The sequence below is a fragment of the Manis javanica genome, chromosome 16 (genome assembly GCF_040802235.1).
Source record: "Manis javanica isolate MJ-LG chromosome 16, MJ_LKY, whole genome shotgun sequence".
Taxonomy (NCBI): Eukaryota; Metazoa; Chordata; class Mammalia; order Pholidota; family Manidae; genus Manis; species Manis javanica.
In genome coordinates, this window is record NC_133171.1 from 60,438,097 (window position 1) to 60,507,217 (window position 69,121).

At 45.2% G+C, this 69,121-nt stretch overlaps 5 protein-coding genes across 9 annotated transcripts; 2 read left to right on the top strand and 3 right to left on the bottom strand.

The window, feature by feature from the left end:
* The first annotated feature begins 5,710 nt into the window (after positions 1-5,710).
* Positions 5,711-11,047, top strand: RNF39 (ring finger protein 39). The gene is made up of 4 exons (XM_017670513.3): positions 5,711-6,299; positions 7,868-7,890; positions 8,103-8,194; positions 9,680-11,047. Exons 1-4 carry the CDS (start codon positions 5,937-5,939, stop codon positions 10,258-10,260), a joined length of 1,059 nt encoding a protein of 352 aa, XP_017526002.3. The 5' UTR covers positions 5,711-5,936; the 3' UTR covers positions 10,261-11,047.
* On the bottom strand, positions 10,986-13,916 carry PPP1R11 (protein phosphatase 1 regulatory inhibitor subunit 11). Its single transcript, XM_017670515.3, has 3 exons — positions 13,695-13,916; positions 12,517-12,625; positions 10,986-12,229 (listed from the first exon to the last, which is right to left on the bottom strand). The coding sequence occupies exons 1-3, from the start codon at positions 13,761-13,763 to the stop codon at positions 12,027-12,029; spliced, it is 381 nt and encodes a 126-aa protein (XP_017526004.1). The 5' UTR covers positions 13,764-13,916; the 3' UTR covers positions 10,986-12,026.
* Positions 13,917-16,231: 2,315 nt separating this feature from the next.
* Positions 16,232-20,056, bottom strand: POLR1H (RNA polymerase I subunit H). Of its 2 annotated transcripts, XM_037026870.2 has the most exons (6): positions 19,901-20,056; positions 19,468-19,756; positions 19,185-19,340; positions 18,828-18,928; positions 18,489-18,598; positions 16,232-16,446 (listed from the first exon to the last, which is right to left on the bottom strand). In XM_037026870.2, the coding sequence occupies exons 2-6, from the start codon at positions 19,616-19,618 to the stop codon at positions 16,422-16,424; spliced, it is 543 nt and encodes a 180-aa protein (XP_036882765.1). In that variant the 5' UTR covers positions 19,619-19,756; positions 19,901-20,056; the 3' UTR covers positions 16,232-16,421. The 2 variants fall into 2 exon arrangements, with proteins under 2 accessions (XP_036882765.1, XP_017526003.1); XM_017670514.3 differs by lacking the exon at positions 19,901-20,056 and having other exon boundaries at positions 19,468-19,894.
* ZFP57 (ZFP57 zinc finger protein) lies at positions 19,609-50,188 on the top strand. 4 transcript variants are annotated; one of them, XM_037026556.2, is made up of 9 exons: positions 19,609-19,778; positions 22,761-22,835; positions 23,231-23,345; positions 37,981-38,025; positions 40,587-41,090; positions 41,807-41,933; positions 42,387-42,467; positions 43,273-44,379; positions 44,760-50,188. In XM_037026556.2, the coding sequence occupies exons 5-9, from the start codon at positions 41,001-41,003 to the stop codon at positions 44,924-44,926; spliced, it is 1,572 nt and encodes a 523-aa protein (XP_036882451.2). In that variant the 5' UTR covers positions 19,609-19,778; positions 22,761-22,835; positions 23,231-23,345; positions 37,981-38,025; positions 40,587-41,000; the 3' UTR covers positions 44,927-50,188. The 4 variants fall into 4 exon arrangements, with proteins under 4 accessions (XP_036882451.2, XP_036882458.2, XP_036882462.2 ...); XM_037026563.2 differs by having other exon boundaries at positions 45,464-50,188; XM_037026567.2 differs by lacking the exon at positions 41,807-41,933.
* MOG (myelin oligodendrocyte glycoprotein) lies at positions 45,440-54,978 on the bottom strand. The gene is made up of 8 exons (XM_017651751.3): positions 54,153-54,978; positions 52,615-52,962; positions 49,169-49,282; positions 47,985-48,005; positions 47,638-47,658; positions 46,256-46,372; positions 45,937-45,957; positions 45,440-45,578 (listed from the first exon to the last, which is right to left on the bottom strand). The coding sequence occupies exons 1-8, from the start codon at positions 54,229-54,231 to the stop codon at positions 45,565-45,567; spliced, it is 735 nt and encodes a 244-aa protein (XP_017507240.1). The 5' UTR covers positions 54,232-54,978; the 3' UTR covers positions 45,440-45,564.
* Positions 54,979-69,121: the final 14,143 nt, after the last annotated feature.

Consider the following 69,121-nt stretch of genomic DNA (forward strand, 5'->3'; position numbering starts at 1 on the left):
TTATTTACTTGCTTACTGTTAGTCTTTCCCAGTAGAATCTAAATTTCCAGATGATAAGAACCCATGGCTCGCTGGTTCACCACTGGACCCTAACTTTTAACGGGGCTTGAGACATAGTAGGGGCTTAATAAATTGTTGTTGAATGATTAACTCAATGAGTGAATGAATGCACAGCTCTTAAAGGCACCCTAATGAGAAAGTGGGAATAAGAAGGCTATGGAAAATGAAAAGGAATGAAGAGTGAATGTTTAAGAGGGAATTTAAAGGATGGATAAAGAAATAACAGTGACACTGATGGGGGACGGGTAGGTGTCAGAAGGAAAGAAAACAAATGAACATCTGGGATGAACTTGAAGGAGGGACGACATCACAGACAAACTGTTTGCCCTAAGCAGGGAGTTAAAGGTAGAGGATGAAGGAGGCTTCCAGGAAGAACAGAAAATAGAAAAAGAAGTCTCAAAAGACGAAGTAATGTTCAAGGAAGAGAGCACAGAATTTGGAAGCAATAGATCTGCATTTCAGTGCTGGCTCTGCCTCTAACTAGCTGTTTGAGCCTCAGAAAATCCCTTATCGTGCTGGAGTCCCAGAGTCCTCACTGTCAAATGGCTGGACTGGGACCCATAGCTGTGGCAGGGCTAAACAAGAAGTTGTGCTGTGAGGGAGATATTCCTATAACTTGAGTCATGTCTCTGAGCATCAGGATGTTTTGGTTAATATGGTTGAATCTTCATCCTCTATCTCTACCTTAAATCCATCCCTCCCAAAGTCTGCCCTCCCCATCAGAGGATATTTTACCAGAGTTCTTGGAGTGTTACATAGGAAACCTGCCTGCTCTAATAAAACTTCTAGTTACATTAAAGCTCATTGTAAACAGCAGTCTTTAAAAATTGAGTCTTTACGGGTAAGATTCCTCAAGGGAGGAACAACCTAAGACAGGCACAGTCGCAGGGGGGCCATCAGGTGAGAAATTGGGGAACAACAGTGGTGAAGCTTAGAACCTCACCTCCCCCTGTTTTGAGAGAAAGCTTCTGCATCCGTGGATGTTTTATTGCCCTTGTCTAGCTCGGATCAGCACATAGTCTACAGGCACACACCTGATCATCTACAATTGCTCTCTTACAACACTAAACTATGTTTTCTACCTTTATCTTGCATCTACCTACCACTTCAGCAGTTTATTAAAAATAAAAATAATAATAATAAAGGGAGAAATGTGGGATCCACATATAAATCAAGTATAAAAATCAAAAGAATATTCATATTTGACCTGATTGTTTATAGTTCATAATGCGTGATCAAAACCGAAAGTTTCTGTGATGAATGCCCTTGTACTGTTCACCATGTAAGAACATATTCACTATGTAAGAATTCGTTCACCATGTAAGAACTTGTTCGTTATGCTTCAGAAGATTGGAGACTGATGAGAATTAGGCTTGAGATGGATTAATGATTGTACATTGAACATTGACTCCCCTATACAGAATTTTATTGTTGTTAACAACCATTTGATCAATAAATATGAGAGATGCCCTCTCAAAAAAAAAATTGAGTCTTTATAGAGGCAATCAAGATGGAAGAAAATCTTTGGGAAGGGGCATAGTGAGTGTGGATTGAGAAAGAATTGCGGTCTCTGTAATTTGTACTTCTTACCCCCTGGGCCTTCTTTTCCCACTTCTAGTTTTTTCCTCAAAGATGCTTCACAATCTTTGTTCAGCCTCTGTTATTTCTCTGCCACTCAACCTAAACAGCCCTTCATTTACAAGACACCTCCTCCAGAAAGCCTTCCTAAAATCATTTCCACTTATTCTCTAATCTGTCAAAATAACCTTCAACCCACTCTTCTGCCCTCTGGGTATCTTTTACAATTCATAATGATGGATTTTGGTGATGATGGATGCATTTTACCTGCCTTATCACACTCCTGAGGACAAGGGCCATGGCTGTCTTGTCATTGGTCTCCCAAGCTCCTCTTCATACCTACCTCTTCCCCTTGAAGGCTCTTAAAAATGTGCAGACTCTTTAAAAGGATGGGGATGTTACTGATATGTAGGAGAGACAGACTGACGAAAAAACAAAAAGAGAGAAGAAAGAAGAGATGAGAAGGAAAAGAAACAAGTGGATGGGCCAAGGCCTGTCCCACCTCCAGAATTGCCCGGTGCCATGCATGGGCATCGAGCTGCAACATTCCACACCACCACAAGTAGACACCCTGGAAGGAGTTGGAAAGGCGTGGGAACAGTTATGCCAGAGGCATGTATATTAAAAAGCTACGGTCTTAACAGAAAGGCAGGATCCAGTCACGGTCAACTGGAGCAAGCCAAGCCAAGCCAACACACACCAAAAATCACCTCCACCCATCTTGCTCTCTGGAGATAGAATGAACCCCAGGTGGGGATTAGAGGATCAAGTGTAGAGTTGTTAGGGATTCTGCAGGGAGAGGGAGAAAGTCTTGAGAGGAGGCATTCCCTGGCAACGTTGTTTTCCAAAATGCCTTTTCCCTGTACTATATGTCCTAGAACCATTGGATGTGAACTCATGGTAACCACGGCATAAAGGCTGAGCCTGAAGCATTGTTAGCAGGAATCCTTAACATCTGGTTATAGAAGGCAAGTGACAATTAGACCATGAGCTACTGAACACCATGTCTCATGAACATTCATATCATGTGAGCATCCTGTAGTACCATGCCTGGCTGGCATCTGCCAGTGAGGAATGACTATTGATTAGAAGAATAAACCTATCTTTGGCATTTAGAAAGTCTATGCTGAGCCAGTCAAAAGATTCATTCACTTTGCCCCAATTGGTGATGTGTAATTCAATGACTGGATATATAGACTTGCTGTGTGCCAGGCAGAGTTCCAAGTTCAGGGAAAGAAGCAGTGAACACAAAGTCCAGGTTTCCATTTTATAAAGCTACCTTCTATTGGATAGAATAGATCAAAATAGGTAGATGATTTTGATGGTGATAAGTACCACAAAGACAATAAATCTGGGTAGAGGTAGTGAGTGCTTTGGAGGAAACCCACTTAAGATACAGTGGTGAAAGAAGTCCTCTATGAATATGTTACTTTGGGACCTGAGTGAGAAGATGCAAACAGTCATGTAAAGCTCTGCAGAAGAGGGGCCCAAGCAAAAGAAACAGTGAATGTAAAGGCCTGGCAGCAGGATCGGCCATGGCAAACTCAAGGCATGGAAAATATGAGGCACTGCAAAAGATGTGAAATGGTGCAGGACAGACCCACTTGCACACTTCATCACAGAAGGCAGTGGCTAAACATTGGAATCATCTTGGAAAACTTTTAAAATTCTTGATGCCTGGGACCCATCCCCAAATATGCTGCTTAATTGATGTGAGATGTCTCCTGGACATAAAAGTTCCCCAGATGATCCTAATGTGAACCAAGGATGAGGACCATTGAAAAGACTTTTAGGGACACAGCAAGGCACTTGGAGTGGTGATGATTCTAGGTATCTGAAGAGACTCAGAGGTATTTTCTCAGTACTCCAAGTCCAGATTCAGAAAGAACCCAATGTCTAAGAGGACTTGGATGGGTATGGAGCCAAGAAAATGAAGCAATCCAAAAGGAAAGAGACAGAAGAAGATGGACAAAAAGGCCAAGAGAGGCAGAGAAATCCAGAAAATGTGACAAATTGGAAGGGACAAAACCAGACCAATGCAGACAGTCCTAAAGGGCTACAGACAGAAGGAAAAAGGGAAAGCATGTGTATTAGTTTCCTATTTGCTGCTGCAACAAATTATCATAAACTTCTGTTTGAAATTTGTGAAACAACACATGTTTATTATCTTACAGTTCTGTGGTTCAAAAGTCTAAAATGGGTCTTACTGGGCCAAAATCAAGGTTCTTTTCTGGAAACTACCCCCTTGCCTTCTCCATCTTCTAGAGGCTGCCCACTTCCTTTGCTCATGGCCACCTCCCTCAGTCTCCAAAGCCAGCAGTGTCAGGCCAAGTACTTCTCATGCGCTCTCTCTCTGGTTGTCCTCTTCTCCTTCTGTCCTTCACTTTTTAGGACACTTGCTATTACACTGGACCCACTTGGATAATCTGGAATAATCTCCCACTTAAAACTCAATGGATTAGCAAATCTTCATTCTATCTGCAAGCATAATTTCCCATTGCCATGTAAAATAACATATTCACAGGTTCTAGGCATTAGGACATGGATATCTTTGGGCACCATTATTTTACCTACCATAACATAGAAGTCCATTTTACAAAACAGATTTTGGTTGTATCTGTAGTCTTTTACTTGCATAGCTGTGTGTTTTATGAACTTTGAGCTGGGACATTTGTGTCAAGATGAGTGTATATGTATTTATTTCTGTAGGTTTATTTACCTGTGTGGCATATTTGAGTGTTTCCCTGATAAGTATGGAGAGGGGGTGAAGGCACTCAGAGGGGGTGCTTAAATAAAGTGCGGCTGCTCCATAAAGACTTATTGCTGTTGCATTGTTGTTCTTATTGACAATAAAACTAATGACAGAGTACCTTTGCATGTTTACTGTGAGTACGTCTCTCTGTCCTTAAATAACCCTGGGTGTCCATCCCACTGATATTCAGTGTGTGTGTGACTATTCAGGCATATCTGTGATATTTGTATTTTGTGACTATATCTGTGAGTTTGTGCACTTTGGGACTTTTGGATATCAATGGATACACACACATGTTTTTATAACAATGTGTGTGATCATAGTAGAAACATCTGGATGTTTACTTATTGACAAACCCCAAAGGGTGTCCAGACAGGAAGGCCTAGTATGAGAGGTGGAGGAAATAGGAAGAAGAGGGAGCAGAGAGGAAGAGAGGAGAGGAGGGAAGAGGAGGAGAAAGGAGGAAAGAGACAGAGGTAAAAGAAGAAGGCACAAGGAGAGCTCAGGAAAAAATCAGAAGGGAGTTCTAGGGATCTGAAATAAAAAGATGGTAGTCACAGCAAGGGCACATCTCAGAAGATCTGCATAGGGCGCCACATGGCTCTGCTTCTGGCCATTCTCTTGCTGGATGACCCTGGCAATGTCAACTCTCTGGGCCTCAGTTTGCCAAAGTGTTGAAATTGATAACCCTTGGACACATCCCAAAGAAAGAGAAAAGTGGAACTAAAAATGTACCCAGGGAATGAGAGAGCTAGAAAGAGATATATTATAGGTAGAAAGTAACAAGAGAGGCCCTATGAGCCAGCCAGAGGTAGAGTGGAGAGAGCCCTACCCTGACTCCTTGAGGTGGGAGTGTGGGCGCCTGCTTACTCCAAAGCTTCAGTTTCCTTGTGTCCGTAATAGGTAAGACAGGAAGATGGAAAGAAGAGAGGCACTTGGAATGACAGCCCGCAACAACCCTCTGAGGCTTGCCAAAGCCACACAAACCAGGCAGGATCCGTGCTTCCGGCACTCAGTTCCCTGATGTAGGTATGCCAGCCACCTGGAATGACTAACACCCTGGAGATTTGGGCACCCGTGCCCAAACACCTGGGCACCCTGCCCACCCGCACATCACAGGCCAAGTAGGAGGTGAGATTTGGGCTCTGCAGGGGTCACAGGGGGTTATCTCCCCACACTGGCTACCTTGGCCCCAGAGCGCCCCCTAGTGAGCATCTCCTCGTTTCGAGGACCCTCCTCCCATTCTCCTCCCCAAACCTTGCGAAGCTGGAGAACCAGACGAAGAGTTACGCAAGCCTGATGTTTACTTCCCGGAGGGGCCTCCTCCCTCCCTATAAAGCCTGACGTGGTGGGGAGATTGGTGGAGACTGAGGCTAGTTGAAGGGAGAGGCAATCCCAGGAGGGGACGTAAAAGAGCCAGCAAGTTAATGCGGGGGGCTGTAAGAGGTTCATCGACTCAGCAAGCAGCAAGCGCCGCCTGCCGTCTGCACACTCGAAGGCGGTCGCGGTGGTCGCGGAAGGGACGTCGCCCAGACGCTGGCTTCCTATGGAGGCGCCCGAGCTGGTCCCAGGGCTGGTGGAGCGTCTGGAGCAGCTGGCGACGTGCCCGCTCTGCGGGGGCCCCTTCGAGGACCCAGTGCTCTTGGCGTGTGAACACAGCTTCTGCCGCGCGTGCCTGTCCAGCCGCTGGGGGACCCCGCCGGCGACCAGCTCCGAGGCGCCCCCCACCGCCTGCCCCTGCTGCGGCCTGCCGTGCCCCCGCCGCAGCCTGAGGTCTAACGTGCGGCTGGCGGTGGAAGTGCGCATTAGCCGCGGACTTCGAGAAAAGCTGGCCGAGCCCGGGGCCCGAGCCGGGAGACGCCGAGGGGGCCGAATCCCCACCATGGGTTGTCTGGATCCGCAAGGAGAGGTGTGGCTGGGGTCCGCAGTTGTCGGGGGACGGGGGGAGATTCATGGGTTCCCTGGGGAAGCGGAGAATAACATCCCCGAGCCGGGGCCCTCCTAGAAATTGAGGCAAAGGATGGAATTGTGGAGAGAAGAGGAGAGGGGGCGGAGGCTGACCACGAGTCATCAAAGTGAAGTGAGGTGCCAAGAAGGACGCAGGGAGGAGTTAACACTTTGCCCAGAGGGGTGGAGGCTGGACCGATGCCTGAGTCTTTTGAGAGGAGCTGGAGGGAAGGGGTTGGGGAGGCAGAGGAGGGGTGCAATCAGCGGTCAGTCTGAAAGAAATCCCCTGGAGCCCTGTGAAGAGCGCGGGAGGACGGAGAGGAACGCGGCTAGGAGCCCCGGAGGAGGAAACCCAGCGGCGGGGAGGGAGCAGGCGACGGGGTGGGCGGGGAGCTGACTGGGGCCAGAGCGAGCAGGCGGCCGGGCGGATGGCGGTGAGATCGGAACTAGCTCAGGGAAGAGGAGCAGGAGGGAAGGCGGAGAAAATGCTGGCGTCAGCGAAGGAGGGGGCTGTCAAAAGGGGGTAGCAAGGTGGGGATGGGGCGTAGATCCCGGGCTCTGGCTCCAGCAGCATGTGTGTTTGTTATTGTTGTTCTCAGCTCCTCCCAGAACCCCAGGCAGGGGAGGCGACGGGTGGAGACGAGGAATAGGAGAACAGCCCTTGAGATCTCTGGCTCCGGTTCAAATCCCAGCCTTATCACCCACCCGCCGCGTCCCTCCTGGACCTGGACTCCTTGGCCATCAACCAACCCCATTCCCTTGCCTGACCCCCAAGCGTCCGGAATTCCCACCTCTCTTCTCTCCAGCAGCCGAGGAGGTGTTTGGGTCTTACTTCCACCCTTTGAAGTCTACGTAGACCTAATTAGTCTAGGTGTAATTGGCATAATTAGGCAAATTGCCTTTCCTCTCTCCCCTTCACCACCATACTGGTCGGCTCCAGTCATCCCCACTGGACCAAGAAGGGCGAAGGGGAATCCTAGTATACGGGAGGGAGCATCCAGCGCCCTCTCCTGGTTCCCATGGTACTCTGCAGCTCCGTTGGGCCTCCTGGGACACAACCAAGTCCAGTTGCCTCTTTGGACTGGGTAGGGAGACACCAAGCAAGGGGCCCAAAAGTGCCACTGGGCTTTTATGGCAAAAGGGGAAGCAACTTTGTTATAAGTCTTTTATATACCAACTCTTAGTACAAGGGCTCTGGGTATGTGATGGAGGGGGAGGGGGAAGTTTTCTGGGGTATACCCTCAGGAAGGTAGCTAAGAAGGCACTGAAAGAGACAGATGAGGGCAGAGGCAGCGAAGGTAAGGACTCTGGGGGCTAGATAAAGGTATGGATGAAGATCGGTAAGGGGAACTGAGAGCTCTTGAGCAATGGGGAAGAGGAGGAGGGAAGTGTGAGGTAGAACTAGGAGGAGGAAGAGAAAGTGGTAATGGAGTTAGAGCAAAGAAGAATCAGGAAAGCAGAGAAGGGAGAATTAGAGGGAAAGTTATGAAGTCCAGAGCTCACATTCATGTTTTCTTCTGCCCATCCCAGGATATAAGGAAGACATGGAGAAGGTAAGTTTCATTTGTACTGTTCTTTCCTTTTCTCTGCCAGCCACCCAACTATCACCTTTTCACTGGGCTCACATCTTTGTCCCCACTCACAGACAGGTTTTCTGGGTGTGGCCTCACCCCTTCCTGCTTGAGATACAGTGGGGGTGGAGGGGGAGAATCAGAGGGCAGAGAGTGTCTACCAGTTTCCTCACCCTTCTCCCTTATCTATCCAGATTTGATGCTCCAACGCCCAAGTCATCTAACTCAGAGGACGAGCTCCCTGAAGATTACCCTGTGGTCAAAAACATGCTTCACATACTGACAGGTATAGAGGGCAGAAGGGAGGGAACTAATGGGACAGTCAGTTTTAGGGAGTCTGTTTTTCTGCCTTCTTGCTCTCAAAAATGATTAAGCCCTTTTAGATGTCCATATTAATTTCCTAGGGTTGCTCTAACAAAGCACCACACACTGAGGAGCTGAAACCACAGAAATTTATTGTCTCAGTTCTGGAGGTACAAAACCAAAATCAAGGTGTTGCAGTGTTGGCTCCTTCTGACAGAGGGAATCTGTTCCATGCCTCCCTCCTAGCTTCTGGTCTTCCTTGAGAAGGAAGGAAGGAAGAGGCCTGAGGCCTTCCTTGTCCTGCAGGCAGCTTTCTCCCTGTGTCTTCTCATTGTCTTCTCTCTGAAGAGGGGTCCAAATTTCCCCTTTTCATAAGGACACCAGTCATACTGACTAGGGCCCACCCTAATGACCTCAGTTTAACTCTACTACCTCTGTAAAGATTATTTCCAAATAAGTTCACATTCTGAGGTATCAGGGGACTTCAACATATCTTTCTGGGAGGAACAAATGACACATCAATGTCTATCCTCAATTCCTCATATACCAACCATTGTCCCCTTACTTTTTCATACACTCACACAAACAGACCCCTGGAGGTCAGCTGCCTCTCAGGAATCTCTGCTTCCACCATGTCTCAGCACTCCTCTCCAGAAGGGCCCTGGGACCTCTCCATCTCCCTCCCCTGGGACCCTGTGCCTTCTCTGCAGCTTCTGGGTTGTTTCTTCCTTGCTTATCCCAAGACTAACTTGTATCCTTTTAAAAACTGACTAGAGAAAATATTCCACCCTCTTGGTCACCCGCCATCCCACCCAACACAGATTGTTCCTAGCACCCCAAATCCAGACATCTTTCCTCCAAGTACCTCATATACACAAGGCAAATAATGATTTCTTTCTAGTCCCTTTGTCCCCATGTTCTCTCTTCTCCTCTGCCCCACACTCCCTGTAGAAACAGGCCTGTCTACTCCCACCTATTCCTGTGGGTGCATGGGCTAATTTCTCAGGATACCTTGGGTTTCTCCCTTTGTCCCTCCCCTCCATCATTTGGGTTTCCCTTATCTGGGGTCAGTCTTTCTCTTCGGATCTACCTTCCCCATCCTGCTGACCCAGCAGCTCCCACACCCCACCCCAGATACTGCAAAATGAGGTGTCAGTCCTCACTTCTCCCCACAAGTTGTATCAGCCTCACTCTTCTCCCAGCCCCAGGAACCAGGCCACCTCTCCTTTGATGTCTACACTGTGCCACTTGCCCTGGGTCCTTCTCCAACTCTACAGAAGTGGCCCACAGGTGAGGGCTGAGTCATGCCCAGTCCTACCCATTTGTCTTCCCTCTCTTTGGTTCTAAAGCAGCCTCTTGAGCTCTGGGGCCTCTTAAGAGCTATCTGTTGTGTATTTTCCCTCCAGTCTCGCCTCTGACTCAGAGAAGCCCTGCTCACTCCGTCCTCTCCCTGCCTTTCCCTCTCCAGCCGACCTGACCTTGGACCCAGGCACTGCCCACCGGCGCCTGCTCATTTCCGCAGACCGCCGCAGCGTCCGACTGGCCCCACCAGGGACACCTGCACCCCCTGACGGCCCCGCACGCTTCGATCAGCTCCCGGCGGTGCTTGGAGCGCAGGGCTTCGGGGCCGGCCGCCACTGCTGGGAGGTGGAGACCGTGGAAGCCGCCTCCTTCGGAGACTCTTCTGGGGAGGATGAAGACGACGGGGAGGGCCGCTATGCAGTGGGCGCGGCCGGGGAGTCAGTGCGACGCAAGGGCCGCGTAGGGCTGTGCCCCGCGGGGGCCGTGTGGGCCGTGGAGGGTCGCGGCAGCCGCCTGTGGGCACTCACGGCACCGGAGCCCACCCTGCTGGTTGGTGCCGGGCCCCCGCCACGGCGCATTCGCGTGGACTTGGACTGGGAGAGGGGCCGCGTGGCCTTCTACGACGGCCGCTCGCTTGACCTGCTCTTCACCTTCCAGGCGCCAGGCCCCCTGGGGGAGCGCATCTTCCCGCTCCTCTGCACCCGCGACCCCCGCGCCCCGCTACGCATCGTGCCCGCAGAAAGCTGAGTCTCAAGCACAACCCCCACTCTAGTTTCGCCAGATGCGAGGCTGCTTCCTCTTGGGCGCGGAAATCCCCGCTCATTCTCGGGGTCTTGTCCACATGCCCATTGCCAGAGTAGAGAGAAGCACCCCACCCACATACATTGTCTCTTTTCTCTCAAATAGTAAGACGGTCAACTGGTCTCCAATTTCCACTTCCACACGCAAAGCCAAATCCATTCCTACCCCCTCCCTCTTGGGATATTTCTCCCCACAGCTACCGCAGCACCTCCCAAACGAAATCTCCCTTTCTACCTTATGTTATAACAGGCCTGAATTGGAGAACAGGCCCCGCTGGTCAAATATTTACTTCCCACTCCTGCTTCTGCACAGCTCTAAGGCTTGGGCTGCTCTGTCCTGTCCACTCTGAGGTTTCCCCTCAAGAGAAACAAGAACCTCCCCTGAAGAAACAAAGAGGATTGACTCTGCCCAGGCCCTAGGCCATTTAGGAAGTTTAACATCCTTTCTGGGAGTGGGGCAGGCCAGTTCTACTCTGTGGTGCCTACTTTCTATGCCCACAGCCTTTGCCCATTAAGAACCTTCTTAAAACTTCCCTCTGCACATACAGTAAAGAACCAGTAATGCCACCTCTCCTTTCCTCAGCCTGGGAATGGCCCAGACACCCCAAATTTATCCTTGTACATAGCCTCACATTTTCCCCCTATGTATAAATGGGCCCATATTTAACACGGTTTGTGATGTTGGGTTATTTATTTTGTGCATCTGTGGAATAAATGAGATCTCAGTGGTGGTATGGTTTGACTGATCTCTGCAACTATGAATGCAAGAGGCCTAGAAATTGATATCCAGATCCAAGAAAGGGATGAGGAGGGCTGAGAAAGCTCGACATTTGCGCTAGTAGAGACATCAAAGCCTAGGAAAGAAGGGGTAAGAGTGCAGGAGAGCGGACACTCCCATCTCTTTGCTCCCTCTCTTTTTCTTCCTTTTCCAGGAAATCCAGAGTAGGGACTCTGCTGTATCTGTCTCCAAAGCTGGAAGACCAAAGGCTGAAGTAGTTGGCTCTAAGTAAGAAGCCAGTTTTGTCAGAAATCCTAGATCACACAAGAAGGGTGAGAAAAGAAGATGACTATTTTTGTTTCCACTTCTCATTAAAGGTGAGAATGCCAAAGACCGACCTCTCTCCTAACTCCTCTTGAAGGCATGAGGGGAGTGGGCAGGAGGGAAGGGGAAGGGCTGAGAGCCCAGAAGTCTCTCTTAAGACCTCACATCCCAGGCAAGGACTAAAAGTTCGGATAACAGCAATATATTAGTGAAAGACTCTAAGCCAGGATTAATAAGGAGCTATGGCAAGATCCCCCAAAATCCAACTGGGACCCTGGCAGTGAAAGCTGGGCCTGTTGAAAACCCAAGTGAAGTGTTTGGGACTCAAGTAGAGAGTGCAGGGGGCCAAGGTAACTGGATCCCAAGATAGGTAGTTTGGCAGTGAGATCAAAGGGAACTGACTGGGACCAAGATGTCTAGATCCCTGGAGAGAGGAGGATGGGTACTGGAAGAAGAAATGAGGGCTGGAGGAACCCAGAAGCTGGGGTTCTGGAATAGCAGCAAGTCAGAATTCCAGGATCTCTGTTTAACCTTCTCTCCTGCTTCCCTCTATCAGGAAGAGGAGAGGGGAAAGGGGGGCTGGAGAAGGAATCAAACCACGGGTTTAGTCCCTAAGTAGCCACATGAATACATTCAGGGCCAGACAGAGGAATGGTGGGGAAGAGAGGAATTTAGTGCTGCATTGGTCCTGGAGGGGGCTGGGAGGGGTCAGGAGGCTGGAGAGGGGTGGTGGGGCTCGGTCCTGGGGTTGCACGACGCCGTCCTTTGCGGTGGCCCCGGACACAATGTGTGTGACCACAGCCCTCCTCTTCATCCTCATCACTCTCCGTGGAGCTCTCACCAAAGGCCCGAGGTTTCTCATAAATACAGCAGCCTGGATTTTGAGGGGGAAGCTCAGTTAAAAAAGGAGGAGGAATAAGGTTTAGAATCAGTTCCATTCCCACTGGATCTGACTAAAAATCTCGACTTCACCAATGTTTCCTTCTGCCTTCCTGGATCCAGTTTCCCCAGACCCATCCCCCAGGACTAAGGCACTCAACACCCTTGTCCTTTTAGAGAGCCAGAAATCCAGTTCCGCTGCTCCCACCTTTGATACCTCCAGCTCTTAGGCCTGGGCACACTGATTTGCAGAGGGGAGTCAGAATGCCAACGATTACTCACATTTTGATGAGCGGCGTCCCATGTGTTCGTTGTCTACTGTGTCACTAGTCCATTCCACCTTTTTCTCTGGCTTCCTTTTGCGAAGTTTGATGGTTAGGCTCCTGTTCTCCTGGAACATTAAGAGTGAGGGGCATATCTATCTAGCCCCCTCCTACAGACCTTTCCCACTCCCAGGGACCTCCTCTCTCCCCTTCCCCAGCGCTATCAGTATCAGATATAGCATGAGAGTTGCTGAGTGCTTTTGATAAATTGAACAGATCTTTGACCTCAAGGAATCTGGGGAACAGTGAAGTATTATTTCCTGTTCTTGATAACCGCCAGTAGAGAAGACACAATTCCTAACCTAGGGAAGGTCCCAGCAAATCTTCAAAGAAAACATAATCCTTGCTGTTTCTCCGTCTTCTTCCCCAAATCATCCTTGGTGGTATTAACACAAGAAAATTATTTCCCAGTCTCCAATGCCTAATCTTATATCTCCTTTCTTTTTCCAGACCCCCATATTCTTTTTCTTATTAAAGAACTCCATTCTCACTTCTCCAATCCTCAAGCCCAGCCCTCTCCACCTGTTTCCTAATATCTTGGCATCTCTGGCAGCTATTACTCAAAACTCCCTTAATCCAGGGGTTATTAAGCCCAAATACTACTCTTTGAAGGCACCTTAACCTGTTTTTGCAAAAATGCTACTTGTTTATTTTCATCTTCTCTAATTTCTCAAAGTACTATCTCCATCCCTGTTTTCTTGTTCCCTCATTCCTTCCATTTCCTTTTACATTCATTCCTTCAAGAAATATTTATTTTACAAGCATGCTTCCAGTCAAATTCCCCGAGAGCTGGCCTCCAAGCATGCTTTCTTACACAGCCCTTCATTTCCCCCCAGCAGCTCCCTTGCTCCTAATCCTCAAGTTCCCATTCTCTCATTACTCACACACACCACCACCCCAAGCAACATCACCTACATCCTAACTCTATTACATGCCACTTGATCAGACTCCAGCACCATCTCTGCCACTTCAGATATCTCCAATGCCTTACGATTCTCCCAACCCCGGATACTCAGTCCCATTCTTCCCATATAACCAGGCCCGACCCCTCCAGTAACTCTCCAAAGCCCTATCTCCTCCCTCCCGGTATCTCCCAGACCCCTAAACAGCACCGCCCCCGCCCCCCGCCTTTCTCACGGGCTCGGTTGTCACGGTAACCGTTGTCTCAGTGACGGTCTCACTCAGCCCAGCCCCTGCCTCGGCCATGGCTAAGGCTGAGAAGAGGGATGAGGGGAGGAAGGGAAATGAGACACCCTTCCCCTTTTCTGTGTCTCTAGAATCTAAGAGAATCGTTATCAGATTCAGAGTAATAGCCAGGATCCTCCACCTTCTTTTCTCCCCTCCTCCTGGGCCTCCGCTTCCCCACCCCTGGGGAATAAACCAGTCCAACCCCACTTCCGGCTTCACGCTTCCGGGTGTGACGCATTCTGTAGTCCCCCTTTTGCCTTTCCAGGCATTAAATGTGTCAAAGCACAGGCGTCGCCGGATTAGTTCCGCCGTAACGTAACAGTGCGCAGGCGCCACAGGAAGGCGACGCAAATTTGGCGGAAGAGGCGACACGGCGATTATGGGAGGAGGGGGCGGTCAAGTGCTGCAAGAGCACGCACTGCAGGGATCCAGCTGGAGGAGGATGTCCGGAAGGGTAGGGTCGGGTTCCACGCTGCAGACTCGGTTTGGCTGAGCGCCCGCCGAAGTTGGAAGCGGGGGAGGAGCTGCACCCGGTTCAGAAGGCCTGTAGATGAAGTCATCCCCCATCCCCATCTTTAACCCTGGGCGGTTGGAGGGGAGGGGCAAACAAAGGCGGCGCAGTAGTAATGACCCTCCGATGGCCTGTTTCCATTCCTCGTTTCGTCAGGGATTAGAAGCAGTTGGAAACCCACTTGATTAATAATCTGGGTTTTAGTCCTCGCCTTGTGCCTGTAGGTGTTTGAGCGGGGCGCTTAATGCCCCTTCAGTTTGGGGTTTTTTTTTCCTGTCACTGCTAGGCCTGGAAGATTGAGGCGAATAGAACACTCACACCCTGCCTTTTAGCTCCCGGTCTAGTGGGAAAGACCGACATTTAGGACTAACAAAAATATAAGATATTGGTATATAAGCATAGGTGTAAATCACATCTGTGAAATTGAATTTAATTGCATATTTCTAACACTCGAGTGGAGATGAGTGAGATGAAGCACAGAAATTATCATAAATTGCAATATAGGCCAATTTATGCTGTGATGAAAATATGTGCATGTTTCTCAGGGAGCAAAAGATGGTTAAAGAGGGAACCGATAGGCAGACTGGGGTTTTTTTTTTTAGATAGCAGCTTACAAAGTCGTAGGTTGTGCTCTGAAGGAAATGCTAGTTTTTACTGCTGGGATGTAAGGGGATTGCCAAATGACGTTGGACAGCTAGGCGTGGTTCTGGGCGCGGTTACGTGGGAGGTCCTGTATGCTTTGCTAAGAAACTTGGACTTTGTCAAGTCAGTGTTTAAGGCTTGATTTGTTTCAGTTTTGAGGAGTCGGTCAGGAAAGTCAACTATTAGAACAGCTCAAGTGTACAGTGGAGAAGACTTCCCTGCCCATCACTCCAAGTTGCTGTTGGGGGGTCAAACAAAATAGTGTGTTTGAAAGTTCTGAGTTTATAAAGGACCATGTAATTACAAGATAGTCATCATTACTATCACCCCTTGATTGCCAGTTAAGCCACGGAATTCAGAAATAATGTTTCCCAAACTAAAATTTGAATGTTTGTTGTGATTGGATTATATATTTCTCTTTTAAATTTTTGGTTCAAACTGAGAAAAGCAAATTACTATTCAGCATGTAGAGTAAAGCCAATTTAAACAGCCAAATATATCTGTGAAGTGGTATTCCCTGTGACTTTTACTTCTTTCTGCCCTTCTGTGTATGAATTACTACAAGGAATACAATTCATTTATCTCAAAAGCAGTAAAATTTTCAAAAGTCCACCTGTAGTAGTACACACTGGTATCCCTTAGTATACTATTATTTTGTATATAAAAACAGGTTTTGAAGCAGACTCCAAGAAGGGACTAGTGGTCACCAAAGGGAAGCGGTTGGAAAGAGTGGGTGGGAAGGGAGAAGGGGATTAAAGGGCATTATAATTAGCACATAATGTGGCGGGGGAGGGGTGGGGCACAGGGAAGGCAGTATAGCACCCAGAAGACAAGTAGTGACTCTGTAACATCTTACTACCCTGATGGACAGTGACTGCAATGGGGTGGGTGTGGGGACTTGTTAATATGGGTGAATGTTGTAACCACAATATTGCTCATGTGAAACCTTCATAAGATTGTATGTCATGATACCTTAATAAAAAAAAGATGTTTTAAAATAAAAAAAAACTTTTGTATGTAAAAGCGAACTTACATGCAATAGAGCTGCTTAAATTTTCTGTTAAATCTCACTATCCAAACTCCTACTTTTTGTTGCCCTAAATTCAGGAACCAGATTTATACAGTGAGAGAATACTTATAATTGCTTTATAATATTAGCCTCATTGCTGGCTCCATATTTTTTGTCCTTGGGTTGTTTTGTTTTGTTTTCTTTCTCATACACTAACTTATCTTTTTGTAGCTGACATATTTCTTCAAAGAACAAGTATTTCTCTATAAGCTCATTTAAATTCTTTTTGGAACAAAACATTATAAATAAGATACATAAGTCTGGTTCTTATGGAAAAATAAAACTTTAATATGGAAATTCAACTAGGTATACTCGAGGGACAATCTGCTCATGTTCATCTGCTGCCCTTCTGATAGCAAAACATTGCAACCAAAGGATGGACAAAGGATCCGTTATCCTTCACCTTCCAAGGACAAGGAGAAAGAGCGAGTGTTGAATCACCCAGAAAAAAACATCAAGAGTCTTCCTTTTCCTGGAACCTATGAAGAAAGGAAGGACTTATTATATATTTGACCAAAGGAAAAGGTTCTAGCAGTGTAAGATGAGAATTAATCAAGGAAGGACTTTTATTTATGACACTGTGGAGTACTAGCTCCTAAACAGTCCTCTGAATTTGAGGCAACTAAAAATGCTGGAATTAAAGATATATAAATTACAAAGTGTGCAAAGATTTCTTAAGATACAAAATGCACTAGCCATAAAAGAAAGGATAAACTGGATCTCATAAGAACAAAAACTTTCTGCTCATTAAAAAAAAAAAGGTTAGACTGGGTGAAAATACTCTCAAAAGATACAACTACTGTATAAATATTTTTAATCCACTGATAATATGGCAAGAAAGTAAAGGCCATCTTCACACTGGGTAAAATGATACAAAACCAGGAATCTTGACGGGTAAGTTAAAACTGAAGCCTCTGCTGGTGTAGGGAGGATCACGGGGAATACCATGTAGCACAGAGAAGACAAGTAGTGACTCTGTGGCATCCTACTACACTGATGGACAGTGATTTCAATGCAGTATGGGGGCGCTTGATAATATGGGTGAATGTAGTAACCACAGTGTGTTTCATGTGAAACCTTCATAAGAGTATCAATGATATTTAATAATAAATATATATATATATAAAACAAAAAAACAAAAACTGAAGCCCCAGCTATCATGGTGTCCTTGCTGTTTTGACAAGCACATGGATGAACCAGAGAAACACCTACAATGTCTGAGAGGAGGTACTCTGTATAAACTTGGGGAATCCCCAAAGGGTTACCCTCTGTGTAAAAGGGAATCAGAAAAAATAAAAATCAACTCTGCAGAAGGGGAATCTGTCTCACTAGGTAGAAAAAGAAAAAATGTCCCCTGAGAATTTCTAACCATAAATTGGCCCATCCATGGATCTGCAGCCCAAATTCATACTATTTATGTGCTCCAAAAACCTGAAGCCAAGAATGTAAAGTGCTCGGTAGTGTCTCAAGCACCTGAACAGGAAACACAAATGCTGAGAGAACAGCATTCACCACAGGCCTCTGAATTCCCACAGTTCAAATTGTAAAAAACCCGAGCTTACAGTAGAAAAAAATCACAAAGTGAAGTAAAAAGAACCATGAGAGAGTCAGTAAAAAGAACAGCAGCATCAGACCCACAAAAAGTGTAGTGGTCATCTGAATGATCAGACACAATATAAATAACCATGTTTAACATATTTAAATGTATATTTTAAGGGAATATGGCAATTTAAAATATTAAGGAATTGGGATTACTAAAAATGAGATTTGAAAAATAAAGTAAAACTCAAAAAACAATTTTTTCTAAGCAACAATAATTGAAATAAACTGAAGACAGAATTAGTGGCTTGGAAGAGAGACCTGAAGAATTTATCCAGAACCAGCATTAAAAGGGCTGGAAATTAAAAACAGGGTGAGAGATGGAACAAGAAAAGGTCTAATTCATTAAAATAGAGCTCCAGAATGTGAGAATTGAGAACGTGGGGGAAAGACTATATTCAATGAGGTAACAGCTAATAATAATTTTCCAAGATTGATGGGGAAAAAAAAAAAGCAATCCTCAAGTTTTAGAAAGTCCAACAAATCCCAAATAGGATAAATAAAAGAAACCACATCCTGATACATTGTAGTGATACTGCAGAATACCAAAGACAAAAGTTCTTAAAACCATTCAGAGACCATGTTCTTTAAATCACACTTGACTACTCTTCATTCAAGTAAAATCTTGAGTGCAGAGGAAGATCCCAAAAAAACATGCTGACCACTAAGCAATACCTGCCTTCTGTATTTTTTCATTTCCTTTTAAGTATCTTAAAAGGTTTAGTTCACTGGCTATAAGGACAAGAAAAGTGTCATTTTTAAAAATAAAAAAGATCACAAATCTCCTTATTACCTGACCTGTACAGCAATTAGGAATGGGACTACAGGAAAAATTGTTTATTCAGCACAAAAAGTAAAACACTAGATTTGTTCAGTTAGCAAACAAACCAAGAAAGGGCAGAGGGAAGGGAAGGTTACGCACTTGCAGTTGGTACAGGTGTAGAAGACAGTCTGTCCTTCATCAGCTGAGCGCATCTGTCTGGTGTGGTATGCCATTCCCTCATGACCACATCGAGTGCAGTGCCTGTCAACCTGGGAAGAACTGGTGGGTTAAAGTGGCCTAATTATAGCCCCCTACTTCTCATAGGTTCCTAAAGTCTATCTATTCCTAATTGGGCTGTCACAGTCCTCAGACACTGCTGCTCTAAAGACCTCTCTTCCTTCTTGGAATTGGGTACAAAACTCTCCAGATCTCAGCAATCACCCCTGTATTTCTTTCCCACCCTTCTTATGGAGACAGTCCTTGATGTTATAAACTTACCACGGGTCCCTGGAACTCAGGTCCTTCCTCCACCGTCACAGGCATGGTTGTCCCCACTTTGTTGAACACAACTGAGGTCTTCACAATCTTCCCTTCGAAGTCTGCACAGGCAGTAAAAATTGTTTCTTACTTATAAAAAAAGAACCGTTTGCGGGAGCTGACAGCCGAAACTCCCTGTCAGTTAGACCAAGAGGCCCTTTATCTTTCGTTTCAGGTTTCGTCCCAATATCAAAATTATAAGTGCCTGATCCTGCTTTAGGGTCCATCTCCAATCCCACGGATCTTAAGGTCCCTGTCAAGCCTCCGACCCTTCCATGCTGGGCCCCTAGCCTAAGGCGCTGCAATCGAGCCCCTCACCTCGCACGTTTATGGAGAAGCCACAGCGCGTGCAGGTGACCGTATCCTGAACCCCGGGCAGAGGCAGGATCGAGCCGCAGTCCGGACAAAAATCCAGGTCCGACTGAAAGCAGGAGCAGGTGCGGTTGAGGTCCATGACGGACAGGTAGTTGAGGGCTGAGAAGGGGATGAGAAGTTTATTCGCAAAGGAGTAACCCCGTCCCCACACAGGGGTCATTCCTATTCTGTTCCTACACATAGGAAAGTACAAAACCCAAGCCCTCCTCCCTGACATGCCTCGTGCCTTTGCGACCAACGTGCCCAACCGTCCGTAACTCCCAGCACGCTTCGAGTAACACCAGACTTCGGGGCTTTCGGGTAGCCGGCGAAAGAGGCCAGACAAATCCAGGGTCCGGAGTTAGGGCTTTGCGGCGGCCGCAGAGCAACGAGCGCATGGCGGGCTAGAGCGTCAGCGCCCTCCAACTCACTATTGGCTGTGACGTCATAATTTATCACACACGGGAATCCCGACCGACTTCGAGAAGGTAGGAACCTCGCTGGAGAAAGATGGTGGCATCAGTTTCAGCCTTGTCCTGTGACCAGATAACGAAACAGGTAAGCGATGCAGTGCCTCCAGCTACGTTTCCTCTCATGGCCCTCTGGGATATTTATTCTCTTAGTCTCGCATTTTACAGGGACGTAGTCGCGGGAGCGTTCCCTCTGAAAATCGTACTTACCGAATACTAATTTATGATTAGAGAACAACTTCCGCCGTTCCTTGGCCGGTCTTTCCCTTCTGCGGCTGCGCAGTGTTTAAAAGCAAAGCCAAACATTGCGCGTTACAGTTCCAGTGCTTATTGAGCCTCGTGGGACAAGCAAGGGCTCTTAGCAGAGCTCGTAATTGGTCGCGTGCTTCGGGGGATGTTCTGGGCTCTTGTAGGGGTGAGGCAGCTTCTTAAGAGGCAGGAAGTGGTGAGGGTGAAGGCGGAGGAGGAATGTTTAGTCTCTGGAAACGAAAGGAAGCAGGGATGAAGTGGGACACTTAGGAAGGGGCTCAGGACTTTGGAGGTGGCGGAATAGAAGTTGGGACTCCCCCTCTCCTCCCTTAGATGCCTGCCAGATGAGGGAGGCTAGCGTCAAGGGAGCAGTCCTGGGTAGGATTTCACTTTGACTTAGGTCGAGTTTGGCTTTCAGTTGTGGACCCACGTCCACCTGGTCTCCTTCCAACCAACTCTTAAATCAGCTGTTATCCATTACGTGAACAGTTGACATTTGCCTAATGTTTTGTAAAACATGACGACAATATCTGTAGAGAATATTTCTATTTGCATTCCCTGTAACCTACAATCTAAAGTAGAAACTTGTCATCCTGAAGGGACGTCTACATGAGTTTTCTAGCTCCCTCCCAGCCCATCCATCCTCATCCAACAAGACAGCTGTGAGCACTGCTCACATATAAAAGTTCTGGAGCCATCACCATTTTCTCCACTGAAAGAAAAGCTGTGGTCTCTTCTTGAGAGAAGCTCTGGGTTTGCCTTTTTCTACAGTAAGACACACAATGTAGAAGGGGTCAAAATTCAGCAAGCTACTGGAGAGTGACAAGTCCCATAATTTCACTTACCTGGGTGTCATTTTGTGTCTTACAAAGGGTGGTCTATTGCTGAGCCCATGATGATAGGCATTTTTATTCTCACTTCTCTGTCCTTTTTTTTTTTTTTTGAAAATGGAAATTGAAATTAGCCTTCCCTCCCCAGCTTTCCCTTTTCAGTCTGACAAACATTCACTAGAGCCACCATGAGTTGAATACTTTCCTAATGCAGTAAAGGAGCATAAGCATTGTATGGCATGGCCCTTTCCCAACAAAAGCTCACAATCTGTTCAGTTAGTATGTATTAAGCACCTATGCCAGTCTTTGAATTGAGGCTACAAAGTTGAAAACTTTTCTGTGATCCTAAATAGTACAGATGAATAATTAGAAGACAGTGGAAGTACACTAGTAGAACAAAATGTAAAGCCCAGGACAGGTATATAAAACAAATATGGTTGTATACTTTAAGAAAGGCTGTTAAATGTTTTAATAAAAAGATAGATAAACATGGGAATATAAGAGAAAGATGCTCAAATATTATGTGATAAGGATAATCACCAATCCAGAAATCATTAGTTTTGAGAAGTTGGGATCATAGACCCTAATGTTAAGTACTGTGCTAGATGATATGTAGAGAAACAAAAGCAAGATTGTCATATTTTTTAAATCCCAAAGTAGGTATACATAGGCAAATAAGAATGTGCCTAGGAGGTCTATGAGATACGATGTTTGATAGCAGATCCTTTCTGGTAATATAAACAGATCATTGTATTTCTAGATAGAAGGTATAGTTCCCATCCTTTGTAAGTCTTAATTTCAGTATCAAAATACTAAAAGGCAGTATATGACTTCAGATATCACAATGCAAACAATGACTGATTTCCAAGTGAGTTGTAGAAGTAAAAATGTTAAATGTTCAGAAGAAGGCAAAATTACTGTTACATAGAGTAGACTGGAAAGACTTTATAAGAGAGTCAGAGGCTTGACCGGTGGAGGATACACAACTGCTATTTATTGAGAACTTAACCACATATCAAGCATTGTGCCAAGCTCTTCAATCTAATTCACATTTGTTCTTTAAAACCCCCAAGAGGTGGTTTTTGTCTTATTATATCTCCACTTTGCAGATGAGGAAACTGACATAGAGATTAAGTTACTTGCCCTGAGTCACACATCTAAGAGTGGTAGAATTAGGACATAGCCCTGTCAGGCTTCAGAGCCCATGTTCTTAACCATAAATAGTATAAATAAAGCACAAACATGAAATGCCAGGCATCCTCATTGGCTTAAATACAACCTCACAGTAAACTCAGACTAGACCAGGATGACACATAAAAAGTTGGTAGTCTTCACTTGTGCTGCCATCAGCCTGTCCTATAAATAAACCCAGAGTAACTACAAATTCCCATTCTAAGGGTTTCAACATGGAATGGCCTCATAATGGATTTGAGATGAAGGATGATTTGCAGTTTACGGCAGGTAAGCATAGGCTGGACAATCAAATAAGAACAAAATTTCAGAACAAAAGATTACAGTGCAGAGATGCTATATGTGCTGATAGAGGCAGAGAGGGCCCAGATTGAGAAACTGCAGAAAGAGAATGAACTGATAACACTGGAATCTGGAATTATCTCAGAAGACAATGAAGGCTGGGGGACTAAGCAACCTGATATTAATGTGCTTGGGCAATGCTTCTCCAAGCAGCCTGTCTGTTCCGTCTCCCAACCCTTGGTACAAATTCAGAGTGGTCCATGTGGAATCCACAGGAGAAGTATGTCTTTAGTTTGCATGGTAGGATTATATGTTTTTACTAAAAGAACATTCATTATTCTTCACCATAGGAATGCAGTGGTTTCCCGTGGAGGAAATGGCCCTGCTGTAGTCCTGCCTATAGTGGGTTTCCTCTTTCTGAAGGGAAATACCCTTGGTCTTGGTCAAAACAATTGAGTGAGCAGATGTATTCTGGCACCCCCTGACATTCTAACTACCCTTGCTATTTTATCTTCCAGATTGGCCAGGCTAAAGCATCTAAAGACCCTAGAATTGCTGCAGATCAACAGTCCCCACTGGAGAAGAAAATCTTGGTAAATAAATTATCTTCACATACAGTTTGGAACTACTAGGAGAAGGGACCTTAGGTTTAAAATCCTCCTAGCAGCCCAAGTGATACCTCCTGGTATGTCTACACTGGCAGATGTTCTCTAGCTGTATGTTTTCTGGCTATATCCATACTTTCAGAGCAAAGTATTATTTTGAAAACTCTTAACAGTATATTTCTAAAAACTAGTTGTTGATTTGGATGGTGGGTACTTGAACTTTCAGAGCTCACAGGCTCATGTAGGAGTGATGGTAGTTACACTGATGTAAAGAAAAGGTCACACATCTTTTCTTGGTGTCTGTAGTGAGGGTAAGCTCCTGTTATTAAATGTGTTGGAAGTAAAAACTGGGTCACATAAAATTCTGTACCCCACTTTGACAGAATCTAGGTGGTGTGCATGCAACGGCAGCATGACAACTGATAAGGGGAAAACATCAAGAGGAGCATGAAACACTGTAGGGAGGAGGCTCTTTCTCTTGACTACGGGCTTGCCAAGGTGGAGTCTTTTTTTTTTTTATTAAGGTATGATTGATATACACTCTTATGAAGGTTTTACTTGAAAAAACAATGTGGTCACTACATTTACCCATATTATCAAGTTCCCACCCATATCCCAATGCAATCACTGTCCATCAGTGCAGCAAGATGCCACAGATCCACTATGTGTCTTCTCTGTGCTACACTTTTCTCCCTGTGATCCCCTACACCATGTGTACTAAACATAATACCCCTCAATCCACTTCTCCCTCCCTCCCCACCCGCCCTCCCACACCCCTCCCCTTTGATAATGACTAGTTCCTTCTTGGACTCTCTGAGTCTGCTGCCATTTTGTTCCTTCAGTTTTGCTTCATTGTTATACTCCACAAATGAGGGAATCATTTGGCATTTGTCTTTCTCTGCAAGGCAGAGTCATACTATAATAAAAGAACAGTGGAAATGGTAAAAGAACAAGAGACAGGTGGTGAAATCAAGGAGAAATTGGAGAGGAAAACAATTCAAAGCATAGACAAAAACGGTATTATTGGGTACCTGAGAGAGAGAGATGAAACACACAGAAAGGCACATACATCGAGCAGGACAGGACAGAGATCTTAAGAATAAAACATTAATACCATTACTACATCCCCCCCTAGTTGAACAATGTTCCCAAAAATTGTTTCAGAAAAGCGTAACATCCAGAACATACAGAGAAGAAAGTTGGTAAATGAGTGGGAGCAGATACAAATGAAAGATCACCAGGAATGCATGCTTTGAGGAAGAAAACTTAAAGAGCAAAAGCTCAAGGAAAGAATCTTGAGAAATAGCCAGAGCCAGCCACCCACACACGAGAAGCATGGGAGAATAAAGAAAGAGATGGAAGAGTTTGAAAACGTTACTGCATATCCACTTTTCCAGCCATGCAGTAGAAGTCAGATTAAAGTGAATGTTCTTATGGAAAAGTGTCAAAATAGAGAAGAAGAGAATACAATTGTAAAACCACATCAAAGAAAATTCTTAACTATGCCATGCTTTTTGAGAGGTCAAATAGGAAAAATAAAAGATTAGTAAAGTTTCAATGCTTTTATGACAAAAGTTCTTAACTATTTATGGTTAAGAACATGGGCTCTGAAGCCTGACAGGGCTATGTCCTAATTCTACCACTCTTAGATGTGTGACTCAGGACAAGTAACTTAATCTCTATGTCAGTTTCCTCATCTGCAAAGTGGAGATATAATAAGACAAAAACCACCTCTTGGGGGTTTTAAAGAACAAATGTGAATCTCTTAACCTTTTTTTTTATGCTAGTTTTCATCTTTCCCCAGGGTTCAGTGAATATTCCTATTTATATCAGGTACAGAAATATGAGGTAGTTCTGGACTTGAAAATTAGCTATTTTTAGTTGCCTTAAGTTTATTCAAGTTACTTATCCTTTTTGAAGTTCACTTTCTTCATCTTTAAAAGAATAATAATATTTCATAGCATTTATGGGAGTAATTTTATTTTTGTAAGGCATAGGATATATTAGATGCTTCATAAATAATAGTTTCTTCACTGCAGAACACCTGGATTGGGCAGTAATGGTAAATAAGGACTTGTTCTAATCTGCCTCTCCCATTTCCTCTATTCTCAACCCTTAAAAGTTATCTTGATGTGGTTGCTATAGGGAACTACTAACCAGGCCCTAAAACTCTTTAACTTGCACTATACAATTTTATTTGTATGAGAAACTTAATTTTGAGAACCTCCTGTATGCCAAGCATTGTTAGTTACAACGAGAAAAGAGAAGTCCCTGCCCTGGATTAGTTTACAGGTAATGGGTTAGCTCTATAAGCATAATAAAATGTGGTAAGGGTTATGACAGACGTATGTATAGGTGCTGTACAGAGGAGGGACACCCAACCTGGCCTAGGTAAGCAGGATGAGGGGGAAGGTCAGAGAAGGGAGTGTAGAAGTCTCTCACATTTCTTCCAGCTCCACAGTTTGTCACTTTCAATCACCCACTTAAGCAAGACCTTCCCAATGTTAGGATATACTCAGGGTAACCAAATTCACCCTCTCAAACAGATGTCCTCCAACACTCACTGATGAGACAGAGAGCAAATTTATGAATACAGTGAGAATTCTGATCAAGTAGAATGAAATTTTATGGGTTTCTAATCAGTTGTTTTTCTTTCCAGACACCAGAAAGTTGGGAAAGTAGGGTTTCAGAGTTAGTAGAAAATTAAAGAAATGGAAACCGGATGCCCTAAGGAATATTATACTTGAGTTGTGATCATTCTGATGCCCATTCTTCTTTACTAGTAGGACCATTTACCCAAGATACAGCTAGATCAGCACTGTTCAATAGAACTTTCTCCAGTGATATAACTGTTCTCTGTCTTTGCTCTTCAGCACTGTAGTCACTTCCCATATGTGGCTATGGAACATTTGAAATGTGGCTAGTATAACTGATAAAGTGAATTTTTTCTTTTATAAATAAAATATATTTCAGTGTACAGTGACCACCATATATTGTACAGCATGGCACTAGATAACCCTAACTTCTATGTTCTAGATTTCTGTCCCGCAATCACCTTTCTCTTTGACAGTATTTTCGGGTATAGTAGATCTGCTCATCTTACATTAGTATCAGTTTATTTCCTTTGTTTGAGAGGCTCCCTAATCACTTGCAGATTCAGAAAGCACTGTAGAGAACTTTCTGTGCAAATGCAGGAGATAGAAGACTTAGAAATCCAAATCAATAGCGTAATAATGATAAACCCTTTGAGTTGAGTGGGACTAACAAGTAACCTAACATGTAACTATTAATAACTTTTTACCGTGAGATTTCCAGTGCTGGACATATAAATTGGTGAGGTCATCTGCACACTTTTCTCCTCCAAATCTAGCATAAAAGCAACTGATCTTAGGACAGTTGCACAAAAAAAAATGTCTGTGGTTAAAGTGTCCAGTTTGGCCACGCCTGAACCCATCATCTCCACTTCACAAACTCTAATCACCTTTTCATTTCCTTGTACTGTGTGTGAACGGTACCATAATTACTCCCTAGCATGCTTACTTAAATCATGAGTCATGCTTAATGCTTTTCTTTTGTCCTGTAGTCTTTTCTTTTCAATGTGAAATGTAATATACAATTGAAATGTATATGTATAGTTGGAAGAACAGTAAAAAAAATCCAGGTATCCACTGCTCAGGCTGAGAAATGAAACATTACCTCACCCCAGAAGGCTCCATGTGCTCTTCCCCTTCACATTCCTTCCCCATCCCTAGAAGTGATCACTATCCTCAATTTTGTGATAACTGTTACCTTTTTATAATTTTTACCACCTATGTACATATTCCTAAGTGACATAATTACTAGTAGTTGCCTGTTTATAGCCTTTGTATAACTGGAAATACACTGTATGATTTCCTTCTTTTGCTCCATACTATTTTGACTTAATCCATGTTGATATGTGGCACTATAATTCATTTCCTTTCATTCTTTCTCTTTTATCCTCTTTGAAACAGTTTCCTTACTTGATTTCCAGGATAACATGCTTTCCTGCTTTTTCTCCAACCTTGTGGATTGTTCCTTGTAAGTCTCTTTTGTTGATTCCTCCTCATCTTTCCAGTCTCTACATAGCTCCTGGGCTAAATACTTAGACTTCTTCCCAAACTTGCTCTCTTGTTAATCTTCCCAAGTCTCATGATTTTAACATTGTCTGTACACAGGTAAACCATCAATCTGAATGTATATTTCTAGTGTAGTTCATTTTCACGACATGAATATGCCACGTCTTAATTACCTGTTCTACTATTGAGGTCATTTGGGTTATTTCCAGTTTTTGCTTTTGTGTTTTCTCCTACAGATTGTACTTCTGTAAACATTCCCTTAACATGTGTCTGAAGCACATGTGCAAGAGTTTCTCCAAGGTATATAAGCTGTGGTACATTCATATGACAAGCCCAGTCCTGGAACTTGTTAGATTTCCATCTATGTTGTTTTTACCCTCATAAGTCTGTTCTGTAGAGCCTAGCACATATTAGACAATATTTATCAAAAGAAAGGAGGACATTTGTTAACTGCTGAAAACAGGATATTGGTTAATAGCGTGTCCAAGAGAGCCAGGCCAAAATACAAAAACAGCTGATAATATCCAACTGTAACTCCTATACCTCATGTCTGTGAGCAATCATAGTCAACCTTTCTTTGTTCTTATATTTCAGCTGAGGTTTAAAATATCTTTATTAATTTGCTTTTTAATACTCTTCAGTAAAATTCAGGATTTTATTTATCTCCTTTGCCAGAATGTTTTCTCCGCTGCCTTCTAGAAAAGGTCACCTACATGCCCTCCTCTCAAGGTACCTGGCAACATCATAACATAAAGTTTCATTGAAGTGTGAACAAAGGATTGCCAAAGAAGGAGGACAGGGTGCTAAAGTTCCTGGAGATGCTAGTCAAGGACTATCTAACAGTTCCCTGTTTGCTGGAGAAGAGTCCAAGTTTCTTAGCCCTCAAGCACTTTGTGACTTAGCCCCAACAGAGTTCTGAGTTTAGAATTGTGAGATTTGTATTGGGTTCCAGCTCTGCGACATGCTGACTGATGTGAGGAAGCTCTTACTCTTAGGACCGACAGTATGGAAAATAAAATATTCCCCACCCAAGTGTTACGGTGAGATAAGAAATAAAGTGCTTTATAAGCATAAAATGTCAGGTAACATCATAAATTGTCTATCAGTTTACTTCCTCTCCTTTCATAGTGTGCTATAAATGTCTACCCAGATAGAAGCATGAAAACTCCCATAGTTTGGGTTTAAAATGCAAAAGGGAGATATGAATGAAAAGAGGCCAGTCAGTAGAAAAGGAAAAACAGCAGAGGGAAAACAGGCTAATAATAATAGGTAAGCCAAGTGCTTATGTATTGTAGGAGCTTGTTTGAAATATATGGGCACAGGATACCATGGAAGGCAGAATATAGGATGAGCTAACATAATAGAGATCATGGCAAGACATTACCCAGCAGGCAAAAACATGGTTTATTTAGACATAAAACATCTTTATTTATTCATCCCATACGTATTAAACCCTGTTAGTCCAGCACTCTACTGATCGCCAAGGATATAACGATGGATAAGTCAGGGTCCTCTGCACTGTGAGAGTTTGCAATCTAGTGGTAAAGACATTGCTATTTATATTACAAGAAAAATAAAGCTAACAGAAGTGTTCTAAGTGCTACAGAAGCAATGGAGAAGGACTGCACAGCCCTTTGGAATAGAACTAAAAAGCCTCTTGGAAAAGTTTTGGAGAAGAGGTAAACACTTTTTGAACTGAAGGATGGAAGGTTTGATAAGCAAGAAAGGAAACCTGGGCCCAGGGAACAGCAGGTACAAAGGACCTGCACAAGACTAAGGGCTGGGGGAGAGGCAGTAGATGAAACCATGAAGAACTGTCAGGGTCAGAGCACATGGGATCTTGGATGGCAACAGTTTGACTCAGACAATTGGAAGTGACAGAAGAATAAAACTGGTGGGCAAAAGGAAATGGAAATTATTGAATTAATAAAACAGTATAAAACACAGGTTTCCCCCACTGTCCAAAATGCTCCAATTTGGGTCAGAGTTCAGTGTTTGTAGTCATACCTTTGGCATCAGCCCTTTATTAAAATAGTATTGGAAATAGAGTTCTAAAACACTGAGTTTTTAAAAGGTGACAGTGGATCAGGAAATGCTATCAAGGCATTAGAGTACAGTTCTCATCTAGCAAAATTATTGTAAAGAGAAACTCCATAAAACAGGTTGGGACCAATAATGGAAAAAATAAATCTGTAGGGATATATACTGAAACATCGCTTGACAATAAATCAGCCCCACCTGGATCTAAAGTGCAGCTGATTGAGAAGCCTTCCTAGCCCCTTCCATACAGCCCCACCCTGCTGCCAATGGGAAGTGTTCCCTTAAGGATAACTTTAATGTTATTTGAACTTGATTTCAAGTAAGTAAATAGAGGTTTCCCCACTTTCCAAAAGTAGAGTGTTCCTATGAAACCTTTCTTAAGCCAAAATGGCTTAAAAAGAAGAGTATCCTCCACTTCCCAAAAGTTCATGTTGTGCCACTTTTATCTGTTTTCTCTAACTGAAAGAAATCCAAAGAGGATTTTTGCTTTTATGAAAAAAGCCTTTATGGTAGTAATAATATAGACCTTTTGTAAAAGCAAAGTGGTATAATGTGAACTTTCAGAAAGTGGGGAAACCTGTATTTTGTTTGGGGAGCAAGAAGAAATCTAGTGAATTTAAATATTGAGGAGCAGCTGTTGATAGATGTTTTTAGTGGTTTCTGATTTTATAAGCAATTACAGAACTGCTAAATTTGTGAATATTGGTATTTGCCAATATTTTGGTGATTTTAGCCCAAGCAGCAAACTTGGTGGTTATATGCAAAACAATGTAGTTACAAACCATTAGGATTTTCCATTTGAATATGTTTTTACAATGCCAAGTTCTGTCCAAAATGAAAGACACCTGACAAGCTATCAAATAGATTGTTAAATTACAATCTTTTTAAGATTAAGAAAACAAAGAAACAATATTTGAGGAGCACACCCAACTGGTACCATTTTCCTCAGAAAGTTTTCCATGTGAATATAGTAGAAATTCTCAGGAGGCAAGGTACAAGGGTTGGGGGGTTGACATACACATATTTGGAGTAAAAAGGAAGGAGTTTCCTCAATATAGCTTATTTTCTCTGACACAGGAGGTAAGATCATCTGTTTAGAGACAGGAAAAACAAGTCTTAAGTAGTGGGTTTCAATTGTACTAGGGACTCTGGGATTTCTTAAACTAGATTCAAGTTCAAGAGCCTACACTTTAAAAATAATGTTGAAAAGTTTGATGAGTTTAGCTATAGTCATACTGCAGTCAAAGTTTTTTGTTTGTAAACCTTAGAAAGTTGCTTAGACTAATATAAAGAAAAAGGGGGAATCAACACAGTATCTTAAAATATTCATATAATAGGACCTCACTAAAGACTGGAACCAAAGCAGTAAGTATTCCTACGAACCTTTGTTTCTTCATCTTCTCTTGCATCTGCTCATTCACTTTTTCTTCTCTCTTTCTCTTTATTCTTGTAGTGGGAGGTGCCTCTCCACTTTCTTATAACCTTATGCTAACAGCTATTCTCTTTGTCCAGCTACTGCTTCTCAATGGGATCATTCCTATTGACCTATAAATACGCTCTAATTAAGCTACCATACTACATGTAAAGCCAGTTCTCTTAGAAAAATCTTTACCAGCTGCCTGCATTTTGGTTTCAGTGCCCATCAGTCCATTAAATCCCCTTTTACTGAAACATCAAAGAGCTCCATACAGCTAAATCAGTGGACAGTTAAGGGTGGAATGGTAAAAGGAAAAGGTGCTAATGACAGGCAGAAGACCTGACAGGCATTTGGCAGCAAAGGCAGCGTGGAAGAGGGATTCAGGGTTAGGAACCCAGTCCTTAGAGAACAAGAAGGCAAAGTCAGTACTTCTGCGAAATTGGAGACAGGCACGGAACTAAAACCCATTTAAGGAACTGGAGTGGGGTACCAAAGGAACAAGGTAAGAAAACAATTATAGGGCTCAGGATAAAAGACCAAAACAGGAAGACAGCAATGCGGGCAAAACCGGGCTATATATAGAAGAGTTGGGTTCCACTTGGGATGGGACAAGCCTTAGTCATAGGCTGAGCTGAACCAACAGTTGAGGGTTCAAAAAGCCCAAAATAGAAACATTACTAAATTACAGGGGCATGAGGCAAAGAGATAATTACTATAACCCTCATACTGAGGTACAAGAGCTAAAATTTTGAACTCATTAAAGTATGCCTGATGTTATCTTTAACCATAAAAGGTGAAGTGCTTGAAAACAGCCTCAGGATGTATGGTGTACAAGATTGGTGTGTTTTAAATAGATCTAATTATAAAATCTTCCATTGGATTATCACCACAAATTAGAATAAGGCTGAACAAGAGTACATTTTATCCCTCAAGGGGGATGGTGAGCAGGTCAGCAACACCATGATAGCATAGCCTTTCCAAAATTCACCTGCTACTTACTATCCAGTGAATAAACTATACCTCATCTATCATGACATGTCTTTGTTGGTAACCCCATAGCATAAAGGAGGGTAGTGGTGTAGAGGGAGAAAATAAAACTTACTAAGCGTCTGCCAGGTGTCAAACACCATTTTTCATTTAACTACCAACACATCTTGCTTAATATGTCCTGACAGTAGAGAATGAATTGTCTGAAGTCTCCCATATTGACAGAAAACTCTGTTGAGAGGAATAAGAAATGTAGCCAAAGGATTTTCAGATATTTTGTGATGTGCATATAATGTATCCAGATAGTCTTTTATATCTTATATACATGAAATTATGGTCTGTAAGTGGGGGCTTTGTCTTTTACTTGTCCAGTGTCTCTTTTTCTAGTAAACAAAATCCCACCCTCCTCCTCTTAGAGAACTGCTTTCGTCCAAAGCCCCAGCCAATCATAGTACCCTATCCTCTTGGCTGTCGTGATTGACATCAGTGTAGCTAGTGGTTGGCTACAGGAGCTGGCATATGACCCAAATTGCACCAATCAGAATCCTACCCTGTTTCAACAGGCGGGACAAAAACATTTCTACAAAACCATAGAGATATCCATTATGCCCCCTACATAATGGGCTATGTGAGACTTGGGACTTAGCAATGTACTCATTCCAGGGGTCATTGTCCTTATAAGACCAAGTAAGTCCAACAAAAGAATACAAGTAGCTGTGTCAAAATAAAGCTTTAATCTCTTAGGCCGTGTCCTCCCCGCACCACACCCTCTCTACCCCCTCACCCCGCACCGCCTTTTTTTTTTTTTTTTTTTCTTTCACAGGGCTGCCACCCAGAGGATGTACCAGCCAGGCAAATCTGGGATTGCTATTAGGTTGTTAGGGAAAAGAAAGAAGCATCAAGGTATTTCCAAAATAGACCTATATAACCTCCCATCCCTTTCATCCTGATCGGCACTCAGGAAGTGACTAAGAGGACATGATCCTTTTTGGGGGATAGCGTTCAGTGAGTTGCCTTGTTAAGGTATTTGGAACAGGAGGAGGTGAGGGAGAAGAGTAAAAATTCCTTTTTAGTCCACTCTTGATAAGGCTGTTTTAGCCGGTGAATCATAGTAGGAAGCACGAAAGGTCCATTGATTACCTTAATTATCAACCCATTGTCCAGAGGTTTTGCAACAAAAGGCACACCATTGTCGGATCAAAAATGTTATGGAAAGCCAAAAACATGACACAAGTTAGTTTCAAGGGATACAATGTTATGACTGGAATAGGTTTATTGGATTAGAATAACAACACTGTACCCTAAAAAAGTGTCAACAGTGGTAAGGCGCTACATAGTCCTGAGATGTGGTCAAAGATCCAATGAAGTCCATCTGCCAGAGACAGGTGTGAACAATGCCCCTTGCTGTGTGGCCTCCCTCACCATCAGATAAAAGGGGTAGCTTTTGACAGTAGTCACAAGTCCAAATCAGAAACTGAATCCTCTGTGCCCAGTTTATGATGGTGAATGTCTGATGATGCATCCAGGCCACGAGGGACGCAATCTGCAAAAAAACAGGCTCTCTGTGGGCATTCACCTTGATTCCAGTCAGTCTCCTCAGAACAACAAGCTCTTCCTGTGGGCATTAGAGTGACCCGGATGGTCAGATCAGCAGTTACGGTTTCCAGAGTTTGCAGCTGTAAAGAGAGATGTCTAACCAGCCTAGTTTTTCAAGGGTCAGACCAAACAGCTAGACTATATTGACAACAACCCACAAGTGAGTCAGATTATAGGAAGGCTGATCCCGAGGAGTGTTGGCAGAACTACATAAAATGGCCCAAGCTCTGCCCACCAACCAGAGCAACAGTATGCATTTTTGGTTTTGCATAACTGACATTGAGACTGAATGGCTGCATCAGCCACCAGGGACAGCATGGGGTTTCAGCTTAATTGATCTGGAGTGAACCAGGGCCAGGCGTCTAAGGGAATTTCTGTGAACTAAGAGCCCCATCAAACCAACAGCTTTGTTTCCGATGGCAGAGTGGCAGATAAAGTTTTCCCTGAAGGGGTATCTGCCATTTTTTCATCTAAAACAGAGATTCTGGGGCCAGGCCGACTGCATCCTTAAATATGCCATTCCCACTTGACAAGTGAGGCATATTGGGTTCTTCCTATTTTGTTAGAAATAGCATCCAAGTTAACCTACCACTAAATGTGAATATTAAGCTAGCATAGAAGGCCTCCACGAATCAGGCATTTAGGTTTTAATAGGAGTTTAATAGCAAGCTAACACTATTTTTCAAAAAGTGTGCATCCAGTAACCATGTCAGAAAGGTAGGTTCCAAAAGTGAGTACAAGCTGCCTCCCTTTCTCAGAGACTCCAATCAGCAAAATCATCAATCATAGAGACTTGTAGCTGTTGGTTCGCAACCTCTGTATTGCAGGTGAAATCTGAAATTTGGATCCTGTACACAGGGCAAGGAGAGACCAAAGAAAGAGGCAGGCCACTCCATAGTGGTAGGCAGCAGTTCTAATAAACAAAGGAACTTACATATGAGGCTCATATTGGGTGGTCACAAAATGAGTAGATCTCTGCACTCGCCTGGCATAGTCTTAGCAATATAAAGAGGCTTTGGGTTCAGTCATATATTCAATCCAGATGGTCTCAACAACACATTACTCTCTCAAGGCTGTGTCCTTGAAACAGCTTCCAGTATGGCAATAGTGGGTGGAACATATATATTCCAAGGATAGGGGAGGGAGGGAGGATTTTCCAATTGTCTGGGTCCTGCTCATGGGTAAACAGGGTCATGACCTCTTGATGAACTTCGACAGTAACTCAAAATATTTGTGGAACACCAAGGAAGTTTTCTACAGATTGCTAGATGGTTAGGATGGGGCTGAGGTCTTCTGTTTTATTGCCTATGAGAAAGAGTTGGGGCAACAGTTGGTACAGACTGAGAACTAGGAAGCTGATTTAAAAACAGCTGCCCAACTGGTACCCTGGTTGTGGCTACAAGGTCTTCATCATCAATCTGGTGGTTAGCTCAAGGGTTGGTGTCAGTATCTGGAACCAGGACAGCTTCTACCTTTCCTCCTTCTTATCAGTCCTCAGTTCTAGCAAACCCAGGTCCTTAGAATCTTTACACCCCAGGCTCCATAGAGGCTTCCACACTACCCAGCACTCCTCCGATCGTTCTCCACACACAAATCTCAATGTCTATCTGGTGTCTTATTCTGCCTCAGTGTAGTTCCCTTGGCTTCCCCTCCATCCCACATTTCAGAATATTCCTCAGTCTCTGTCATCAGAGTTGAGTCAGTTTCCATTGCCAGTTTTCTTTTCTATTTTAGGGCTTTGCAATGCATCATAGGGCATATGGTGCTGTTCTCCTGTCTATAGCATAAACTGTAATTCCATTGAGCATCTGTGCAAATTAAACATTGCACTGAGTGCTGCTGAAACAGATGCAGAGATAAATAAAAACAGGGTCTGTACCAATCCCTCTCCCAAACCAATGGTCTAATTCTTATTGAATATATGAATAAATGTCCTATTCATGCCATGTCTCTTTGCTGATTCTAAGATTTGAGGTGCAGATCAAAGCAGTAGGTTGTGGTCTGGAGGCCAGCTGCCTAGTTTTTAAATAAAGTAATTTAGAACCATGACCAGGATTTGGACAAGGCAAGTAAGGCGGGTTCATTCAAGTGCAGGGTTAGACCCTGTCTTTATTGGAAGGCTGGTTTAGTTTTTTCATTGGTAATAGGAAGTGCATTTACCATCCCTTCACCAGTCTGTTTTATGCTGGTCTGAAGATGGTGGTAACATTTACATGACTGGCTCAACCTCATGCTTATCCTACAACCTTCCCCACCAGCCAGCTACTTCACTCTGACTCCTCAGGAGCTTCCTCAGCCCATCACCATGAGTTGTCTGTCCACAAGGGGCAGAGCATTGTGCCAAGTAACTTGGGAACACTCCCAAGATTTAAAACCTGAACCTGCTAGCCATCCAGTGTGAACCATGGAGCCCACACTTTCAAGTGTGGACACTTGAAAGCAAAAGGTCTGGTTTCTAGTGCAGCAGAATGTGGGCTTGGCAAGGCTCAACATCTCTGGGCTTTCCTGCCTGTAAAGACAGAATAACAATTCCTACCCCACGGTGTTTGTAAGGATTTAATGAAGACCACATTTACAAGAGTATTTTGTAAATCGTAAAACCCCATGCCAATGTGGAATATAAAAATGATCATAATACAGGAGATATCTAAGCTGGCCTGTGCATACAGTAAAACAACAAATTTGACTGGATCTATACTGTTGGAACTCAACCAAGAATTAGGAGAAGTGCAAGTTGTAGCGCTCCAAAATCTTACAACTACAGACTATCTACTGTTAAAAGAACATATGGGATGTAAACAGTTCCCAGGAATGGGTTGTTTTAATTTGTCTGATTTCTCAGACTGTTCAAGTACAGTTGGACAATATCCATTATATCATAGACAAATTTTCACAAATGCCTAGGGTGCCTAACTGGTTTTCTTGGCTTCACTGGAGATAGCTGGTAATTATAGATCTGCTTTGGTTATATAACTGTATTCCTATTATGTTAATGTGTGTGCGCAATTTAATTAGGAGTTTAAAACCTATACATGCTTAAGTTACTCTACAAGAAGATATGTCAAAGAAATAATCAATCTTCCCATGTTTTCTTCCATCTGCTACCTCTATAGCTTTTCTTCTTCCTTCCTAATTACAACCCTCAAATAGAATTCGTGCCTCATATCGAATTTACCGAGTATCATAACTCCTCCAAGTGGTAAAGATACCTCAAGGCAAATGCTGGGCGTAGAAGCCACTGGGCATAAATCTGCAAAGAAGTAAAAAGCTAAGCTTTTCCGTGCCTCATATCGAATTTACCGAGTATCATAATTCCTCCAGGTGGTAAAGATACCTCGAGACAAGTGCTGGGCATAGAAGCCACAGGGCATAAATCTGCAAAGAAGTAAAAAGCTAACCTTTTCAAACAATATGGCTTCTCTCTCACTTACCAACTTTACATTTCCCTGTATGGTCCCGGAAGATGACTGGTTAGCCAGAGACGGGTAAGATTCCTCAAGGGAGGAACAACCTAAGACAGGCACAGTCGCAGGGGGGCCATCAGGTGAGAATTTGGGGATCAACAGAGGTGAGGCTCAGAACCTCACCCCCCCTGCTTTGAGAGAAATCTTCTGCATCCGTGGATGTCTTGCTGCCCTTGTCTAGCCTGGATTAATACTTAGTCCATAGGCACACACCTGATCATCTGATCATCTACATTTGCCCTTTTACAGCACTAAACTATGTTTTCTACCTTTATCTTGCATCTACCCACCACTTCAGCATTTTATTAAAAATAAAAATAATAATAATAATAGAGGGAGAAATGTGGGATCAACATATAAATCAAGTACAAAAATCAAACAAATATTCATATTTGACCTGATTGTTTATAGGTCATAATGCGTGATCAAAACCGAAAGTTTCTGTGATGAATGCCCTTGTACTGTTCACCATGTAAGAATTTATTCACTATGTAAGAATTCGTTCACCATGTAAGAACTTGTTCGTTATGCTTCAGAAGATTGGAGACTGACGAGAATTAGGCTTGAGATGGATTAATGATTGTACATTGAGCATTGACCCCCCATACTGAATTTTATTGTTGTTAACGACCATTTGATCAATAAATATGAGAGAGGCCCTCTCAAAAAAAAAAAAAAAAAAGCTAAGCTTTTCAAACAATATGGCTTCTCTCTCACTTACCAACTTTACATTTCCCTGTATGGCCCCGGAAGATGACTGGTTAGCCAGAGACGGGTAAGATTCCTCAAGGGAGGAACAACCTAAGACAGGCACAGTCACAGGGGGGCCATCAGGTGAGAAAATGGGGATCAACAGAGGTGAGGCTTAGAACCTCACCCCCCTTGTTTTGAGAGAAATCTTCTGCATCTGTGGATGTATTATTGCCCTTGTCTAGCTTGGATTAACACATAGTCTACAGGCACACACCTGATCATCTACATTTGCTCTCTTACAACACTAAACTATGTTTTCTACCTTTATCTTGCATCTACCTACCACTTCAGCATTTTATTTAAAAAAAAAACAATAATAATAATAAAGGGAGAAATGTGGGATTCACATATAAATCAAGTATAAAAATCAAACGAATATTCATATTTGACCTGATTGTTTATAGTTCATAATGAGTGATCAAAACCAAAAGTTTTTGTGATGACTGCCCTTGTACTGTTCACCATGTAAGAATTTACTCACTATGTAAGAATTTGTTCACCATGTAAGAACTTGTTCGTTATGCTTCAGAAGATTGGAGACTGACGAGAATTAGGCTGGGGTTGGATTAATGATTGTGGATTGAGCATTGACTCCCCCATACAGAATTTTATTGTTGTTAACAACCATTTGATCAATAAATATGAGAGATGCCCTCTCAAAAAAAAAAATGATCATAATACAAAAAGTAACACGGTAAGTGCTAATTAATTGATTAGACAGAAAATAAATTGATTTCTGTTGGACTGATTTTTTTTTTTTTACAAAATGTTTTCTGAAGAAAAATTGCTGAGAAGGGTTGAATTGGGTTCGGTACATGGCGGAGGTAAGTAGAACTTTACCTGGATATGGCCCTTTCCACTCTCCCACCTCTGTCCATCTGTCATCATTTGAATTACTCTGTGTTCTCTCCTTTTGCCTTCGGTTTTCTACGGTACTAAGTGCCTCCACTTCTCTTTCCCGGGGCCTGTGATTTTTTTCTCCTTGGGGCTCTTAGGTGATGCCGGTTGGTGGTTGTGTGTTTAATCATAAGTAATTCACTGTTTACTTTTTTTTTTAAGAGTAAATTAAGTTTGAGAACAAGAACAGATACTAGCGCTAGGTAGGGACAGCGGTTGCAATTGGTAAGAGTCTTGGGGGCTGGTGGGGCGGGGCAGGCTCTCTTCCTTTTAGGTTTCTTAGGCTGTGAACTCTTGACCTTGACGGGCCCACACCTTCCCTGGGACACCGAGCAGGGTACTCGGGGGGCTTGTGGGCGGGGAGAGCGGCGGGCCGGGGGAGGAGCCAGGGCGGGGTCGCGGGCGCCTCAAGCCCGCCGCGGAGGGGAGGGTGCGCTGGGCTGGAGCGGGCTCGCGGCGGAGCCCGGGGACACGCCCCCGAGGTCTCCGTCTTCCGCACGCGGCGGGTAAGTAGGGCAGCCGGAAGTTGAGCTCACGGTGGTGGAGGCAAATGCAGGTCTTCGTCCCGTACTCCCTACCCCTGACCTCGGCCGATGAGGGGAGCATCGTACCTCTAATCTTGGAGGAGCTTCCAACCTCTGGGACCCTTCGGGGAAACCCGGCTGGATCAGAGGTGTGGCCTGGTGCGCCCGCCTCTCCGGCCATGCTGGGGACCGGGTGCCGATAAGGGGCTTCTGGCAAGTGTTGAGAAAGTCGGGATACCAGAAATGAAGTTTTGGGGCATTCGAGACTCGGGCAACGCCGTCCCAGTTAGTGGGACCGATTCTGGGCACAGAAGCCCCTTTCAGTGGGAATGAATAAGCGCCCGCTGTGCCGCACAGTGGGAGCAAAACCTGCCCTGCCAGGCCCGGCCCGCAGGAGGCCTCGGGGCCGGGGTGCGGGAGCTGGGGGGCAGGACGGCGTAGTAGGGAAAAGGGTCCTTCAGGGACTGAGCAGAGACCCGAAGGCCGTGAGGGGGGAGAGGGCTAAAGGGCAGAAAACTCCAGTGGCGGGAGCACCGGGTGGGGCACAGCGAGGGCGAACGCACAAAAACTTACAGAAGAGTTGGGGATTCGCTGATTCCAAAAATTGCTGTGGGAAACCATCGTCGGGTTTTGGGTTAGAAAGAGACTGTGGGGTACTCAGGACTGGAAAATGGCGGCACATTCCCTCGAGGGATTTGCGTTCTGGAAGGGCGGGGTCGGATAAGCCCCATTGCGCCAAAAGTCAGACAAGTCAGTGAGTTCTACTCAGCCTCCTTCCTGGCCTGCCAGCGGGTCTAAGCTCTGGGGGGTTGTGGATGAAGAAAGTACCATCGGAGGTAGAAAGAAGTGACAGGAGCAGGCAAAAGACAGTGGAAATCCAGTCTCTGGGGCCATGCTCCCTCCCGGAACAGCCGGTTTAGAATCTGGAGAAAGAGCCTCTTTCTACCACCCCCAGCAAATGCTATTCTGAGGACTAGTGACAGAGGCTGGTCTTTTGTCCTGGAGAACAGGATAGCCAGGACATGGAGGATTCTGTTACTGGGACTGTTTCAAAATGTTAGTTTTATTGTAATGGGCTGGAGAATAGAATCATCCAGACCCGCTCATGTCACAGAATGACTGAAAGGTCCTGAAGGAGAAGGAGGGGCTCAGCTTCTGAGCCCAGGAATGCACCTTCCATGACAACTTTCTTTTTAGTGATCCCATTAGCTCTGTTGTCAAATGCCCTTTTCCTTGCTGGTATTGTCAATTCGACCACCCATCCAAAAATGTGAAAGAAATAAAGTCAAAAGGTTTTTGCTTTTATTCTTATTATTCCATCTCAAGAGTGAGAAGTGGAGGAAGTGGCTGTCAGCAGGAAAAGGCTAGAGATGAGGCATGTGTGCTTCAGAGCAAGAACTTCCTGGATGGGCTGGCAACCTCAGTGCTGGGCTCATCGTGAGCTCCAAGAAAGTGTTTGCTGACGGGTTGTTATCAGTGTTATTCTTTACAAGAATCTATGTATTCAAAATCCACAGAACTGTATTTTTTTGGTCCTAAGTGGGCTCTTAGTGTCTCCTTTAATCTCATTTTCCAATGAAACCAGATCAAAGTGAAGAGACTTGTACCAGGCGGCTTGTGACAGATCCAGCTGGCTACCTCAGGCACATGCTTTCTTTCCAGAATATCATACTGTCAGTTTAGAGAGTGCTTTGGAACGGAGGGACTAATGCTCTCAGTGGTACAGAGCCTAGGTTTTGACACTGATTCTGCAGTGTCCAAGAGTGCCCTGGAGCAAGCTACTCAGCGTCTCTGCACTTAAGGTTCCTTAAAACGGGGCCAGTAATTGTTACCTCATGGGCTGGTGCTGAGAGTATTCAGTGGTAGGCGTTCATAATTCTTAGTGTTGCCTGACCAAATAAAGAAACTGTTGTTCCTCACTCCCTCCTCTCTTGTTGATACATTTTGTTCTTCTCTGACCTCAGGTTCCTAGAGATGGGCGCCAGCCAGTGACTAGAAGGAGGGTGAAAACAGAAAGATGCCTTCATAGCCCCAACTTGGCATTCCTGGATGATGGCAGCTGAACCACCCTGCCAAAGGGTGACTAGGTCCCTGAACTCTATATGTAGCTTAGGCTTTGAGGGAACCACAGGTGTTCTCAGTTGTGAAAGAAGAGAATTTGGATAGCAGAACAAAAGAGAAAGCCCCTTGGAGTAGGTATATTTGTTACTGGAAGCTGCGTCAAATCCTGAGGACTTTGCAAAGCCTCTCTGTCTATTCAGTTACTGGGAGGTAAATAGCTCCAGGAAGGAGTTCAGTCAGTCTTGGGGGCCAGGCTAGGAGTGGAAAAAGCTAGAAAGAGACACCATGAACAGAAAGTGTTTGGCCAGCTGAAGCCCATGGAACCTGTACAGAAGCTCCCTCAGGTGGCCGAGGAGGCCCTGCTGGAAGCCATGAAGACAGAGTGCTGGTGGAAGGCATGGGTGAAGGTGAGACCAAGATAGAGGGAAGGACCAGCTCCTAGACTGAACTCTTTCATCCATTCTCCTGTCTACAGAGCTGTGGAATCTCAGACTGTTCCAAGCTGAACACCACCCAGGAAAAGGGGCTACAAGCCTTTCTCTGTCCCTGCACCACCACCCTGTCATTCTTTGTGGAGTATCTCCTAAAATTTGTCAAGTGCAGCCTTTTTTCCTTCACTTGTTTTCTCTATTTATTTTCAGTATATACTCCTCATGTTCCCTCTCACATGTTTCTTCTTCCTCTTTCCTTCCTTTCTATACATTAAAGTTGCTGGCTGTGGAGGGCTGGAAATGAGATCACTGGGTGTGAGATCAGCCAAAAGTGACAACACCAAAAGTGACATCATTGTGGGCAGCTCACAGGAAGTGAGCCTGTGTACATAAGCAGTACTCTGAAATAAAACTGCACCACTGTTCCGCCACCAGCGGTCAGTGAACCTCCTGATTCCAACTTTGGTTTTTGTGTCTTTCTTGCTATCTCTGTGTTTTCTTAATCTCCCCATCCACTCCTCTCAGGCTCAGCTGCTTTGCGGAGCTGGTCTCTGCAGCTGGCTATGTGCCTGTCTTTTCATATTTCTCCCTTACTTCCACGGTTTTAATTTTCTTTTAGTTTTCTGAACCTTGAGACTGGATGTCTATATCTGAATGTGTGCAGACTCCCTGAGTCTTTCCTGCTCTTCCAGAAGCCAGTTACCTTTGAGGATGTGGCAGTGAATTTCACCCAGGAGGAATGGCAATGTCTAGATGCCAGGCAGAGGGTCCTCTACCAGGATGTTATGTCAGAGACCTTCAAACACCTGGTATCTGTGGGTAAGAGGAGGGGTTCCCTCAGCAAGCCCCTTGTGGTCCTGGAACATCGGGTTTTCTTGGGCAGGTAGATAAGCTCATAGTTAACCTTACTGACCCTTGGTTTCATACTTTCCAGACATGAAAGATCTGGGTCACTAAGCTTAGAATAAAATACGAAGAGATGAAAGTTGCCTGAGGGCAAAGATAACACTTGCAACATGAAGACAGTATTTTCCAAATATGCAAATTGCCTATTCATCTAATCAATATTTACTGAGTCACTGGTATGATATACCAGGCACTTTGTTAGGAGCTAGTCTTTTGAGCTTTCCTCCTTGCCCGTAAGATTATGGTTCCTAAACCAAGGATACGGGTGAAGGTAGTCTTGTCCCCATCAGGTGTGAAGGGGCCAAGCCTGGGACCTCAACTCCCCTCTTTCCCATTTACTAGCCAGAATCTTTCTGTCTCATCCAGATCTGATCACCGAGCTTGAACAAGAAGAGAAACAGTGGAGAGCAGATCTCTGTCCCCCAAGTGGAGAACGCCTCCCTTCTGGTAAGAATTGCAAAAGAGAGAGATATGGAAAGGGTCCAGGACATGCCCTAAGAGGAGGGAAAGCTGACTGAGAGGATCAGGGATTTGTATCTCCTCTGCTAACCTGCACCTTCCAGCCTGGTCAGACCTGGAGCTGGAAGAGACCTTGAGATCATCTGCCTAAGTCCCTTGGCTTCAAGAAGATGAATATCTAAGTCTTTCAGGATAATTGGGCATTTTCAGTTTCTAGGGCTTGAGAGACTACATGTAGGTCGCTTATGTCAGGAAGACCCCTTTGATTAAAAAGTCCTTCCCAAGAGGAGAGAAAAGGGAGGTGAGCCTGATATTGAGTTGGAGTCGGGGAGCCTTGTTCCAGAGAATAGAAAAAGGTCTTGGGAGAAATTTAAGGTCAGGCTGACCTCATTCCTGGTTTGCCAGGACAATCTTGGCTTAAAGGTTGATTATTAATAGTATCTCAGATATCTACATTTCCATGATATATTATGAGTTGCACTGTGGATATCTGAGGAGTGTCCATGGGAGTGTGAGCACTATTGAAAATGAGACAATATGCATTTTAAGAAATGTGGTCATAAGTTAAAATTTTGATTTCTGATCTTGTTGAAAGATCCCAGATAAATTTTTCATTACTTCTCATTTGAAAACCCAAACATGTATTCTTACCTCTAGCCTATGAAGTCAGAGTGAGGGTGGAAGGCTGAATGGGAGAGTGAGGTGGAAAGAGGGAGAATAGTGTGACTGAATGGAGGAGAGCTTCTGTTGGGTTCTCGTGGTGAGGCTTGTTATTCTTCCTTACTCGTTATAGGAGCCAAGAAGGAGGAACTTCAAGAGAGTCTGAGAGATGAGGGGAGTGGCAATGACAGAAAGGTCTCCCTTGCTTGCAGAGGGGCAGGCCCATCCTCTGCTCCCACTGAGTCCACAGACAGGACCCCAGTGTTCCCAGCATCCTGGGCTGGGCCCCCCTTTACCTGCCACACCTGTGGCAGGTGTTTTAGCAAGCTCTCCAACCTCCGTAGCCACCAGTTTGTTCACAATCCCAAGCAGACTCACAACTGCAGCCAGTGTGGGAAGTCATTTCGGAGCCCCAAGGCCCTCAGCTACCACGGGCGCATGCATCTTGGGGAGAGGCCCTTCTGCTGCTCTCTCTGCAACAAGACCTACTGTGACGCTTCTGGACTGAGTCGTCACCGCCGTGTCCATCTAGGTTACCGGCCCCATTCATGCCCCTTCTGTGGGAAGGGCTTCCGGGACCAGTCTGAGCTCAAACGACACCTGAGGACACACCAAAACCAGGAGCCAGTGGCTGGAAACTGGAACAATACTGTGCAGATTCCAGGCAACACAGCTGGATCCCAAGATCCTGTTGTCAAGAACCAGAAATCCAGCCAGGGCCTTATGGCTGGGGACCATGCACCAGTGGCCAGGACGCGAGAACCCAGATTTAGAACCAAGATTCCTGTGACTCAGACCCAGCCATCTATAGACAGGAAGCAGGCAGCTACAGCCAAGAAGCAGGTGATAACTGTGAGAACTCGGGCACCAGCCATTCCAACCCCACAGCCTGTGACTGGGACCCAGGCACCCAATACCAGAGCCTCCTGCCTGGAAACCTGCTCCAACCCTCACCCAGCAAAGCCTTCAAGGCTCAAGGTCTTCTCATGCTCTCACTGTCCTTCCACTTTCACCAAGAAAGCCTATCTTGCCAGCCACCAGAAGGCCCACCTCACAGAGCAGCCCACCTGCTGCTTCCACTGTGGCAAGTCCTGCGGTTCATTCTCGGGGCTGATCAGACATCAACAGGCTCACTGGAAGCAGAAGATCTACCGCTGCCCTATCTGCGATGTCTGCTTTGGGGAGAAGGAGGGCCTTATGGGTCACTGGGGCTGCTGCAAAGGCAAGGAGCTGTGCCCAGGTAGTACCTATAAATGCCGGCTGATCCTGGGTCAATGGCTTGGCTTCTTTGGAGATGCCTCCTCTAGGGAAGGGAAGGAAGTGGGTCTCTCCCTGGGATCCAGGCCCCCAGAAGAGGGGAGGAAGTGAAGGAAGAAGGCATGTAGAGGAAAGAAAGTGCACAGGCCTCTAGGATCTTGGGACTTAAGTAAATGGCCCCTCTGACAGAGGTCTTTCTTTGTGCTTGGTTTTTCTGAGGACTGACCTCCAGGGTAAAGAGCCACGTAGAGGAAGAGATGTGAGGGGGTAATGAAGGAAATGCAGGAAGGAAAGGGACAAGTGGTGCATGGAAACATGTATTGTTATTAATTAGCACCTCGCCTGTTTCTTTGTATCTGATAGATCATCAAGCAGTAATGGTTGAAGGAAACTGGAACACTGAGAGGTGTGGAAGATGGGTGGAATCCCATCTGGGATCTGGGTCTGGAGATGGGTGGAAAGGGCATGAGGAGAGAGAGCAGGAGGCACCCATCCATACAAGAGAGGGAGTGGAAGGGAAAGCCTTCTGAAGCACACCCTATGCTGCCCAAGGTCCTTCATAGGCTGCTGGGCGAGATGGAGCTCTGGCCAGTATTCTGTGGGATTCTCCCCGCCTTCCGTTTGGGTCAGGGCTCCCTGTGTCCTCACTCTGGAGCTCACTTAGCTCTCTCCCTGATGCTTTGGACTCTCCAGTTCCATCCCTTCAACCTTCCACACCTCTCAGCTCTGCCCATCAAAACTGGGATCTTGGAAGAAACAAGCACCATTTGCAGTAGTTTGCCATAATTTGCAATGAGGAAGCTCCTGGTCTTGGCTTTGCAGCAGAGACTGTCCTGTCTGCCACTCTCCAATATAGGTGTCCTCCAGTGGAGAGAAGAGCACCTGCCTGGCCGCAGCCAGAGGGGGCTTCCAGGTGGAATATGGAGAGTGGAGTGGAAAGATGTAGGCAGCAAAATGGGGAAAGGAAGGAAGGAGCTGGAGAAAAGAGAAAAGATAGATGACAAAAGAAATCAATCTCATTTGGAATTCAGGGCGTCCCTGTAAGTGCAGATTGAATGTCCCCGCAGCAGGAGGCCAGTGAGTGTGCAGTGTGATGGGCGTGACATCTCCAAGGACTGGTCCTCGGACAGCCAGGCTCTCCTCTGCCCCTGCCAAGATGCGATGTCACTCAGAAGGGGTTTCCTGGAAGGATGAGAAAATAACTTGAAAAGTCTGCCAGTAGTTCTATCATGAAGCCATTAAACCCAGGAGAGGAAAAGTCCTTTGGAGTCATCGTGACACTGTGCCTGCCTCAGTGGTTGGTTTTGGAGGTAAGGCACAGGGCAGCTGCTGGAAGAAATGGGAAAGGAGGCCAACTTGGGGGTTCCTGCTGAGGGCACCAGAGGTGGAGCAAATCTGCAGCAGGTTGGGGAACCCTTGCTTCTACCTCACAGATAAGCCCGCCTTCCCTCTGGGATTTTGATCCCTTGATATCTGCCTTCTTCCTCTTTTCTGCTTTCCTGTTTTTTTGTTCTTAGTTTATAAGGAGAAGAAAACTTACTCAGCTCTTCAAGAAATTGCCCTGAAAACAAAGAGAAACAGGTGATTGGTGGAAAATTACCAGCTCCCTCCCCACAGCCTCCCTGTGGAGATTTGCAGTGACCCACCCTTCCCTTTCCAGTAAGGGACCCCACAGAGCTCAGTAAGTGGTTCTCCTCATAGAGTCTCTGAGGAGCCAGGGGTTGACTGTGGGAACAGAGAGGAAGGAAATCTCTTCTCTTCAAATATTGAGCCCTGGTTCCACCCTCCTCCTGTTCCCATTCAGAGCTGACTCAGTCCCCCTCTGGTCAATAGTCTTGTTTGCTGCCCCACCACTGCACCTGCTAGTCTTCGATGTAGCCAGTTGTAGCAGATGATCAAGGCAACCAGCGGTCCAAGAACTGGCACAATTACAAACAGGGTTATCTTCCAGCAGGGGACCCTCAGAAAGTGGGGATCTGAATCATTCACCACAGAACAAACAGGATTAACATGTGTTCCCCCCATGTCCCACCACCTTTCTCTGTTTATTATTGGGGTCCAAGAACACCAAAGGAGTCTGGATAGAATTCAGGGAGTCTATGAGCTTGGATATGAAAAGCACTACATCTATATTTTCACTCACCTCTAATTGAATTTAGCACATTTCTTCCATTAAAAATGTAGGCAGCAAACCAGTTACCAGCAGCACCTGTGACTTTACCACCAATGGAAATAGATCCCTTCATTCCCATCAGAGTTGATGCAGAAATCTCAAAATACTGTTTATCAGTATTTTGAAAGTACAAGTTATTAGATGAGCTGCTCATTGTTATTTAATGTAGTTTTGTTACTTAAAGAAACATTTGTTACTATATCAGATACATTTATATTTTGATACCTGTATTTCAATGCAATAGTTTTCTTAGAAATTGTTATCTTTTATGCATACATGAAAAAATATTCTGAGAAGGGTGCATTAGGGTTCACCAGACAGCCGAGGAGAATCATGGTGCAAAAATTGGTAAGACCTTTGACATTCAGATTCTACAACACAGAGATCCTATTCCTCCCCTTTGGGTCACAAAAACTGTGTGTGTGTGTTGCACACTGATGGAATGTCATAAATGCTAGGATGGAGTTCTAGTGTGCTAAGTGCCAGGTGCTGGGGTTCCTATGGCCTGAGGCCATTCAGGAAGGGCTGCATCTGCAGTAAACAAAAAGGACAGGGGCCATACCCTGGAGGGGCCGACGTTTTTGTGCGGCTTGGTGTCTTCACTTTTCCTCCAAGAATCCTTCCCTGATGAGTCACATATAGTTACTTGTTCTGTACTCATGAGAACTCATTCTGCCATTCAGGCACAGCTGATGGCATATATGTACGTTGTTCTCTAGTTAATTCATGTGTATGTATTGCCTCCCCAACTAGACACCAAGTTTATGCCCAAAATATCTTTTTACCTCCCCTTTGTAATTCCTGAAAAGATGAACAGTGTGCATGAAGCACCTGTAATTCTTACAGAATGAGTTAACATGGGAAATCTGTTGGTAAGGCAAGTGCCTGGCACATAATAGTGTATTTGCCATTATCTTACCAATCCTCAAACTAGAAGACTTATTCAAAGAAAGAAAAAGAGGTGGAGAGGGAAGGAAACCAACCAGGAACCAGGGCTCCTTATTTCCCCAGGAGACTGGAACCGAGTGAACCACCAAGCCGACCGAAGGGTGGCTACCCAGCACTTACCAAAAGTCCGGTGGAGATTTTCTGGAAGAGGAACAAATGGAAAGGGACTCAGTAGGGCACTCGGAGGGGATGCTTTTTCTCCTGAATTTTTGCTATTTAGTCATTTAAAATTGTTTCTAGTTGTGAATGACTCTTAAGGAGGAAGCTGTAGGATTTTGCTTCTACCCTGGCTGACAGCCGGAAAGAGAAATGAGACTTTCTGCAGTTCCCAGCTGTTTACAGAAGTTTTAATAGTGAATTGTCACCTAAGGGAGAATGGGGTCCTAGGGCAGAGGCAAAGACGGTCTGAGGGTTACACCAAAAGGCCAGGAAGGAGGAATTGGGGAGGGATGGTGCCTGGAACTCACCTATCTCTGCCCAAAGTTTTCCTAAAACAGAAAAAGACAGCATTTTCAGTTCCAGCTCTGGCCCTAAGTGGGTCCCCTCCCTCACCCAGCGCCTGGGGCTTTTATGCAGGCAGTTTCTCTGCAGCCTGGGAGCATCCTTAGGAGTCTGGAAATACTGTGGATGTGGAGTCAAGAGCTCTGGCTATCGTCTGGGTTAAATACTGGGGTAAAGGATGCAGAACGCCTCGGTAGACAGCAATGCTCCAAACCGACCTAAGGTTTTATTGCTCCCCCACTGCTCTTTGCTCCTTTTCCTGGTGTTCTCCGTTCACTTTGCCACTCCACCTTGCTGGGTTGTCACTTCGTTTGTCTAAAGACACTTCTGATGAGGGAGGGAGGAATTCCGCAGTAAATTGAGCAGCTACTTTGGGATTGCCTCTATACTAGGCACTTTACATAACACTGTCCCCTTTAATCTTCTAATGTAGGAGGGAGAGTGTTGTCCCTATTTGACTCACTAGGCAACTTGGGCTTGGAGAGTCACGTCAAGCTGGGGCTGCCTAAGTCCACAGCCCAGATTCTTTCTGCTCAGTCATGTGGGTTGAAAACCTCTTTCATGAAGAAGGAGGTAATGGTATTTGCTGAATTCAAGGGGAGAGAAGATCCTGTTGTAGATCCACCAACACTTCGCATACCAAGCCCTCCTGCTGCTTCCTCTGAGGAATGGGAAGGGCAGGAGGACTAGGAGAGGTCCTGCACGGTTAGGCTTTGGGGAGAAGGATCATCAACTGAACCTGTGTCCTCATTGTTGAATAGAGCATTTTTGAATGCCTACTATGTGTTACAGTGTCATTGTTTAAACCTCCTAACGACCTAGACATGTCCCACTCTGAAACTCAAACTATCCCAGTTTCCTGAAGTTTCTAGGTATGGCACAGGGGCCAAGAGGTGGGGGGTTAGGCCTGAGCTCTGCCACTGAGTAAATCCCTGAACACCTTGGGCCTCTGCCTCCTCTGCTGCATGGGGCTGTTATGTCAACCCTACCTCATAGGGAAAGCCAGGTTACCCAATGAAGATATTCTGTAAAATGGGAGACTTGTCATTAATGACTTTCCAACCCAGAAGTCACTCAAAAATAAACAGCTGATCAAGTTCTAAGATGCCAGCTCTATGCAGGTGCAGGGGAGATCCCCAAGCCCCCGCACCTCTCAGTCTGTGCTGCAGGCAGAGGAAGACGAGGCCCACCGCGACCTGCAGGAGGAGCACAGGCAGGACAGCGATGAGAACCAGCACCCCGGGATTGATCCAGTAGAAGGGGTCTGTTAAGAAGAAAGACAGGCCCAATGAGGGGTCATTTCTGCTAGGCCAAGCCATCAAACCAGGGCCTAATGCTTAAACCCGATTATAGATTCAACTTCCCCCAGAAATGTGGTCAGTCAGGAGTTTCCTGGTCAGTAGTGGATTAGACAATCCACCACATGAGCCTCTCCATCTTCTCTAAAAGAAGCTAGGCTAATCTGCATTATTAGGCCCCCTGCTCTTCCGCCTGAGAGAACAGGCCTTGACTGAACAATCCATTCTCATCTGCTAGTAACTTTTCCCCCACCTTCCTGTCTATCAAAATCTCATATCTGTAGGAGTCCTTGGAAGTCTCCTTGCTAGAGGGGATGCTGTTGGAATCATGAATCACTTAATAGGGCCAATTAGATCTTCAAATTTACTTGGATGAATTTTGTTTTTTAACTATCTGAAAGGCAGAAGTGGCATGATCAGTGCCCTGTCCTCAACACCCATCATGGTGCCTGGGGCTCAATAAATCATGTTGAATAAAGGAACAAATGTCACCAAGACTCAAAGAAGATTACACCAAATTGACCTGTCAGCCAGGCCTTGAAGAAGTGGGTTCCCAGGCAGAGCTTGGCTTAGGGCAACAAGATTCAAGGTTGTATTTTGGAACAGTCTTGGATAGTTTTGAGAACCAGCTAAAGGACCAAGATCTGACTCCAGGTCGCAGAGAAACACTGGTGGAGTCTAGGTTGGGGTGAGGAGATCCGATTTACCCACTGCAGGATGGAGGGAGGGAGGTCAGTTAAGAGGTCATGAAAATAGTGAAAGTAAAAAACAGCATGAGTCTGAGCTAGTACAATGGTGGGGGTGTAGGAAATCAAGGGATTTGTGGACTTAAATAGAAAAATAAAACTTTTTCAGTAACCTTTAAACTCAAATTTAGTGTTTCTTGCGATTATGTTTGTAGACAACACAATAATAGGACCTGTGATTTAGACATCAGTGAAAATCACAAATATTTTTATATCAGAGTTGTGGAAATCTCAAAATATCACATGTTCATCACTATTTTGAAAGTGATTATTAGGGCCACCCCATATCTCATTATTTTAATATTTTGATAACTACTTCAGTACCAAATATATTCAACTTTGTGTATTTACAGTATCCTGAGGGGGGGTCCACCAACTTCACTAATCTGCCAAGAGAGACACATGTTAAGAACGCCTCTTCCAGAGCTTTTGAGAAAGTCTGTTCCACAGGACTTGGCCCCTGAGTGGTGTGGTGTGTGTGTGTGTGTGTGGTGTGTGGTGTGGTGGTGGTGGTGGTGGTGGTGGTGGTGGTGGTGTGTGTGTGTTGGGCCGGGGAGCCTGGGGTTGGTGGGGGGAGTAAGTGGGGAGAGGGTGCTTTCAGCTCTCCCTGGCTCCTACCTATTTCACATTCTAGAATCCTGTCCTCAGTGCCCAGAGCTCTATCTGTCTAATCTTGATGTGCCATGCTGCAGGGCCAGCCCTTTTCATCTTGTTCTCTGTTTCAGGGGGCTAGACAAAGATACTTCTGAGACAACTAATAACAAAGTCACAGAAATGACAAAAAGGAGTTGGGGAGATAAATCAAAAACTCTATAGAGGAGGAGAAGTAATTCTGTCTGAAATTCACAATACACAATTGTGGCGTTTCAATCCTAACTTTGTCTCAGATTCCTGTTTTACTTGTAAAATACTTATTTAAGACTCTTAAGGCATGCAGACTATAAGTTAGTAGGAAGGGGTTGGAATATGGAAAACAACCCAAAGGAAAACTTTCTCCCCTGAAGCCATTTTTCTTTTCTTTCTTTTTTTTCCTTCCTTCCCTCCTTTGTGTAGTGGGAGTAGGGAGTGTCTGGGGAAGGCAGATACTGAACTAGGACATTATTGAACAGGAAGGAGAAAATCTATAAATGGGAGAGGTCCTCACTATCAAACTTCCTTGCAGGTAAAAATCCCCAGTGACAGCTCTAGGAACACTCTGTGACACGCAAAGCTATTTTCATACCCCTGCAATCTGTCTCAGAAATAGTGCTTTGTTATTCCCCATACAGTGCCATCTTTTGGGCCCAGCTCTGCAACAGTAGCCTTTGGGATACAAAAGTGATGGATTGTTTGGTGTTGTCACTGCAGGTTGGGGAGAAGGAAAGGGAGAGACCTGAGCTGAGCCCTAGGAACATTTTTGTTCTTCAATTAAATAGCAGTTAACTTTAAAATTCTCCCTCCATCCACTTCACCTTGTCTGCATCTTAACTATCCTGGGATCAAACAAGAAAAATAAATTCCAAAGTCATCCATCACACAAGACATGGAAAATGGGATTCCAGAGAAAGGAGGTGGTGAAGGTAAAATCTACAGGAGATGTCTCTTTCTTTCAGACATATTATGATACTCAGACATTTGTTTTACTTGTTTATTCACTTGAACTACATCAGGAATATATTTTTCAGTAATGTTCCTTGTCTAATAAAACACCACAAGCAACATCAACTGAGGAATTCATGGTAACAGGACTTGATTAATTTGACTTGTTAGGAATGACGCCCTTGTTTATAACAACAACAACAAAAAAGAAACATTCCGAAGCAAAACAGATAAGAAAGTTCACTTGGATATGGGGATTAACTTTCAGATTATTCATATTCCCCTCTATTAGTGCAAAATGACCAGAAACTGATTATTTTGGATTTTGCTGCCTCTTTTGGTTTTCCTTTCTATTTAAAATTTTTTTTCTTTATTTTTTCTCTATATGTACCCCAAAATGTACATATTATATATTCTTTCATAATAATTCATAAATATGATCATATGGATAATTACAGTCTTAATTTTTGGTTAGACCATACCCCATCCTCTTTCCCATCTTCCTCCAAAGTGAATTATATAAACTTTCTTATGGTTATCCTCTTAAAATTTTTCTGCAACATATCTATATTCACAAACATTTGGCTTTATCTTTGTTCCCTTCATTCTGTAGCTTTCTTTTCCCTCTCAACAACACCTCATCGAGTGCCTCCAAGCCATCTGGTGTAGCCCTAAAACAATCTTCTTAGTGGCTGCATAATAGGGTACGGATAACGACATTTATTCAGTCACTTGCCTACCCCTGGTCATGGACTTGGATTCCAGCTTCTTTCCCACTATAAATAACAATGCCACAAACACCCATGAACATACGATTCCTCTGTACCGATGTGTGCATTTCTAGGGAAGTTTTTCCCAGGTGTGAAATTTTTGGGCTGAAGGATCTCATCTCTATTGAGAGAACGGTTAAAGTCTCAAAGGGAGGTCTTGGCCACCCAGCAGATAATACCCAGTATTAATATGGCACTACTCACCTTCCACTTTCAGTTCTATTGCTTCCTCCTCCTGGTAAGAATGATCTCGGAAGAAGCAGGTGAAACCTCCTTCATCCGCGAACCTTACGTTCCGGATCCTAAGGGTCACCTTCCCCTCAGCAATAGCTTCTTTCAGCAGCTCCGTTCGGCCCCGATATTCGGGTGCCTGCTCTGCATCTTGGTCCTTGCCATTTCGGTAGAGATGGACCACCCTCGAGAAGGGCGGCCGATACCATCCCACCTCCATGCCTGTGGCGTTCTTTCCAGGAGATATGCGGCATGGCAATTCCACTTCATCCCCCACCAGAGCCCGGATGGGATGCCCTGGTCCTATTACTCTGAACTGTCCTGTCCAAGATACCAAAGAAAGGAAACTGAGCTCCAGAGAGAACTCTGACAGATAAGCATGTCATGGGAGGGGGCTGCTTCAAAACAGGGAAGGAAGAAGGCACTAGCTTTTTAAATAGAATTCTAGAGCCAGGGAGGAGCTCAATTTTTCTTAAAGGTCTCTGGTTATACAGATACCATGGGTGCCCCTGGACAGAACATTCTAGCATATGGCTGTTGCTAGAGGCTGCTTGCCTTTCTGCCAACTGCATCCATCTCTGATGCACCTTCTTCAGCCCAGGGTTAGGTCCCTCCTTGGAATGCGGCCCAGCATCTTACAGTTTAATTCTCTCCTGCGCCTCCCTGATCCAACTTGGCCAAACTGATCCTTCCCTTCCGCGTAGAGGTTTGATTTTAACCACTTCTCCACCACTGCCTCTCTACCACTTCCCAGCCCTCCGTCCTTGTTCACACCCTGCTCCCAAGTTCTCCTTTTAGGTCTCCCACCCTGCAACTGGCTCTATCTCCTTCTTTTCCTCTGTACCTGCAACCCTCACTGCAGCTCCTGGACCCTGCCCTGTACATGCTCCCAATCTCTTTCCCATGTGGACTGTGTCTTATCAGCCCAACTCAGAGTTACTAGGAGATAAGGCCTGTTTCTCCATTACACCTGCAAGGATTTCTCAAGGGAGTACGTGGACTGGGCCTCCTTTGTTAGGTGATTCCCTGAGTCTGGGAATCTGTCTTCTGTTTTTTTCATTCTTTCCCCAGCATGTGAAAGCAGGACTCCTTTATAAAAACTGATCAAGCTCTTGAACCTGACAAGATACTATAATTCAACAAACATTTATCAAGATTTACCAGGCACAGGTACTACTAAGCATGTTAAATACTCCATCTCATTGGACCCTGACAAGCAACTCCAAGAAATTGTTATTATATCTCCTTTTGGTAGGTGAGAAACCAAAGCTGGAAAGATAGGAAAGCATGAGTTCAAGGAGAGCTCTGACTTAAGGTCACATCATGGAGTTTCGGTTCTATTCTGAAGGTTGTAGGGAGCCACTGAGGAGGGGAACCAGGTCCAGCACAGCTTTGTTTGGGTAGGATAAGCTGCATAGCAACTTGAGGATGAATTGAAGGAAGTGAGCCCAGGGACGCTAGCATTTCTGTTTTCAGGCTCTCCCCAGAGCAGGAATAAAGATAAAACTTACCTGCATAGCTGGAAGACAGCTGAAGGAGGAGGAGGGAGGGGAGACAGCAGGGCAAAGGGGAGCTCAATAAACTTGCCATTTCCACTGTTACTGGGGTCAGACAGCCCTTGCAGCAGGGTCAGGCCAAGCAGAGATCTCAGGGTACAAGTCCCCTACCTCCGGACAAGCCTTGGGGGGAGGATATGGGGGGGCAGGGCAGCCCAGGCCCCACCTCCTCCCTGACTGCCTGCAGCTGTGCTCTGAGGAACAGCCCACGTCATCCTCACCAGGCACTTACACAAAAGGGCTACAGACAGAGGGATGACCAGGGTTTGCCTTCTCCACCCCCTCAGGGCTGTGGAGCAGAGGCTGCCTGGTACTGTCCCCCCACCCCCCAGTCCCTCCTGATCACTCAGCCTTGAGGGGGCTTTTAGGGTCTGGCCAGGTGAAATCGATCATTCACTGGACCTTAGGAAGAGGCTTACCCCTGTGATCTGCAAGCTCCTTTCAACCCTTCTCTTCCTGGTATTAGCCAAGGGGGAGGGATTGTTGTTGGCTTTTTAAAAAAGAAAGGACATTTAGACTTGGTTTCTATTTCTACGGTCCCATAACTGTGATTACCAGGTCATGTCCTTTGATATCTAACCTCCCTCTCCCTGCAAATCCAAACTCCCTTCTTTCTGTTCAAATCCATGGCCGATTGCTTGGGCTTAGTATCTTGCTTCCTAAAAATATACTTAGGAAAGTCAGGAGTTGATGGCCACCTGTGCTCAGTGACTCAAACATGGAGGAAGGAAGATCATGGAGGTCAATAACTGTTACTCAACACAGGCATGAGGACAGAGCCCATAACAGGATGCATCTGCCACCCTTGGTATAATTCTCTGATTTCCTTACAGGGGAAGGTGAGACCCAGAATGGAAATACAACCTTTTCCCTTACTCATCTGATCAGTGAAGGGTGAGACCAGTATCAGCACCAAGTCTGAAAAACATATGTGCCAATCTTAAAGCAAGGATGTCTCATCAAACAAGAAAAAAGGGTCAGGGTGGACAGTTTAAAGTCATGCTGTCTAATACAGTAATCACTAGCCACAAGCAGCCATTTATATTAAATCAAAATAAAAATTCAGTTCCTTGACTGCACTAGCCGTGTTTCAAAGTCTCAGGAGCATGTACTGCTAGTGGTTACCGCACGGGACAGCACAAATACAGACCATCTCCAGCATCCTGAAAAATGATACTGGGCAGCATCGTGCAAGGGCTAGGATCACTATGGGACATAATATTTTCTGCTCTTGTCTGAGATGAGCACAAGAGGCTGGAAGGACAGACTCTGGTCAGCTGAGTCTGGGAGTTGTTTATTCTTTCTCCCCAGTAAAGCAGCTGGAGTTGGGCACAAGCAGATTGGCTACTCTGGAGCTGTGAGGGTAAAAGTTAAGATCAGGAGGGATGAATCAGGTGGGAAGAGGAGCCTCTTCCTCTCCAGTGGGGATTCTTTCTTTCCAAGATCTAAAATATCCTTCCATGCTCTTCCTCCATGATACACATTCAGGCAAGAAAGTTATGCACAGGTGCTTGCCTGGGCAGGGCTTGGAGGCCACAGCGTGCTTGAAATTGTCCAGCACCAGTCCAGTTGTGAAAAGCTGGATGGGAGATCAGGGTGGAGTGGAGCGTTGGAGAACAAAGAGGGTCAGGAGCTAGGCATCAAAGCTGCCACTTTGGAGAAATCATAGCATTTCTGAAAAGACAAACAAGACACCAACAAATATCTTACTGAATGTTTCCATGTGCCACTGTTCTAAGTGGTTAACTTGATAATTCATTTAATTGTCACAACAGTATAACATATGTCAAACTATTTTTAACTCTGTTACAGATGAGGAAATAAAGATACAAAAGAAGTGAAGTAATTTGCTCAAGGTCCCCACTAGAGAGTGGCTAGAAGTCAGGCTTTCTAGCCCCAGAACTGGTATTTGTGATGACTAGAGCACTCACCTCTGAAGAGGTCACCTCACTCCCCTCCATGCCCTCGAAAACGTCTCTGGGAAGGAGGTGGATTCCTGGAGCTGGCTGCGCAGTCCCATGGAGAACATGCCCTTTGGGCAAAGGTGATGTAGCCAAGGGAAGGAGCAGGGGCCACCTGCAAAAACGAAGCTGGTAGAGTTGCTGTGTACAAAAATCTGGGTGTAGGAGCATCAGGTTGTCATTGGGCGCAGAGCATGATGTGGATGTTCTAAGAGGCAAGACCCCTGTGTTGATCACAGCTGGTCATTTCCTTCAGCATTTAAATGTCACTTTGATTTTACATAGCATATGCTACATGACCTTGCAAGTTTTCTCGGGTTGTTTTGTGAATGCATTGCTCTCCTCAGTCATTTCCACCTAATCTGCATGTCTCACCATTGTTTGATAACAGGACATGTACACAGTCATGTGTGCAAAGTGACATACTGTGAATACAAGGAATGTTCATGTTAATCAAAACTCTACATGTGAACTAGTAAGCACTTCATAAGTGCCAGGTAGCTACCTAATAACAGTACTGTATAAGCTTTTTCCTTATAGTGTGCAAAATATATCTTACACAAATGAAAATAGACACAATATTCTGCTTCTTTTGTTTACTTAAGTATGCATAATTCCACACTGATACACAATGTAGCACTGTTGTACTTTATAAAATGGATTCTTACTTTTTTGTTTACCTGGTTGTTTATTTGCTTTTGTTTCAAAATCCAAAAGCTATAGAACAACGTACTTGAAAATCTCCCTCCCAGCCATCCAGAGCCTCCTGAACTTTTTCTCTGAATCCTTCCACATATAGGCCACTAGAGAGAACTCCAGGAAGGTCACTGCATGTGAGGACAAGTGATGACACGCACCCACTCCCCACTTTTTTCCTACATAAATGGTAGCAACAATTTATCTTGCAAAGCTTTCCTTATCAGTACCCAAAGGACATCCTTGTTATTTTATGCACAATATTCTATTGCATGGATGTATCATACTTTAAATATTTAGTTCTGGGACTCCTGGATTGTTTTAATTTTTTAAATGTCTCTTTGACTAGGATAAATAAAAATGCATTCCATTAATTTGAATTAATAAATATTTAACAGAAAACGTTATGTGTCAAGCTTTATATTAGGCTCTGATTATTAAAGTTGCAGTAAGACACACAGATTTTTGCCTTCATGAAATTTATGTTCCAGTTATAGCACAATGATATTCTTGTGACATTACCCAAAGGCAAAGTCAGTGATGATAAGACCATCATTTTCAACCTTTCATATAGTTTGGCAATGAATATTTATTTACAAGAACCAGTGATATAATTTGATGGGCCCAGTATAAAATCACACTATGGTGCACCACGTTCAAACAAGAAAAAAGCCTTTTCTTTCCTCTGCAACTTCAACTCTTGATCTGTCACAGTGGCTTTTTTTTTTTTTTTTCTGTTTAATGTCACACTCCTTCAGGCACAGGGATACTTACAGGTGAATGCAGTCCTTCACAAATGCCTAAGGCTCTGCCCTTAGGCTTGGCAAGACAGGTATGTATGCCTGGCTCTGCTCTCCCCTGTGCCCAGGTCCTCCTGGGAAAGGGCAGCACATAGGGTGGCAGGGATTCCAGGGACCAGTTGGAGGCATCTGAAAACCAGTCCTGGGGAGGCTGGAAGGAGCGAGAGGCAAGACCCAGCTTGAGCCTAAGTTCCAAACCCCCAGCGTGATCCCAGTGGACTTCACTTACATAACACAAACTGAAAGCTAAAATTATTAAGAATTTCAAGACAGTAACACAGAGCACTAAAACCCAAGCACAGTGTCCCCTTCTAAGCATACAGCCCTGTGCAACTGTCTTGGTCACATACCCATGAAGTTTACTGCCTCCTACACAGGTGGAATTGTTGGTTCAAGGAGCACGTGCATTTTATATTAATACACATTGATAAATGGCCCCACACCAGATTGTATATTTTTTGCAAGTGTACACGCTGTGCTTCAGCTTTCTCCTCTGTCAGTGGGAGTATGATAACATCCACCTTATTAGGGTTATGATGAGAATTATGTGAATGAGTTCAGGTGAACTGCAAATGGTACAGAGTTAATGGTGTGCTGTCAATGGCCCACATGGCAGTGACTTTTCTTGTGGAACACCCTCTGGTGGCATAAATGTTAAGAGGAGTTTGTCATTTTCTTCACCACTTTTTGTGGCCCTGCTTTCTTAGTAGAGTTTAAATTGATTTGGGTATTCCATGGAGACTCAATGACTGATACACGTAAAGTGTTTACTTTATGTCAATTTAGCCAGATGTTTCATAGGTGGGCTGGAGAAATGAGAACACTGATCTGAATGCACCAGCAAATGAGTGCAAGCAGCCTGTGAGCTTGTGAGCCTGTGTTGTAGCAAAGCCAGGGGCTGCTCCTTTATGCTGGTGTATTTCTGTAAGTAACATACACAGTGTAGAAAACTGGAAAAAATGTAGAGAATATAAAACCGGTGATATTTTGCCAAAGGTTCAATTTTATCTATCAACATTTTAATCCATTTTTGTATCTTCCTTATTACTATTTCGAAATTCACCGAGATTTTCACCTTTCATAAAGAAAAGCATTCAACTTGTTACTAATCTGGTGAGTCAGGAGCTTGGGCTTTTTTTTTTTTTTTTTTTTCCCCAGAAATGGGAATGAATTCCTGGCCAAAATGTTATGGGTTGTTCTGTGGAAGAGGCATTAGTCGTTCTGTAGGTTCCTCGTGGGGTAGAGCTGTTAGGCAGGTTTCAGTTCAACAGAAACAAGAATCTCCTCTCCATCAGAACTGTCCCAGCGTGGCGGAACCGACAGTGGGAGTGAGCCTCCCCTTCCTGGACATTCAAGCCAACACTGAACGGGAAGTTAGGCTAGGTAACTCTAAGCTTTTCTCCTAGCTGTAGGATCTTACAAGTATATAAATTTTCCTGTCCCACCCTGTTCCCCAGTCCTCTTCGCCTCCATTCCATTTCCCTGCACCTTCATTTTTCGCCAAACCTTCGCGTCGGATCTTGCCTGTGAAAGACCAGGAGGCACTCCCAATCTGCCCCGCAACAGTGACGTCATGGCTTCCTCACCGAGAATTGGCTGCCAGAAGCATTTGGGGGAGGAGATTAAGGCGGCGATTCCCGAGGGGCAAAAGCCAGGCTCCCGCGGGTGGCGCAGCGACACCCAGTTCTCCCTGTACAGTGCTTGGTTAGCGGCTTTCCTCCGCCGTCTGCCTTGTTTCTCTCTCGTAATAATTTCTCTTATTTACCTCGGAATTCTCAGATGCCAACTGCAGCTTTATGCAATTGATTGATGGCCATGTCAGCCTCTAGTTTACTGTCCCGTGGGAAGATGTGTGACCGTGGACAGATAGCTTAAAGAAACCTAAGTTCCTTTAACTGTAACGTGGGGGTTACACCACCCACCTTATGGGGTTGACAGAAAGATACATGAGACAAGGCACGTAAGTGGGTAGGCCTGCGTCTGGTTTTTAAAAACCACAACACCTACTGTGCTTGGCCCGTGCAAAGAAACGTGGGCTAGGAGGGCAAGGTTTTTATTCTGTTCTACTGCGTTCTTCTACCCTAGACCCGTGAGGCACACGTAACAGAATGAGTTGGTTGAAAGGATGAATAACAAAGCAGAGCCCCACCTTTAAATCTCCAGCCTCTTAGTCTTCCTTTCAGGCTAGCATTCTCCCCTCAGGCACTTTCTTGTATTCTAACTCCTCTAGGTCAGTGTTTACACTCTCTTCTCTAGATAGCACTAATTTGTTAATTCAGAGGTAGTATTTTTGACTTTGATCTTGAATTCTGGGTGAAGGCCTTGGGTACTGATGAGGAACGTTTACCATTTGCTGGCCTGGGGAGAGCTCTCTGGAGAGGCAGGGGCGGCCCACGATAAAGTAGCTTTGGTTCCTCGTCGTCGGGCGCCAGGCACAGAGGTGGGTTACCTGGGTCCAGGTCCCTCTCCTTTTCCTTTTTGTAATGTCATTCCCCACAGCCACTTCCGCAGCTTCCAAGACTCTCATAGGTCTAGAAGCCGAGACCTTTCTGTGTCTCCTTCCTTCTGCTCCAGCAGGGGACGTGTTAGTTTTCCCCTAGGCAATCGGTCTATGTGTGTGTGTGCCCGCCGGGCAGCTTTGGTGCTTCTGGACCTACAGCACCCCGATCAGGGGTGTTCAAATATCCTCCAAGTGCTAGATGAGGAAACTGAGGTCCAGATTTTAAAAAATTGAGCCCAACCAAGTTGAATCAAAGTCTTTCTTGAATGAATTTGGTGACAGCCAATTTGACCAACCGGCAAGATTTGGTTTCCATTTGCCCGTGGTTCTAAGCAGCATTCTGAATGGTTGTCTTTGCCAAGTGATCCGATAATGGAAGCACTATGTAGTTATAGTTTTATCCCAGAAAAAGTATGGAGAGGTGGGGAAAAAGCTGTATGTTAATGTATTTGATTGTAAGATTTTTCATATGCTTGAAACTGTTGATTCAGTTACTGACGTAACTAAACCCCAAAAATCCAACCGGCTCAGTTAGTCTGTTAATGTTATTTCCTCAAAGAAGACAAGGACTTTGTAAAGAGCCAGTAAACTATAATGGGGGATGGGGCCTTAACATTGGTGAGAGGAATGGAATGTGACTGTGTGTGTTCGGGAGTAGAGTAGGGCAGATGTGCGCACAGTGGTTTTGTGTTGGTATGGTTATACTTCTGGGGTAGCCTTGAAACATTACAGTGATTTTTCATCTAGTCCAGCACAGGTTCCTGCCTAACCAAGGTTAATTAGGGCTACATACTGTTGTATTCGAATCATGCAGAGGAAACTGCCAGAAGGCTTACCAGAAACAGGGGATTTCCTCTTTATTTAATATCCCATTTGATATATTTTCACAAGTGAGCATATGGCTTTATAATAATGATTTTTTTTTAAGTTACAAAACAAACAAACCTGAAAAACCTCCTTAGTTGGGGAAACTGCTCAATTTCTGAAGGGACCTAGCACTTACCTTATAACTAGTGCCATCTAATGGTCAAACTGAGTTATTGTTCTGATGTTGGACACGAAAAGCAGCCACAGGGAACTCAGTGGGTGAGGTTAGCAGGGATATGCCAGCAGGTGAGAGTACTTAGTGGATAACATACCACTGTCGTTTGCCAAAGTTGTACCCAGTTTATTCTTACTGGAATATTAATCCATTGATGAACTCACATTTAAGGACTTGGTGGTGTGTCACACACCAACACTGATTGCCAATTAATGGAGGAAATACTAATTTGCAGTCGTGCAGTTTTTAACTTCGTCAAAACATCTTTGTGTTGGTTTCTCACAATAATGTGCATTGTAAGCAGATCAAATAGTTTTATTCCCTCCTACAGATATGTTGTGAGGGGCCCAAGATTGGGTACATGGATTCAGGACAAAACCTAGAACCCTGGACTCTAGGCTGCCAGGCTGACATTCTTTTCCAGGTGTTTCCACTGTAGTTGGGGGCAGAGACGTGCAGGCTTAATTTTTTTAATTAAGGTATTATTGATACACTCTTATGAAGGTTTCACATGAAAAACAATGTGGTTACTACATTCACCCATATTATCGAGTTCCCCCACACACCCCATTGCAGTCACTGTCCACTGCAGTAAGATGCCACAGAGACAGTACTTGTCTTCTCTGTCTTACACTGTCTTCCCCATGATCTCCCCCCACACAATATGCACTAATTATAATACCCTTCAATCCCCTTCTCCCTCCCTCCCCACCCACCCCCTTCCTGTTGGTAACCACTAGTCCCTTCTTGGAGTTTTTGAGTCTGCTGCTATTTTGTTCCTTCAGTTTTGCTTTGTTGTTATACTCCACAAATGAGGGAAATCATTTGGTACTTGTCTTTCTCTGCCTGGCTTATTTCACTGAGCATCATACCCTCTAGCTCCATCCATGTTGTTGAAAATGGTAGGATTTGTTTCTTATGGCTGAATAGTATTCCATTGTGTATATGTACCACATCTTTTTTATCCATTCATCTACTGATGGACTCTTAGGTTGCTTTCATATATTGGCTATTGCAAATAGTGCCGTGCAGGCTTAATTTTATATTTAGATGTTTTATTAGGAACCGTGACCTAGTGGTTCTCTGGTTTTCTCTACCATTTCTGTAGCTTTTGTTTGGTTTTCTATACTTTTATATTATTGGCCCTGACCTGAACTCTATCTGGAGAGGTGATTTTTATTTTTATTTTTTTGAGAGGGCATCTCTCATATTTATTGATCAAATGGTTGTTAACAACAATAAAATTCTGTATAGGGGACTCAATGCACAATCATTAATCAACCCCAAGCCTAACTCTCATCAGTCTACAATCTTCTGAAGCATAACGAACAAGTTCTTACATGGTGAACAAGTTCTTACATAGTGAATAAGTTCTTACAGGGTGAACAGTGCAAGGGCAGTCATCACAGAAACTTTCGGTTTTGATCACGCATTATGAACTATAAACAATCAGGTCAAATATGAATATTTGTTTGATTTTTATACTTGATTCATATGTGAATCCCACATTTCTCCCTTATTATTATTATTATTATTATTTTTTAAATAAAATGCTGAAGTGGTAGGTAGATGCAAGATAAAGGTAGAAAACATAGTTTAGTGCTGTAAGAGGGCAAATGTAGATGATCAGGTGTGTGCCTATAGACTAAGTATTAATCCAAGCTAGACAAGGGCAACAAAACATCTGGAGAGGTGATTTTTAACAACAAAGATAAATTTATGTATAATTTGTTTGTTTCTTATTAATTAAATATATTCTAAATTGTAACTCCCCATTGAAGGGTCCCCACCAGTAAGATGGCAAACTTCCGGCTTCTCTTCGGGGGTCCTCAGTTCCCGCCGGCGCCACCTGAAGCCCAATCACCTCTCGCCCCCCTCCCAATCCCAGCACCTAGCCACCAGCCACCAGCCCCGTAGAAGTGACACCTCAATCAATTCATGCCCCTTCCTATATAACCCAGCACCTTTCCCTAATAAAGCGGAACTCTCTGGTGAATTGCTGCTATGTGTCGCTCCTTTCCTTTCATTGGTGCCGAAACCCGGGAGATGGGACACCCCAACTGGGCCCCGTCTTCCCCCGACACCAGCAGCAGCTTGCCCTTGTCCTCTTTTTCCGGCGCTGGCTCATCACACTCACCACTCCTCTCTGGCCTTTAGGTAAGTTTTCCCCCCGGAGTGGGCCACTCTTCCCCGAGCTATCGCAGTGCCATTGACCGTGATCGTCCGGCAAGGCCCTGACGCTCGGGGATGAGGAGGGAACTCTCCCCGCCTCAGGCCTTCACGGCTGCGGCGGACCCTCAGACCCCTCCTCCAAAAGCCATAAATCACCGCCTCAAGCCTTTACGGCTGCGGCGGACGCTCAGGCCCCTCCTCCGACAGTCATAAATCCCCGCCTCAGGCCTTCACGGCTGCGGCCAACTCTCAGGCACCCCCCTCCAACAGCCATAAACGAGGTGACTCCTTTGTGGATGAGAACACTCCCTTTTCCCCCCCTCCTCCTTCTGCTCCGTCCGCCGAAAACGCCTAGCGCTAGGTACCTCGTGACTCCGGCACTCTGCCTTCTTAGGGAAGTCTGGGTGACGACCCACACTTCCTAAGAAATTCCGACTCGTATATGAGTTTCCGCAGACCACCAAGGATCATCGGGGACGCCCTTTGTCTCCTTGTGGTCTGCTTCCAGTCCGAGGATCTCTGTTCGTCTTCCCCTGTTTGTCTCCTTCTCTGTCCTTCAGCCATGGGAGCCTCCTCATCCCTCCCTGAAGGTTCACCTCTTGAATGCCTGCTTAAGCATCTGGCTACCCTCTCCCTGACGCCTGATATAAAACCAAAACTACTCCGTAAATATTGCTCCCAAGATTAGCCGACATACCCCCTAGACAATAACAACCAATGGCCTGCAGGGGGATCTCTTGATCCTAACATCACTCGTGATCTTTTTAACTACTGCCAGAGCCTGAAAAAATGGAAGGAGATTCCCTATATCGAAGCTTTCCACCTCCTCCTCCCTGAGCCCCCTCCCAAGTTCTCCTAGCCTGCAAGCCGCTGCCCCTGCAGAAGCCTCCCGTTCACTCCCTTCCCCTTCTTCTCCTACAACAGCCCTTCTCCCTTCAGTCCCCACCATCTCCTCCCCCATCTCACCTCCTCCACCTTCGTCCCCCACAGATTAAGCCTGAGCCTTTCAGCCCCCCCTTTAACTAAGTCCCAAGGGCCTCCTCCGTCTTTGCCCTCATCACCTGTTTCTCCCCTACATCTTTGCCCTCATCACCTGTTTCTCCCCTGTTAGGGACCGCCATCGTCTTCTCACATGTTTGTAGGGAGAATGGGAAAGCACCTTCCCCCATGTCTGAACGCAGCATGGGAAAGCACAAGCTAGAGAACAACCGGTGCAGTCCTTTGAAGTTATCTGTCCACAAAAACATATCTTGCCAAGACTCCTCACTCTGAAAATAGAGAGACCTTGAAGATGTGTAGAAACACCGCCCCTGCTTCTAAATATGCCCTTCCCCCACTTGCCAATGTGGCAAGAATAGAGAACAAAGACATTCCATAAGCAATTAACTGGCTCCCTGCTGTAGCTCAGTTAGTAGAGCTATGGGACTCTTAACCTTAGAGTCATGAGTTCTAAGCCCAACTAAAGCTGCAGAGGCAAGCAGCTGGGCTGCAGGCTGGCAACACGTGGGTCTGATTCTATCTTTCTTTATTTTCTTTGCCCCCCTTCTGCACTTCAGGACCTGCTCGACTAAGCACGGCTAGACCGCGTCACTCCCCCACAGACTGAGCCAGAACCCTTCAGTCCCCCTCAGACTCAGTCCCGAGAGCCTCCCAAAATTATCGCCCCCCTCCGGGAGGTAGCAGGATCCAAAGGCATCGTGCGCGTTCACGTCCCTTTCTCCTTAAGAGATCTAGCCCAACTAGAGAAACGCCTAAGTTCCTTTTCCACTGATCCCATGACATACATCAGGGAGTTTCAATAGACCCTCCAGTCTTACAGCCTCACACATCATGACATTTTCATGCTCCTGGCCAATACTCTCCTACCTGAAGAGCATAGACAAGTTTGAGACTTCGCCCAAATGCACGCTACCGAAACCCACAGGACTGACCCCACCTATCCCCCTGGCCCCACTGCTGTCCCGGAACAAGACCCACACTGAGATTATAACACTGCCATGGGTCTCTGCTCTCGAGATATTTTTGCCTCCTGCTTAATAGCAGGTCTGAAAAAGGCAGCTCGTAAAGTAGTCAATTTTCAAAAGCTCCAAGACATAATTCAAAAGAGAGATGAAACCCCTCCGAGTTCTTAGACAGACTCACTCAAGCCCTATTACACTATACCAGCCTGAACTCAGAAACACCTGAAAGAAGACATGTCCTTATGACATACTTCCTAGCTCAAAGCTACCCCGACATTAAAGCTAAACTCAAAAAGTTGGAACAGGGCCCCACTACCCCACAGACTGAGATCCTAACAGTGGCCTTTAAAGTCTTCCATAACCGGGAGGAGGAGAAAGAACGCCGTAAACAAAAGGCTGATCTGGCCAATTTCCAGATGTTAGCCCAGCTGATAAAACCACAACCTGGGCGCCCCTCTATAAACAAGCCCCCCCAGGAGCTTGTTTCAAGTGCGGAAAAGAGGGACATTAGTCAAGGGCGTGCCCCTCCCCCAGATCTCCTACCACCCCATGCCCCAGATGCCACAAAAAGGGCCACTAGGGGTCTGATTGCGCAACCACCCGAAGGGGAGGCTGGACGAACAACCCCCATCCTAAGCCAGCCGTAGTAGGGCTGGCAGAAGAAGACTGACGGGGCCCGGGGGCTTCTCGCCCGACCATTTCCATCACCAAACAGGAGCCCAGGGTTACTTTAACAGTAGACGGTCGCCCCATCTCCTTCCTCCTAGACACAGGAGCCACCTTCTCAGTCTTGCGAGAATACCGGGGCCCTACCACACCAGCCATTACTCCTATAGTCGGGGTAAGAGGTAAACAGATTTTCCCATTAACCCCCCCCCCTTTATGCACAATCCAAGACAATCCCATACCTTTCTCCCACTCCTTCCTGGTTACGCCCCAGTGTCCCTTTACTAAGATGGGACATCCTTTCCCTCCTCCATGTTTCCATAACTATATCCACTCCCACAGCCCCCAGTACTCCCTTTCTGATGGCCCTCATAGCTGACGACCCCCCTCTACCCAATGAAAGCTCCGGTTCTGCCCTCATACACCCTGTAAATCCCAAAGTTTGGGACATTACAAGCCCCTCCGTGGCCCTATGTCCCCCTGCCTCTATCAAATTATGTGACCCCTCTCAGTATATCTGTCAGGCCCAATACCCCCTAACCACTTCAGCCCTCATAGGCCTCCAACCCATCATTCAAGCAGACCCACTCACTCCCCATTTAATACCCCCATATTAGCTGTTAAAAAAACCAATGGATCTTTCTGCCTTGTCCAAGACCTTCGCCTCATCAACATAGCCGTTGTCCCTATCTTTCCCTTAGTTCCAAATCCATACAGCCTTTTATCGCAGATCCCTGCCTCGGCATCCCACTTCTCAGTCCCAGATCTCAAAGACCCATTTTTCTATCCCTCTAGACCCCTGCTCCCATGATTTTTTCATCTTCACCTGGACGGACCCATACACAAGACATTCTAAACAACTCACTTGGACAGTTTTGCCACAAAGCTTCCGACATAGTCCACATATTTTTAGACAGGTCCTAGCTCAGGACCTCAAACAGTTTCATCATGATCACTCCAAGTCCACCTTATAATACATAGACAATCTTCTACTCTGCAGTCTCTCGTGAGAACAGTCTCAACTTGACACTGCCCTCCTACTTAACCTTCTAGCTTCCAGAAGTTACCGAGTATCCCCCGTCAAAGCTCAAATCTCTTCCCCTTCTGTCACTTACCTCAGATTCCTTCTATCTCAACAAAGAAAGTCCATTACCTCAGACAGAAAATAGCTCCTGTCTGACCTGCCCATTCCCAAAACCAAGACAGAAATCCTTTCCTTTCTAAGCCTGGCTAGATATTTTAGAACATAGATCCCTAACTTCTCCCTGCTCCCTGTTAGCAAGACCCCTATACGACCTCAGCAAGAGCCCCCCTAAAAAACCATTATCCTCCTCACCCCGACACTCCTTCATTAAGCTCCGTCAAGCCCTTGTAGAAGCCCCAGCTCTCCATCTTCCTGATTTGTCGAAGCCCCTCTCATTATACATTCATGAGAGGTCCAGTCAAGCTCTAAGAGTCCTAGGCCAATATTATGGCCCATCCTTTGTCCCAGTAGCTTATCTCTCCAAGCAATTAGACCCCACAGTTCGGAGATGGGCCTCCTGCCTACGAGCATTAGCCGCTAGACACCTCTTGCAGAAAGAAGCTCATAAACTGACATTCAGGGTGCCACTTACCATTCTGTCCCCACATCACCTAAAAGATCTCTTAACCTACAAAAGTTTACAGACTCTCCCTCCAGACTCCTCACCTTACTGTCCTCTTTCCTCCAAAATCCCATTCACCCCCTTTGCCATCCATACCCGAATCATGACTTTTTCCTCCTTTACTGTTCTCTTGCTTTTTTCCTCATTCTTATTGTCTTCCCCACCACCCCAGCCTCCTTTGTATGGCGATTCAAAGTCAGAGTTACTTACACACAGCATCAAACAAAAGTTACTGCCCTCATTGCCACACCAGACTGCCCTCTGAAAAGCTGCTCTGAGCCTTTATACCTCCACTTTCCTCCCTCCACCGAAGTGTTCACTAGCAGCTACCCTTATTCTCCCTACCTCTGCTTCCTCTATGACCAAAAACAAGCCTATTGCAGGCGATGGCCAGACACCTATAAGAGATGTCCCTACTGGTCTTGCGCCATTCACTACATGAGTAACTTCCAGTACCCACAGTATTACTCCTCCAACCGTTTCATGAAATATCCCAACGGCTCATTCTCCTTATCAATCCCAGATCCCTGGGACTCTCGATGGGCCACCAGAGTCACAGCCTCAGTTTACTATGGGGGTCCTCAACCCCCCACGGTACCCTTCATATCTCTCGAAAGTATGTTCCCTCTCATTCCCAGATCTCTCAAGTTGCATCAGATAGCAGACATTCCGAAAAAGTCATTATCCAAATTCTTGATAGTGCCTCTTCATCTTCTTATCCCCACCCCTCTTCCCATTTCTCCTACTCTTCATTACAGCTCATTCAGGACACCACCATCTTTCTCAACCACACCCTTAACACAGCCAATTGTTTCTTGTGCGCATCACTACAGCGCCCACTGCTGGCCGCTGTGCCCCTTAATATTTCCAACTACTCCTTCCATGCAGAAAGACAACCCCTCTGCCCCCTGGCAGACATACCCCTATGGGAACCAGAATACGCAGATAATCTCACCATCCACCACTGTGTAAGCCCAACTCCACACCCCTCCAGCGCACTTCACTGCCTCTCTATCTACACCCCTACCTCCGGCTCTAAGACTTTTACGCAACCGGGACACTTCTTTTAGTGTAATAGCAGTCTTTTCAACTCACTGCCTCTCAACTCCGATACACCCTGCATTCTCGTCACCCTAATCCCACAGTTAATACTTTACAGCATGGCAGAATTCCTTGAGCTCCAACCTCCCTTGCCCTCGTGCACAAAAAGGGCTGCTTTCCTTCCCATCATGGTCAGTAGCTCTTTGATCACCTCAGCCATTGGGGCAGGGTTTTCGGGAGAAGCCTTGGGTCACTCTCTATAGGCAGTTAGAGATCTCAACGCCAAACTTGAGGGAGCCCTGACATCCACTGCCGATTCTCTAGCCTCTCTCCAAAGACAGGTCACTTCGTTAGCTAAAGTCACCCTTCAAAACCGGCAGGCCCTAGATCTGCTTACAGCCGAGAAGGGCGGCACCTGCGTCTTCCTCTGGGAAGAGTG

What these genes read in the sequence shown, in the direction of transcription:
- ZFP57 (XM_037026556.2), top strand. Translation starts at nt 41,001, where the DNA reads ATGGAACCTGTACAGAAGCTCCCTCAGGTGGCCGAGGAGGCCCTGCTG. An exon ending in GGTGGAAGGCATGGGTGAAG is followed by an intron (nt 41,091 to 41,806) that starts GTGAGACCAAGA and finishes CTGCTCTTCCAG; the next exon opens with AAGCCAGTTACCTTTGAGGA. An exon ending in TGGAGAACGCCTCCCTTCTG is followed by an intron (nt 42,468 to 43,272) that starts GTAAGAATTGCA and finishes TACTCGTTATAG; the next exon opens with GAGCCAAGAAGGAGGAACTT.
- RNF39 (XM_017670513.3), top strand. Translation starts at nt 5,937, where the DNA reads ATGGAGGCGCCCGAGCTGGTCCCAGGGCTGGTGGAGCGTCTGGAGCAG. An exon ending in GTCTGGATCCGCAAGGAGAG is followed by an intron (nt 6,300 to 7,867) that starts GTGTGGCTGGGG and finishes TGCCCATCCCAG; the next exon opens with GATATAAGGAAGACATGGAG. An exon ending in CATGCTTCACATACTGACAG is followed by an intron (nt 8,195 to 9,679) that starts GTATAGAGGGCA and finishes TTCCCTCTCCAG; the next exon opens with CCGACCTGACCTTGGACCCA.
- POLR1H (XM_037026870.2), bottom strand. Translation starts at nt 19,618, where the DNA reads ATGCGCTCGTTGCTCTGCGGCCGCCGCAAAGCCCTAACTCCGGACCCT. An exon ending in TGGGCACGTTGGTCGCAAAG is followed by an intron (nt 19,341 to 19,467) that starts GCACGAGGCATG and finishes TCCCCTTCTCAG; the next exon opens with CCCTCAACTACCTGTCCGTC. An exon ending in TACACCTGTACCAACTGCAA is followed by an intron (nt 16,447 to 18,488) that starts GTGCGTAACCTT and finishes CTTTCTTCATAG; the next exon opens with GTTCCAGGAAAAGGAAGACT.
- PPP1R11 (XM_017670515.3), bottom strand. Translation starts at nt 13,763, where the DNA reads ATGGCCGAGGCAGGGGCTGGGCTGAGTGAGACCGTCACTGAGACAACG. An exon ending in TTACCGTGACAACCGAGCCC is followed by an intron (nt 12,626 to 13,694) that starts GTGAGAAAGGCG and finishes TTAATGTTCCAG; the next exon opens with GAGAACAGGAGCCTAACCAT. An exon ending in GGGACGCCGCTCATCAAAAT is followed by an intron (nt 12,230 to 12,516) that starts GTGAGTAATCGT and finishes CTCAAAATCCAG; the next exon opens with GCTGCTGTATTTATGAGAAA.
- MOG (XM_017651751.3), bottom strand. Translation starts at nt 54,231, where the DNA reads ATGGCAAGTTTATTGAGCTCCCCTTTGCCCTGCTGTCTCCCCTCCCTC. An exon ending in AAATCTCCACCGGACTTTTG is followed by an intron (nt 46,373 to 47,637) that starts GTAAGTGCTGGG and finishes TGAATGATTCAG; the next exon opens with ATCCCCACTTTCTGAGGGTC. An exon ending in GCTACATCGAAGACTAGCAG is followed by an intron (nt 45,958 to 46,255) that starts GTGCAGTGGTGG and finishes CTTTGTTTTCAG; the next exon opens with GGCAATTTCTTGAAGAGCTG.